Raw genomic sequence first — 72,089 nt, forward strand, 5'->3', positions numbered from 1 at the left:
AGGTGGCTAGATGTGGTGAAGGATTACGACTGTGAGATCCTCTACCACCTGGAGAAGGCCAATGTTGTGGACGATACTCTTAGCCGCAAGGCAACCTCGATTAGAGATATTTGCCTGCGGATAACAGTAGTGACTCCGCTTCTGGAGCAGATCCGAGAGGCCCAGCAGGAGGCTATGAAGGAGGAACATCGGAAGAGCGAGCGTATTGTGGGTCATGTTTCCTCCTTCGACTACGATAGCTGTGGGTTGTTGACACTACACCGTAGGGTGTGGGTTCCATATCATGGAGGCGTGCGCCAGGTTTTGATGGAGGAGGCGCATAAATCCAGGTTTTCTATTCATCCCGGGGCGACGAAGATGTACAGAGATCTTCGTCCTGACTATTAGTGGCCCTGCATGAAGAGAGATGTAGCTTGGTACGTCGAGAGATGCCTGACCTGTAGGAAGGTTAAGGCCGAGCATCAGAGGCCTCACGGCAAGACACAAACGTTATATATCCCTATGTGGAAGTGGGGAGATATTACTATTGATTTCATCACAAAGCTTCCCAGGACCGCACGAGGGGTGGATTCAATTTGGGTCATCGTGGATCGGTTGACCAAGAGTGCTCACTTAATAACGATCCAGGAGAGCATCTCGACCGAGAAGCTGGCTGATATCTACATTCGAGAGGTAGTAGCACGACACAGAGTACCAGTCTCTGTGATTTTTGAAAGAGACGTGCGGTTCACTTCCAGATTATGGAAGAAGTTTCACGACGAGTTGGGTACTCGTCTGCACTTTAGCACCGCTTTTCACTCGCAAACGGATGGTCAGAGCGAGTGGACCATCCAGACTTTGGAGGATATGCCACGGGCATTCGTTTTAGACTTCGGTGGTAGTTGGGATACCTACATTCCCTTGGCATATTTTTCCTACAATAATAGCTACCACGCGAGTATTGACCGTCCTCCCTTCGAGATGTTATACGGTAGGAAGTGCAGGACCCCGATATGCTGGGGTGAGGTTGGGAAGAGGGTCATGGGGAGTATCGAAGTGGTACTCTAGAAGATGGAGAGGATCCAACAGGTTCGGAGCAGGCTTCAGACTGCTCAGAGTCGGCAGAAAAGTTATGCCGACAAGCGCCGTTCGGACCTGGAGTTCCAGGTCGGGGATATGGTTCTCCTAAAGGTGTCACCTTCGAAAGGTGTCATTCGGTTCCGGTAGCGGGGAAAGTTGGGCCCCAGGTACATTGGACCTTTCAGGGTTGCAGCCCGGGGGGGGGGGGGGGGGGCAAGGTGGCGTATAGGCTGGATCTGCCAGCCGAGCTTAGCCAGATTCACAGTACCTTTCACGTCTCCCAGCTGCGGAAGTGCTTGGTAGACGACTCTGAAGTGGTGCCTCTAGAGGATATTCAGGTGGATGACAGCCTGAACTACATCGAGCGACCAGTAGCTATCCTCGACAGGAAGTCGAAGGATCTGAGGAACAAGAGGGTCGAGCTGGTGAAGGTGCAATGGCAGCATCGCAAGGGCTCAGAATGGACTTGGGAGCCGGAGGACGAGATGAGGGAGCACTACCACGAGCTTTTTCCAGATGCAGCAGCAGACTTCGAGGACGAAGTCTAAAATAAGTGGGGGAGATTTGTAAGGCCCGGTTCCCGGTACGTATTTTAAATATGAGTTTTGCATTTTATACTGGGACTCGACGAGTTGAGGCCCCAAACTCGTCGAGTAGGGGCGAATCTTGGACACGGGTGGAAGAGTCTACTTGACGAGCCAGAAGCCCCGACTCGACAAGTAGATATGTCTGAATGAAACCCTAAATTTTAGGGTTTGCACCCTATTTAAACACCTTATATGGCCTCCACTCCAGCCTCCATCACCCTTAGACCCTATTCTCGAAACCCTAATTAGCTTGTGAGTGTTCTTGAGCTGTTTTGTGCCATTTTAGTGATCTGAAGCTTGGAGAAGGAAGGAAAGGCTTGGAGATTCAAGAGGAGGGCAGTAGATCCAGAGCTTGAGTTGCATTTCCAGCTTGGTTGAGGTATAAAGCTTATAACTTGGCTTTCCATCACTTAGATCTTCTTTAGGGCTTGCATATTGTCATTTTGGGCCATTTCTAAGTCACTCTAGGGGTTTGAGTGCATAATAGAGTAATGACTTCAGATCTGGGAACTTTTGAGCTCAGGAAGCTTAAAGTTGCCACCTTTATTAAGCTATGGCCCTATCCCATGCATTAGAACTCCTTTATGGCTTAGTTTTGGTGTTTTAGCTTCATAACACCCATGCATGCACGTAAAGTTTGTAACTTTACGTGTTATATCGACCCTAGGAGGCCAGATCTATGCTTTGGATGCAATAAGCCCGACTGAAACCGACTGTATGGACTTGCACTTTGGGGGACTCGACGAGTCGTTCATAGGACTCGGTGAGTAGGGTCATGGTTCCCCAACCTTTTATGTTTTTGAGCAATCTGGTTGAGTCTAGAAGAGGACTCAACAAGATGGACGTGAATATGGACTTGAAGATCAAAGAACTCGACGAGTTCAAGGATGAACTCGGCGAGTTCAAGATAAATGTCCCAAATGATATGAAGCAGGACTCGAGGAGTTTAAGGATGAATTCGGCGAGTCATGAGCAAAAGGTCCCGACTCTATATGAAGGAGAACTCGAAGAGTTCAAGGAGAACTCGGCGAGTTAGGAGTAAAAGTCCCGACTATGTAGGAGGGAACTCGACGAGTTGGTGGACCAACTCGGCGAGTTGAGTCAACCAGATGTTGACTTTGAGAGGAGTTGACCCCAACACCGAGGACAGTTCAGTTACTGCACGACATCGAGGTGAGTTACCTTCCAGTAGAAGTGGGTCTAAGGCCACAATGCCAGCCCACTAGTAAGAGATGTTTGTTAGATGATTGTCTTTGTGATAATTATCTGGTATGTTATGTTTATGTTTTAGTATGCTATGATGATATGTGATAATGGTAGAAAGGGTAGGATAGACCCTAGTATCGGTCGATAGGGCCGAAGGGGTATGCCAGCACCCGAATAAGCTAGGCAGTATATGATTTATATGTTATGCACTAGGATGCTATGTGGTAGAAGTAGGGGGTGAAATAGTCCCTGTTTCCGGTTGACAGGACCGAAGGGGTAAACTAACACCCTAATATGCTAGGCTAGGTACCGATCGACAGGACCGAAGGGGTAGGCCAGCACTCTGATATGCTAGGCAAGTTACCGGTTGAAAGAGACCGAAGGGGTAGTCAATACCCATATATGTTAGACAGTATGTGTTATGTATTGTATGTGGTATGATGGGGGAACTCACTAAGCTTTGTGCTTAGGGTTTTCAGTTTTGGTTTCAGGTACTTCCTCTTCGAAGAGAAAGGAGTCGGCTCGGTAGCAGCACATCACACAGTTATTTTCCGCATCATGATGCTCTTGGGATTGTACTCTGACATTATAATTACTCCATGACATGTTTTATGACAACTGACTTATGGGTTTGATATGATACTAATGATTTTTTTTTCAGTAAACTGTTTTATAAGTTACTTAAGCAAAAACAAATTTTTTGGTCATGATTTTTGGGATGTTACACATATAAACATATAGCGATGCCGTGGGCTCCCCCCAGGGTCTTACTCCAGGATGCCATGGGCTCCCCACATGGTCTTACACCTAAGTGCCATGGGCTCCCCCATGGTCTTTAATAGGAAAGCCATGGGCTCCCCATATGGTCTTACATCCAAGTGCCATGGGCTCCCCCATGGTCTTTAATAGGAAAGCCATGGGCTCCCCCCATGGTCTTTACCTGAAAAGCCATGGGCTCCCCCACATGGTCTTACATCCAAGTGCTATGGGCTCCCCATGGTCTTTCATGCAAAATATCACATAAACAACTAGCATGCTACATAACATATAACCAACTAGTATACCACATATCACTACATCAACTAGTGTACCACATATCATAAAATGGGCCGGACTTGGTGCCGTCGGCCCATTGGTATGGTGAGGAGACTCACATTTCCATAAATCAAGAATTTTCAAAACAATTGTTTCAATCCATATTCATTACAACTTTATTTTCAAATATCAGAGTGCCCCATAAAGTCGCCAGAGAGAAAGTGCACGCCGCGCCATCAAACTTTGCCCTTGCCCTTGAACTCAGATGAACCTGAAACAAGTCCGCAAACTGTAAGCGAATGCTTAGTGAGTCCCCTAGAGTATACCACACACATACACATATCCTGTTAGCTAATCAAAGCTACGTACATAACACATAAGCCGTGCATACATAAAACCTGTAAGAATGCCATGGGCTACCCCACATGGTCTTTACCTAGGTCTGCCATGGGCTACCCCACATGGTCTTACATCCAATGCCATGGGCTCCCCCACATGGTCTTTACCTAGGAATGCCATGGGCTACCCCACATGGTCTTATATCCAATGTCACGGGCTCCCCCGGGGTCTTCCATGCAAAAACACACAATCACATATCATAACAAATCACATATCATATCAAATCACATAATGACCAACACATATAACGTAATCACATAATGAGCCGGCCTTGGTGCCTTAGACCCATGGGTATGGTGAGAAGACTCACCTCTCAAAGGCTGAACTGGGGAACTGAAAATAGATATATCCCACGCTGCTCCTCCCAAACTTCCTATATTCATTGAGTAAATAACTCAGCATAAACCCATAAATACCCCCAGGATCAACCCTGTTCAAAGTCAAGGTCAACAGTCCATATTGACCTTCACTCGCCGAGTACAATCAGTCACTCGTCAGGTTCCCTGCTTACTCATCGACTCGCCGAGTCACCCGAGGGACTCGTCGAGTTCCTTGATGTTCACGGCCGTAAACTACCAACCGTACACCCTTGACCGTGAACCCTTGCCGTGAACCTTTGTCCGTCAACCCTTGGCCGTGAACACTTGGTCGTGAATGAGAGAACCCTCTCGACTCGCCGAGTCACTAGAGGGACTCGACGAGTTCTCACGTATTCAGTTCTTTCCAATGGGATTTAAGGTTTCAAACTTTAGATCCCAAACTCTCCTAGTGTCGATAACACATAAAGTTGCAAACTTTACGTGCATGCAAAGCCTCACATGGCCATAACACCAAAACTAACCTTCAAACAAGGTTTTCATGCATGGAGAGGGAATGAGCTTAATAAAAGGTGCAACTTTATGATATTTGGGACCTAAGAAGGTCCAGATCTGGAACCATATCCTTGTGATAGGTCCAGATCTAAGCTTGCTTCCATTTCCTCAAAGTTGGTCATAACCCTCAAATAGAATCTAGGCTTAAGGTAACAGATTCATACATCAATTCAATGCCCAAGACGAACTAGATGCTAGATCTAGTGGTTTCCCCCTTGATACTTCTTCTTCAAGCTTGGAATTCCTTCCACAATCCCACGTTTTAAGCTCCCAAAGCTCTCACTTCACACACCCAAGTGTTTGCGGCCGAAAACGATATCTTATGATGCTAAGGGAGGCTACAAAGGCGTATAATGTCGTTTATATAGGGGGAAAACCCCAAAATTTAGGGTTTTCTTTAAACAGCTCGGACTCGCCGAGTCGACCCTTCGACTTGCCGAGTCGACCCTTCGACTTGCCGAGTCGGTCCCGTCCCACGTTCCATGATACCACGACCCTACTCGACGAGTTGGTCTCCCAACTCGCCGAGTCCATGCATAAAACCTTTCAAAATCAAACCAGGTGTTACAAGTCTCCCCCGAATTGAACTAGACTTCGTCCTCAAAGTCTACTGACCCAAACAAATCGTCCTCGAAATCTACAGACCCAAACAATTGGCATTCCGATGGTCCAATATCTCGTAATCATCAAGGCCCAATTATGGCCCACTTATGGCCCAAACCTTTCCAATGGGCCTTATCCTAAAGCCCAATAATTTCCTTAGTACACAAACTTGTTCCCAATTTGGCCCACGAAGGCCCACAACAACCCAATCCAAGAAATGGCCCAACAAGAACCCAAACACCTAAGCTCAAAAGAAGGCCCAACTTGAAGCCCAATCATAATTTAGGGTTTTCACATAAAATGACGATTAGGGTTAAGTGTTCCTACTTAAACCATTAAAGACTTAATCCATTAAGTCCACCACTCCACTAGTCCAAACATACAATATGGTCGGGTGTAATTCAAAATTCCAAATCTAATGGTCCAAACGCGGGTCCCGACAATTCCAAAACTCACATTCCCAAAATTAGGGTTTTCTAAACCCTACTTAGGGTTTCCAACCCAATTGCGTGCCAATTAGTCAAATTGTTAGGTTTTTAGGTTAATTAGGGATTCATTAGGTCAATTACGGTTAAAGAAGTCGGGCACCACCCACTACCACCTCGGGTAGTGGTGGTTAATGGCGGCTCATGGCGGCGGCCACCACCTGGTAGTGGTTGTGGTTACGATTCTAGTCCGAAACATGTCCAAGCAACTCACTTAACAACCCAATCACACACATAAATGCACACCGCCACCCAACACGACGGCCGGTGGCGGCAGAAGGTGGCAGCCACTACCTCACGGTGGTGGTGATGGCGATTTTTTCCAAGAATCCACACACTAGACTCTACATGAACAACCCATGCCAAAATACACACACACATATAAGCACACAACCACCTAACGTGGGGGTTGGCGGTGGCAGGAGGTGGCAATCATCACCTCACGGCAGTGGTGATGGCCTTTCTTAGATTTCTGGCCGAGATACACCCATACAACCTCGTGAATGCTAAAAAAAACACAACACAAACACATCCCCTTGTCACACACACATCACATTACAACAACAAACACACACCCGATGGCGAAACTCGAACACAGTCTTCCTTCACGGTGGCATGCGACAGTCATGGCGATAGGCAGCAGTTCACGGCGACCGCTCAGAGCGGTGTTGGCGGCGATGGCGCGTTAACAGATGGAGAAAGGTGGTCGGAGTAGCATCGGCGACTGACGTGATGCGTCTGTGGATGGCGACAGAAGGCAGAAAAATAAGAAGAAGAAGAAGAAGAAGACATGGAGGGATGGTGGCAGCGGACGTTCACAGCTACGTCGGTGGTCTTCAATTGCTCATTCCCGGTGGTCCGCATTGTCGTCGGCAGCAGGAGCATAATGGTGGTGTTTCAACGATGGGGGTGGCGACGACTTAAGATGGAGGAAGGAGGTTGGCGGCTGGAGGAGTTCATTAGGGTTAGGGTTTCTTGAGGCGCATCCATCCAACGGGTAGGAGGGTATCGGGTTTAAATCCCATCTCCATGCAAACTTATGCACGCTTTACACATTTGGTCCCTCCTTATGAGATCTTTTTCAAATTAAGGCTACAATTTACAAAGCAGCCCCCAACATCCAAAATTCATAACAACTTAAGTCCCAGAAGTTACCATTTAACCCTCAACATTCCAAAATCCTTTCAATCTAAGTCCGACAATTACCAAACACCCCCCTAAATTCTGAAAATCTTTACAAAATAAATCCCGGAAATACACTTTAACCCCCAAAAATCCAAATTATAACATTTGGCTCCCCTAAACCGACACACCGCTAAATATTATTGATTTGGCTATAAAATAATAATAAAAATTACATCTCGGAGCTTTAGAGTTTATTATTTATTTAATTAAGTTTAAATGAAATGTTACAACTCTCCCCCACTTAAATTAGATTTCGTCCTCAAAATCATTCCTTGCCACTCCTAACACGCCATATAACTTGAGCAACACGACTACAACCACAAGCATCCCCCAGCCTTTCCAAGGCAACCAAAACCAACCCCGCAGGGTTCTAAAACCTGAAGATGAAACGAATTCCTTGCAGCATGTAACAACCCAATTTTTCAAAGAAAAATTTCATTTTTAATTAACCAAACACATTTCAATAAATCAAGAATTTCCAAAACAATTGTTTCAATCCATATTCATTACAACTTTATTTTCAAATATCAGAGTGCCCCATAAAGTCGCCAGAGAGAAAGTGCACGCCGCACCATCAAGCTTTGCCCTTGCCCTTGAACTCAGATGAACCTGAAACAAGTCCGCAAACCGTAAGCGAATGCTTAGTGAGTCCCCCAGAGCATACCACACACATACACATATTCTGTTAGCTAATCAAAGCTACGCACATAATACATAAGCCATGCATACATAAAACCTGTAAGAATGCCATGGGCTACCCCACATGGTCTTTACGTTGGCCTTCCCTGGGTGGTATAGAATCTCAGAATCATAGTCTTTTAGCACGTCCATCCACCTTCTTTGTCGCATGTTGAGGTTCTGTTAGTCCATCAAATATTTCAGACTCTAGTGGTCGGTGTAAATGGTACACCGCACTCCATACAAGTAATGCCTCCAAATCTTGAGGGCAAACACCACTGCCCCCAGTTCCAGATCGTGAGTAGGGTAATTTGCCTCATGCGGCTTCAACTGTCGCGAGGCATATGCTATCACGTGTCCTGTCTGCATTAGTACCGTACCTAACCCTGAAATCGATGCGTCACAGTACACCACCAGATCATCTAATCCCTATGATAGAACAAGGATCAGAGCCTCGCACAATCTCCGCCTCAAGGTCTCGAAGGCCAACTGCTGATCCGTACCCCACCGAAACGTCACATTCTTCTTGGTCAGACGGGTCAATGGCACCGCAATCTTGGAGAAATCCTGGATAAATCTTCGGTAATAACCCGCTAAACCCAGGAAGCTACAAATCTCTGATGCATTCTTCGGTACTTCCCACCGCATCACAGCCTCAACCTTGGCTGTATTAACCGAAATACCCTCCTGGTTGATGATATGCCCCAAGAATTGTACATCTCGCAACCAGAAATCACACTTGGAGAACTTAGCATACAGCTTCTCCGCCCTTAGGGTCTCCAGCACCTCCCTTAAGTGTTGTTCGTGCTACTCTCCGGTCTCCAGCATCACAGCCTCAACCTTGGCTGGATCAACCAAAATACCCTCCTCATTGATGACATGCCCCAAAAACTGTACTTCCCGCAGCCAAAAATCGCACTTGGAGAACTTCGCATAAAGTTTTTCCGCCCTCAGGGTCTCTAATACCTCCCTCAAATGTTGCTCGTGTTGATCCTTGGTCTTAGAGTACACCAGAATATCATCGATAAAAACAATCACCGACCGATCCAACATCGGTCTACACACCCTGTTCATAAGATCCATGAACGTTGCTGGGGCATTGGTGAGCCCAAACGGCATCACTACAAACTCATAATGCCCATACCGAGTCCTGAAAGCCGTCTTCGGTATATCCTCATCCCAAATCCTCATCTGATGGTATCCCAACCGAAGATCAATCTTGGAAAACCAAGACGCACCCTGCAGTTGATTGAACAAATCATCGATCCTTGGCAACGGATAACGGTTTTTAACCGTTATCTTGTTCAGCTCCCTATAATCGATGTACATCCTATGCGATCCATCCTTCTTTTTCACGAAAAGAATCGGTGCTCCCCACGGGGAGCTGCTCGGATGAATGAACCCTCGGTCTAGCAGCTCTTGAAGCTGCGTATAGAGTTCCCGCATCTCCGGTGGTGCCAACCGGTATGGTGCCTTTGCTATCGGAGCGGCACCCGACACCAAGTCAATGTGAAACTCCACCTGCCTCTTCGGAGGCACTCCTGGTAACTCTTCGGGGAAAACATCCCGAAAATCCTGAACAACCGGCACACTGCCTACATCCTTCGTGTCTCTACCCTTGTATCAGAGATATAAGCCAGGAATCCCAAACGACCCCGCTGCAGGAACCTACTAGCCCTCGCAGCCGAACAGAGGGTCGGCCCCTGCGATGCCCTATCACCCCGTACTACCATTTCTCCCTCACTTGGGGTTCGAACCCTCACCAACTGCTGCTCGCAATCAATCATGGCCCCGTTGGCCCCCAACCAACCCATTCCGATAATCACTTTCAGCCCTCGCAACGGTATCGGGACAAGGTTGACACGGAATCTGTCACCAAGCACATTTAGGACACAGTCCTGGTACACCCCCGTAGCACTAATGGTGCGATCATCTGCAATCTCCACCTCGAGAGGGGAATCCAAAGTTCCCGGCGCGACCCAAAACTTCTTGCTAAGCGCAAGAGATACGAACGATCGGGTAGCACCCGAATCAAACAAGACATGAGCAGACATACTATTGACCAAAAAGGTCCATATACAAGAATATAGTACACATAAGCGAAACAGATACCTAGAGTAGGGAAGAATGAATACGTATCAGCCACAACGTCTGGCGCTGCGCGTGCCTCTTCGGTAGTCAACTGAAATGCACGACTCTTCACTGCTGGAGCTTCCGCCTTAGCAGGGCGACCATCAGTGATCCTCATTGTGACGGGTGCAGGCGCCACCACCACTCCTCCTCCTCCCTGCAACCTCGGACAATCGGCCTTTTTATGGCCAGTCTGGTTGCCGTGGAAACATATCAAGCCCTTCTTGGGGAAATCCCTGCTCACGTGGCCCTGTTGACCACAAGAGTAACATCCTGATATCCCAACTGTCCGAAAAGCCCCACTATGAAACCTCCCGCACTTGGCACATCGGCCCCGACCCTGCTGGCCTCTTCCTGAAGAATCTGAGATCTTAGGCTTCTTAGTCTGACCCCCTGCTGCCTGCACCTGCTCAGTTTTCCGCTTCGTACGGGAATCCAACTTCATCTCCCTCTCACGGGCCTTTTCCACCATCTCATTCACGGTTTTGCACCCCGTAAAGCTCACAAACTCCCATATATCATCCCTCGGCATGGAATGATATCGGGTATGTCTCATCTCCTCATCAGTAGGATATTGAGGGATGAACAAAGCTCGTTCCCGAAACTTGGCGGTGATCTCCGCCACAGTCTCGGTGGTCTGCTGCAAATCATGAAACTCTCACACTAGTCGTTGCACCTCAATGGGTGGTGCAAACTCCAAATCAAATCGCTGAACAAACTCGGCCCATGTCATCTCAGCCACCCCGGCTGGTCCCACCTGTTTAGTAACCTCGCCCCACCAATCCCGGTCTCTATCTCTCAGCATGCAAGAAGCAAACCCAACCTTTGCCACATCCGGGCAAGAACTTGTGCGCTAGGCGTTTTCGATATCCGCCACCCAGCGTCGGCTGACAATGGGGTCCCTGGCCCCGAAAAACTCTGGCGCCCCACACGCCTTGAACTCCCGGAACGAGGGAGTCCGGGCCCCAATCTGGTCTGAAGCAATCTCAGCCCTGAATGATCTGAGTCTCTCCTCCATGATCTCTATAATGCCCTCCTTGACTGTCCCAAATATGACTGGGGTAGCGTCGAGGATGCCCTTCGTAACCTCGGCTGCAATGATATCTCGAAGTCTCTCATCAATAGGATCGGTACCGCTGCCCGATCCAGACCCAGACCCCGATCCGGACCCTGATCCTGATCCCCCTGTCCCGAATCGTGTCACCACCATGCTGAACTAAAATGTCATAAATCAGAACGTCTATAAAGGGGATCTTCCCACATCGGTCCTTCTTAGAGCTGTCAGATCTAGCATTGGCTCGGGCACAGGTCCTGTGCTTTCAGTAGTAGGGGCCCAATACTACCTTCCACACCTACCTGTACCTTTCCCCAAAGTTATACCTGATAACTCCAATTCGTCCTCAAACAAATCATATACTACAAACCACCGCATAATCAAAATCCTAGGCTTTCCTAAGATTTGCTCTACCCATATCAATCAGATCAATCATAACAGGTTGCCTTTATGCATGCAAATTATACACAGAAAATGATCAAATAGACTTTCAAATAAAAGATTCCACCCTAGGACCACAACCAAACAAGGAACAGGAAATAAGGCCAAATCAATCATTCTGAGGCTATAAGCTCCTAACCGTATACAATTTGAAAGCATACACATAGCAAGTCTCATACGATCATCAAGCTCAAATATCAGTATAACATGGCTAACACATTGGGAACTACTTACTTGGCTCGGCCGGTCGGGCACATTGCACTCTCTTCTTTTCATTTCTTAAAAGTTTTTATCTTTTATTTTGAAAACAATTTATCATGTCCTTAGTTTGAGTCCTGACACACCCGAGAGTGTGCCCGAATCCCTCAAACCAAGGCTCTGATAACAACTTGTAAGAACCCAATTTTTCAAAGAAAATTTTCATTTTTAATTAACCAAACACATTTCCATAAATCAAGAATTTCCAAAACAATTGTGTTGGGTCAAAATTATGGTTTATACTTTGCTTTTCTAGGCAACTGTATTTTTCTGTAATGTTTTATGAGTTTACGGTCAGGTTTACGGCTAGGAAGGTGTTTACGGCCGTAAACAGGTTTACGACCGTAAACCCATTTATGGCCCATGTTTCTCATGTATATATATAGGGTGAGAGGTGTGAGGAAGTAAGGTGTAGAGAGAGAGAGAGGAGCTTATGTGTGTGTATTCTAAGGTGTTTTCTAGCGAGAGAATGTGAATCTTGTGTAAGGAACTATAATCATATCATCAATACAATCAAGATTCAAGTTATTCTTCTCCTCCTTCTCTTCTATTTTGATCTGGCATCATCCGTTTGATTGGGATTCCGCACCATCAAACGGATCTGATTGATACACAAGCATTTTGGGGACTTACAATTGGTATCAGAGAAAGGTTGTATCAATCAATTTTGTCAGATCTGGAGCTTATTTGATCTTATTTTTGAAGGATTTCTGGGTTTTTGGATAGATCTCTGAAAAATAAAGGGGGTTTGTTCTTCGTGTTTTTGATAATAAGGGGTTTTTGATCGAGTTTTGGAGCTTCAAAGTCGAAAAAACGTTGTTTTTGGTCGTAACCAGCGAGGGGGTGGCGGCGTGTACGGCCAGCAGCTAGGGTTTCCAAGGAGTTTACGGCCGGAGTCGGACTTTACGGCCTCGGTTTACGGTCTTCGGTTTCCGGTCAGCAGTTTGCGGCCAGCCTCTCTTCGGACGTTTACGGCCGGAGTATACGGTCGGTGTCGCACGTGTTCGGTCGGCGTTCACGGTCCGTGGTGTGCGGCCAGCGAGTCTTCGTTCAGCAGCCTCGGACTCGCATTCGCACCTCGTCCTCGCCAGCAGCAGCCTCGCACTCGCTTCAGCAAAAATAGGAAACGATTTTGGAGGCTGCCGAGGATCGAACCCGCGACCTCTGAATCATCAACAAGGCGCTTTTCCAACAGATCTAGCTTGCTAGATGATAAATCACTTCACTTCTTAATTCAAATATCGTATCTGCACTTCTTCATTTTCGCTAATTTGACACTTTTAGCCCAAAATTCAATTTTCTTTTAATTTTAAATTCCATTTTCAACCAAAAAAAATAATAATAATAATAATAGATATATATATATATATATATATATATATATATATATATATATATATATATATATATATATATATATATATATATATATATATAAGAAATAATAATAATAATAATAATAAAAATTCTAGTTTTTTAATTTTGATTTTTTACTTAAAATTTTGACTTTGACTTTTAAAATTTGTCCTTTGACTTTAAACTTTGACTTTCTCGTTTAAACTTTTAAATTTTCAAATTTAGCTTTTCGGTTTGACTTTTGAGTTTGACTTTTTAAATTTGACTTTTAAGGTTGACTTTTGAGGTTTATAGTCAAAGGGCATTTTTTTAAGTTTGACTTTTAAGTTTGATTTTGGCTTCTAGTTGTGCTTTTAATGGTTTTTGAGGTCTACGAGGGAATTGAAGACATAAAAGAGAGTCAGGATATGTTAAGACAAAAATTCAACATGTTCAACTATATCCCTGGAGAAACCCTGGAAGCTCAGTTGCAGCGATTTACTACACCTACTAGTGAGATGAATATAGCTGGGATATTCTTAACTAAATCTGAGATAAACAAAAAGCTGCTGAATTCACTTCAGAAATCGTGGGATATGAACGTGGCTGTCATCAAGAAGACAAAAGATCTCAATCGTCTTAGTCTTGCTGCTGTAACTGAAGAACTTGACGCTTGGAAGTGTGGAAAAACAATGAGTTCCGCAAACATCCCGGTCAATGAAGTTTCATGTACTCCATCTTGTGAAGATACGATTAAAATTCTTCGTGAACATAATGATTTGCTAAAAAGGGAAGTCGAGGACCTAAAATACGAAGGATATCAACTTAGGAAAGGACAGAAACCCCTAAAGGCTGAATTAGAAGCAAAAACCAAAGACTTTAGGAAGCTTCAGGAAGACTATAGTAATAAATGTGAAAATTATGACTATGTTAAGAGACAACTTGCTGAATTAACTGCTAAGCTTGACACATTAAAAAGCAAATTTGAAAATGCAGATTTTGATTTTAGAAAATTTGATGTGTCAAGCGAAGTAGTTGCGAACATGATAGACCATTGTTTGCAATTTAAAAATAACCAGCAAAAAGGTCTAGGGTATGATAGTGTTCCTCCACCTTTCAATCATAACTACACACCCATCCCTATGACACAGGAAGAAATTGACAGGGAGGCACATCTTCAATATGGCAAACCAGCTGGTTTTGTTTCAGGAGGAATTATTAATATTGAAAGTTCTAATGTTTCTACTTCCTCTGCAGATCAATCCTTAGATCAGTCAAAGCAAGCAGATGAAGAGAGTGTGTCTGATAGTAAAGTAGCAGAAGATGAGAACAACGAGAAAACCATTGAACAAACCAACATCTCCTTGAGCTCTGAATCTGTTGCTTCGCACTCAGCTGCTTCTGATCAACCTGTTGTTGAGAAATATAGGCCACCAATCCCAGTGAAACAGAGTGCCTGTTGTAATTGTGCTTGTGGGAAAAATAAGAGACAAGGCAAGGACACGCCACCAGGGGCAGGAAGAAACAATTTCCCAGTGAAGAAAAAGACTTGTTTTCACTGTGGAACACCTGGTCACATTGCCCGAAACTGTCCAAATCGTGCATACGTTCCCTACTACGCACAAGGATGGCAAAACGCGCCAAGAGGGAGATACTCCAAAAGAAACCCCTCGAGGTCACGTTCAGACAATGGTGACTGGAATGCGTAGAAGGCCAAGAATCAAACCCACAAGGCCAAGAATCCGAATCCCAAGGGCAAGAAGGGAATGTCGACCAAGAAGCCAAATCCAAGAGATGCTCTCGTGAAGCCAAAATCAAAGTCATCTCAACGGACGACATCAAGATCAAAAGCAAGTACTGAGCCACCCATCAGATTGAAAAAGAAATGGGTTAAACCCAACTACAAATGGGTTCCAAAGGCTCACTCTCCCAAATCTTCTAACGATTCTAATATTTCTTCATCTTCTGTTTGTGATAAACAGGATATGTCATGGGAGAGAGTACCCTGCAATGATGAAAAAGGACAACCCATTTTCAAAATGGACTGGATTGCAAAGACCAACTAATCCCGCTCTGTGTCGGAGCAGCTATGGAGGCATATCATTAGACTTCGGTTTGTTGGTAGTGGCTGTTCCAGGCACATGATAGGGGATATCTCTCAACTGTACAACATTCATAACTTTGTTTGGGAGTATGTGTCCTTTGCGGGAAAGGAAGAAAAGAAAGGATCACACATGGGGTTAGTGCTTAATGACATGAAGAATATCAGATCAGTTCTGACATTATGCGTGCTGTTCTCAGACCTTTTGGATGCAAATTCAATCGTTGAATTACAGTTTGCGTTTTGCTCTCTATACTCCTGAGTTTATCTTAAACTGATTCTTTTTAAAGACAATTTTTCATTTTCTTATAGTTTTTAGTTAGTAGGCATTATTTGGGAAGTGATACCAAGAATGTGATAACGGGCAGTCTAAAACATGTGTAAAGGACTGAATCTGAATTGTCTAGACTCTGTGTTCAATGTGCTGGTAGGCACGAAGGATTTGACAGTGTGGATTTAGTTAGGATTGTTTGGACTGACCAGACGACGCTCGGGTAGATTGAGCAGTGAGATAAACACGGGAACCCACGAGATACACTAAATTAATACGCATCTAGAACAGTGGTTCAACTTTTCCTTGATGTACGGACTTATGTCCTTAATTCTGGTTCTGATAGGGCGACTGGGGGGTTCTGATAAAGTAGGTCTGTAGGAAATTATTTTCTTGCTTTCTATCTGTCAGTCATATGTTGCTTCTTCTGCGTGATTGGAAGAGATCCGACCTGGATTGCAACATATGAAAATCTATTTCTATGCATTTTCTTTATCTCTGCAATTCTTCCTATCTGTGAGCCATATGCTGTCCCCTCTGCGTTATCGGAAGATCCGACCTGGGACACAACATATGCAACACCCTAGTATCTCTATAACCCTCTATCTCTGTTAGTCATATGTTGTCCCCTCTGCGTGATTGAAAGAGATCCGACCTGGGACACAACATATGCATCTATCTCTAAATCTGACTTCCTCCTTAATAATTGTTTACTCACCTAAATTAAGGAGTCCTTAGGAAGTTCTTGATAACCAGGGTATATCGGGAAGTGGGTAACACGTTCTAGTGCAACTAAAATTAAACCATTTAGAGGTTGTCTGTAGATCTCGCTGCTTAATTTAAGTAGACAACAATACCCGTGGTCGTCGTCAGCAAAATAGTTTACTTAGAAAAGTTTATCGATATCCTTCGTGTGGAAGTGGACCACAATACCGACAATTGACCAGATCTATTCATGAAGGTGAATGTACTGATAAACAAGTTCAGGCTGTCTCACAACTTTGATCCGAAATATTTTTCTTTTTGTTAAATTTGTTCATAGTTTTCCTCTATGCACAAATTTAGGGGGAGAATTAAAAAAAATTCAAAAATCAAACAAAAATCAGAAAATTCAAAATCCAAAAATATTTTTATTTCTGTTTTATTTATTGTTCAGAAAAATCAAAAATCCAAAAATATTTTTGTTTCTGTTCTAATTTGTGTGCTAAGTTTTCTTTTAGTTTTGTTTTGTCTTGAAAAGTGAATTCAGGTGTAGATGAGACTCATGGAGACTGTATCAAGATTTGTGAGCCAAAGTTTCATCCGTGATCATCGAAGAATTCTCATTCGAAGGAACAAGTAATGAAGATTATTCTTTCAACTTTCAATCTTTCAACCCCAGAAGCAAGGTGAAGCTGACTTGAAGACTATGTGACGGATTGCATTGAAGCCTCCTCAATCAGTCTGCTGCTATCTTAAACCTGCTGAAGTGATCCATAAGATTAGTTCTTTCTGATATTCTCTCTGAAGATTCTCAAGCTGAAAGCGCTATCTTTCAAGAATCAGTACAAGAAGCCTCCTCACCCAATGTGCGTTCAATGTCAAATTCTGCAGAAAATCCCAACTGCTCAAGATGAAGTCATTCTTTGAAGATTCATCAAGTTCATCTTGAAGTTGTAAAGAATTTGAAGATAAATGCTGAAGCCAAGCTTACAATGAAGATTAACAAGAAAATCCAGCTACTTTTTAGTGGGAGCTTGTTGGGTCAATTAAGAAAAGAAAGCTATAATCCAATGGGGAGATTGTTGGGTCAAAAATATGGTTTATACTTTGCTTTTCTAGGCAACTGTATTTTTCTGTAATGTTTTATGAGTTTACGGTCAGGTTTACGGCCAGGGAGGTGTTTACGGCCGAAAACAGGTTTACGGCCGTAAACCCATTTACGGCCCATGTTTCTCAGGTATATATATAGGGTGAGGGGTGTGAGGAAGTAAGGTGTAGAGAGAGAGAGAGAGAGGAGCTTATGTGTGTGTATTCTAAGGTGTTTTCTGGAGAGAGAATGTGAATCTTGTGAAAGGAACTACAATCATATCATCAATACAATCAAGATTCAAGTTATTCTTCTCCTCCTTCTCTTCTATTTTGATCTGGCATCATCCGTTTGATTGGGATTCCGCACCATCAAACGGATATGATTGATACACAAGCATTTCGGGGACTTACAAATTGTTTCAATCCATATTCATTACAACTTTATTTTCAAATATCAAAGTGCCCCATAAAGTCTCCTGAGAAAGAGTGCATGCCGCGCCATCAAGCTTTGCCCTTGCCCTTGAACTCAGATGAACCTGAAACAAGTCCGCAAACTGTAAGCGAATGCTTAGTGAGTCCCCCAGAGCATACCACCCACATACACATATCCTGTTAGCTAATCAAAGCTACGCACATAACACATAAGCCATGCATACATAAAACTTGTAAGAATGCCATGGGCTACCACACATGGTCTTATATCCAATGCCACGGACTCCCCCCGGGGTCTTCCATGAAAAAAACACACAATCACATATCATAACAAATCACATATCATATCAAATCACATAATGACCAACACATATAACATAATCACATAATGGGCCGACCTTGGTGCCTTAGACCCATGGGTATGGTGAGAAGACTCACCTCTCAAAGGCTGAACTGGCGAACTGAAAACAGATATATCCCACGCTGCTCCTCCCAAACTTCCTATATTCAATGATTAAATAACTCAGCATAAACCCATAAATACCCCCAGGATCAACCCTGGTCAAAGTCAAGGTCTATCGTCAAGGTCAACAGTCCATATTGACCTTGACTCGTCGAGTACAATTAGTCACTCGTCGGGTTCCCTGCTTACTCATCGACTCGCCGAGTCGCCCGAGGGACTCGTCGAGTTCCTTGATGTTCACGGCCATAAACTACCAACCATACACCCTTGACCGTGAAACCTTGGCCGCGAACCCTTGGCCGTCAACCCTTGGCCGTGAACACTTGGCCGTGAATAAGAGAACCCTCTCGACTCGCCGAGTCACTAGAGGGACTCGACGAGTTCTCACGTATTCAGTTCTTTCCGGTGGGATTTAAGGTTTCAAACTTTAGATCCCAAACTCTCCTAGTGTGGATAACACGTAAAGTTGCAAACTTTACGTGCATGCAAAGCCTCACATGGCCATAACACCAAAACTAACCTTCAAACAAGGTTTTCATGCAGGGAGAGGGAATGAGCTTAATAAAAGGTGCAACTTTATGATATTTGGGACCTAAGAAGGTCCAGATCTGGAACCATATCCTTGTGATAGGTCCAGATCTAAGCTTGCTTCCATTTCCTCAAAGTTGGTCATAACCCTCAAATAGAATCTAGGCTTAAGGTAACAGATTCATACCTCAACTCAATGCCCAAGATGAACTAGATGCTAGATCTAGTGCTTTCCCCCTTGATACTTCTTCTTCAAGCTTGGAATTCCTTCCACAATCCCACGTTTTAAGCTCCCAAAGCTCTCACTTCACACACCCAAGTGTTTGCGGCCGAAAACGATCTCTTATGATGCTAAGTGTTAGGTCCTGAAAAAGATCTTTACCAGTATTCAAGCGACAAGCAATCACAATAGAACAAGGAGATGAAAAGAAATCGAGCTTGCACATGTTTATATCAGAAAAACGTCAGGTACAACTCGATGGAATACACTGTAAACACTTATGGCATCAACTACTGCACAATGACCTACACTTCTGCTATTTATACTAGACAGGACCGCAAACAGGGTTTACGACCGTAAACTGGGTTTACGGCCGTAAACAGAGTTTACGGTCGCAAACACATTTTCTGACAAAAGACACATAAACAACTCACAAACTATATTACAGACTCCTACTGAACAAAATACAATGAAAGCGTAGACCAAACCATTAACTGGACCCTTCAATCTCCCCCTTGGTTTGGTGCTAGCTTGGACTCAGGTTTTGTCGACCACCAGCACATCAGATTTTCCCATAGCTCCGTTCCACATATCTTTCTCGATAATCTCAGCAACCATCGAAGTGTATTCCTTTGCAGCGGACTCAAAAAGTTCTTCAGCCACCACGATCTGATGAACGGAGAGCTGATGTATATCCCACTTACCAAATTGAAGCAAATCCCTCTTGTCATACAAGCGGATACAATCGTCTTTAAGCTTGATGACAGCAGCAGCTGTGGATTCATCATACACCCAATATAGCATAGATGCGAGAGATCCATCTGGATAATTTTGAAGAACGGGAATCTGCTTAACTTGAGCAGTAGCTGGCCACATCACTGACCGAAGGGGCTGACTTGTTTTGGGATCAATGACGTTAGAGTAAACCTTGATTATAGACTCAGTAGTCTTCATCGAAGGGAAGCCCTTAGCTACTTGATCTTCCAAAAAAGATTTGAACTGAGTCGCCCTAGGATTGTTTGATGGATTTGAGAAAGGAGCTTTAGACAACTCTAAGATCAATCCTAGTAAAGGAATGAAAATCGTGAGCATCTTTGTATAATTCAGTATTGCCGCTCTTTCTTCTCACCATAAACATATTCATAGTGTCATGGAATCCCCACGAGATGATTCCTGACCTATCACCATAAACATCTCTGAAACGATGTTCGCCCAGATCCGCAACGGTGATCTGTGGTTGATCCCAGGGGGCATTATGATCTGCGCTCCTTTTGAATAGAAGTTGACCCTTTTCATCTGACTTGGCCAATTTAGCGCGTTTTAATGCCATTACACTTGGAGCCTGAGCCGGTTCTTTCTCAAAACGTTTAACGACGGTGGTCGTCCTTGTAGGTTGTGGAACTATGGGAGTATCTTGATCAGGAAGAGAGATGTTTGGCTCGTCAACAGATGACTTGAATTTGTCGCCAAAGTTTTCTTCCAGCTTCTTCTTAAGATCGTAGTAGCTGGCGGTCAACAGGCCGAAATGCGTCTGAAGGTCAGTAATTTGCTTCGACTTCAGAGCTTTGTCTTCGATAAGTTCGGCCACTTGAATATTGAGCTTTCTATTCTCAGTCTGAAGGTCTGCGACCTTGATATCCAGCTCAATATTTCTCTGATCTAAATCAACATTTTTCTGATTCAGAGCATCGATCTCTTTCTGGAGTCCAAGAAGTGAAGGATTCTCTTCTCCAGAGCTGCCACCCCCAATAGAAATTCCTTTGCCATGTGAGGGAGGCGTTGTGAGTTGTTCTCTGGCCAAAAGCCTGGCTAACTTAACCGAGGCAGCATCATGCTTTGGCCTGGGAGGAGAGAAATTTGTGGGGAAGGAAGAGCCACCAGCTTCATAGAAGGTACTAGGACCTTCACTGATAGGTTCAGATGAAACGATAACAGGAGTTGTTGTTGGTGGAGCTGTAAAACTTTGAAGTGTACCCGAGTCAAGAATTCCCTGTCTAGGGTCAAGTCTTCGTCTTTTTGTTGGAGGTTGAGAGGCCTGTGTAGTTGGGTGATCACTTTCCAAAGGCTCAGATGTAGGTAAAACAACATCAAGGGGAGGAATCCCTGATACTGTCACCATAGGAATTGCTATTTCCGCCGTTGGATTGGAAGGAGGAGGCGTGGCTTCGAGAACGTCTTCTTTTTCCCTTATCTCCGTTGCTGGATGAGCAACTTCATTGATATTTTCAAGCAGTGTGTTGAGGTTTACGCCGGTCATGAAATCTTCATTGCTACCGAAGTTGAGAGGAATTTCATCATTATCGAATCGTGTGAGGTCGAGGCCTTCGTACAAATCAGTCTCCGTTCCAGACCCCTCATTGTAATTGTTGGGTTTTAGTATACTACAACATCCTATGGTGCACATACAACCCTAAATACCTTGGATCTATGTTTTCTCTATTATACATGCAAATATGAAGTTTCCAAGACATTACCCTATACTAGCATACAAATATCATATACTTGGGGTAATAAAATAGATAGAATACATACCTTTTTTTGATGTAACTTGTCTTCATGAAGCTTGAGTGCCTAGCGCCCCAAGTGTGACACCTCAAATGGTTCACACAACACCATGAACACTTGGAATAACCTTGAGAATAAGGATACTTTGGTTCTCTCTAGTGAAATCGGCCTTGCCCTTTTGTGTACACACACTAGTCCCATTTCACCAACCAAGGACATCTTTATATAGTGTGGAGATTAGGGTTAAACCCTAATACCCATGACCTTTCATTTCATATGATCCATGGGTTAAACACTCCATGGACTATCCATGAAATCTTAGCCCAACCTAAATGAACTTGGCCCATCACACACATATATCTTAGAGTCCATATTTAATTAGTTCTTTTTGATCACTTAATTAATTATAAATTAATTCTTGATCAATACTAATTAAATAATATGATTATATATTAATATATTAGAACTTATAATATGTTAATATAAATCACTAGTATCCTTTTTTCCTCATCTTGTCTATCCAATTGTCCCGATGCCATGCAACCCAAATGGACCATGCCGGGTCGGGTCAAGTCTTACCAATTATATTTATGGACTTAGACATTAATCCAACAGTCTCCCACATGGATAAGTCTAAAACTATTATTGAGTATGACTTCAAACCCTGACTAGCAATCGTAGCTCTCAAAAGCTTCTGTCGAACTCTGACCTTGCCGATGAACTCTGACCTTTGTCAATGACTTGTCTATTAGATAAGGGATCATATATTCCTCCATTCTAGATATCATATGGACTGAGACATGGATTATAATCATTGTCTCTGTCCATTTGTTGTTTTCTGGTTTTCGATTTATGATGACTGACTGATTAAACAAATCAAATCAGTCCTGGCTTGGCCAAGTACTCATATGTGTCATCGCTAAATCATCGAGGGCCCACAGATATCGCTTTTATCCCGAAGGTAAAAGGAATGGATAAACTTCGACTCATATGGCTTGTTCTACTACTTGTTGAATCATACACAAAGGCGCGTTTTATAACATCGAGTTACCAATGCGTTTTCGTGCAATCAATGTATAACCAACTCATAGTAACAACTCATATCTCTAGGTTTTAAGAATAAAAGATATTATCGTCTCATGATCACTCGTGATAAAATCCATGAAGTGATTCAAATGAGCGCGGGTTGAATCCAATACTCAGAACTTATGAGCACTCATGAGTGTTGTAGCACCACTTTGTCCAACATCTTAGACCTCTACAAGCCAACCCATGACAGTCTTGATTCATATCTACTTCCAACATATGACCGACTGTGGATGGTTTGAATAACTTAATCATTCAGGAAGAGCGACTTAGTTATTCTGGAACTCAAAACATGCAAAGTGAAACACAAGAATAATTGAATCTAATATGGTATCAAAACCTATGAATATAAATAAGAAACTTTTATTTATCACCATACTGATTACTCATTATTCATTGTTTCGGTTTCATCAACTTTTTACTTGAATTAAAAACACTAGTTGTCCCATGCTCCAAGCAAGTACACTATGTTTTTCAAAACAATAGCTTTGCCATACACCGAGTATGCACCCTATGTTTTTCTATGATCCTTACTTTGTGAAATAAACCAATTGAACATAATTTCAATGATTCTAATTTCACACTTCCAAATCCTTATTGAAAAATGTGAGAATTTCAAATTCCTATCATTTATCGAAATCTGTTTAGATTTTAAACTTATATGCACTGACCCTCCTGTAATGAATATGTACAAAGTCATAAAGACTTGTCAACAGTCATTATAAGGTATTCCAATGGAGTTCAACTCCATGGAAACTAAGTCTCATATTCAAAGTACATTGCTTTGAACATGCTTCTTGCATTAGGTTTTCTAATCTTACACAGATAATTTCCACCTATAGAGACAACTCCATATTCTCATTTTGACTATCACTTCTGAACAAGAGATGCCTCTTTTCAGAATATGTCAATATGGTCCTTCCAAAATTAGCACTATACTTCCAACTATCCCTGAGCAACCAATCTTTGGTAAACCTTAGATTGTCCTCGACAATTGCTTAATCATTTTAGTCATATCCAATTCTAGACCTTTTCCCTTCTTAATGCCTCTGGGCATTTGGAAAAATTTAGAAATGAAAAATATTATAGCACATGCAATCGATCCTGTACCCAAAGCAAATGGTACACGATTCATGATGTCTCACATAAAGACATGATTCTAGACCAGTCTTTTGCTACAATATTTTTATTTGCCATGTTTTCAAAATTTGACTATGAAGAGGGATGCCGTAATCATAATCGAATTTTGAGAACGCAATATATAGAATTTCCTTAAATTGAACCAATCCAACATGAAATTCATATATATATTCTTGACTAAAGATGATTAAGGTCTCAATCTAAGCCTTTAGAACTGAAATGAAGTATATCCTCTCCCTTAATTATAGCAAAACAACTCTTTCAACCCCTGCAGCCTCACAAATTGAAACTTTTGTTTTCTATAATTAACATTGCTAACTTGCAAGACTAACAATAATTATCATGCTCCCACTAACATGATGATTATTAGCATAACACTTATGCTCCCACTAGCTTTGACACGTAGTCAGAAATCAGCTGGACTTCTAGAAGTCAATACTTTATAGACTTTCTTACCAAAGTTCAGATTTCTGATACGAGATGCTTTGATAAAACTTTATCAAAATCATACACCTTTCCTTAGATAGCATGCATGTGTGTCTAAACTATTTCAGAACTATGAAAAGGGATGCCGTAATCATAGTCTCAATTGTTTAGACCTTTTGCCATCTGCTTCAAATCTACTTGGTGGAAGTGTTTCCTCACCATCATTTTCATGAATCGGAGAGAAACCTTATGACCCTTAGATTTTATGGTGTATGTGTTCTTATCCATGTGAATCGTCAAAACCATAGTCACAAGACAAGGATAATGACAAATCCAAACTCATATGGACTGAACTTATGCAATCTTAACTTCTTGCCACCTGGCAGTACAGGGCCTGCCATTGCTTCCAAGTTGTTATGCAACCAATTGAGAACTTTCAGAACTCCTATGCAAAGCCAACTTTAACTGGAATGGGCACAGAATATGTCAACACGATAGGTTATAAACCTCAAGTCGTGTGCTAGTGAAGAACCTCAGGTTTTATTCTTGATTAGTTCTTGAAATTCTTTTTAGGATCTTTAAGACTCCCACTGTCCTCTTGACATATAAGACTATCTTGCCAAATATTCAAGAGATAGTGCGGATTCTTTATCAAGACAAACACTTCACACAATTGGCCTTAGTTGGTCTTTGTTTTATCCAAAACATCACAACTTACCAATTTCAAATGTACAAGAGTAGGACACTTTTACTCTTACATTTGACAAGTGTTTTAAACCTTTCTTTAAGATATGTCACTCAAGTTACAATCTTGGAGTATGACTCTAAGAATTGTTTTGGAATGAAGTATGACTCATCTTCCTGATCTAACCATTTCAACAATTCATGAATCCTCTTCTTAGTCATAAGAATGCACTAAGATGACCTTTAGAGGACTAATAGTGATATGATTTCTAAATCATTAAGATGATCACAAACATGATACTAAAGTACTCTCCCATCTTTTCAGATTTGAGAAACTTTTATCTTTCTGCCTAATTTGATTCTTCCCATTCGTTCTGCCATACATTGAGACTTTTCCAATGTTTCAGAATTATACTTAAACTTGTAAGTATAACCATATTTACTAAACTTTAGTAAATCAAATAGTCTTAACGAGCTTTGTGGTGGACATGACCAGTGCACAAGAATGTGTACTCGATCCCTTTAGTCCTTCACCTGACTCACACATCCATGTGAACAAGTAATTAGTCTTGATTTTCCAAGGCTTGAAAGTTTTCATTCATCATACTATTCAACTTACATGATTCCAAGTTTCGGTCCAATTGAAACTTGGGCGATGAGGAACTTTCTTGATTTGGTAAATTTAGACACTACCACAAATGAAAGAATCAAATCCATTTTCCAATATTGCTGTCAGTGGAATCGTATAAGCAACAATTTTCCACAAATGCCATTGTAAGGATACTTCAAATAAACAAAATTAAACAATTTTCTTTTATTTTAAAACTTTGCGGAAAAACTTATCCTTACAATCCACATGGAAAATTGTTGTTATCTATTCCTTAGCAATATATCATAACTTCTTAAGCAACTGCTTAAAATTCTGATGCGATCGAAATCCACCTTCGCGATCAGAATCAGCATATACTTCCTTTAAGATTTCTCTCTATTCTTTGATTCTTAAAACATCAACATGTGACCCAGTCACATCATGTAATGAGGATCTCAGAATAGAACTTAACAGAGTTAGATAATGGGCTCTACCTGATGTAGAGTCAAACTTATTTACTTTAACATCCTTAGGTAAATTTGGCAGCTTTGCAATCAACGCCCCTTCCTTTGAAAAAATAAACATATGGACCCTTTGGTAATGGGACTATCTCAGACTTAGCCTTTCTCTTTACCATTTGGTCAACCGGGTTGACTATGGCCAATCCCTTTCCATTGGGAAGAGAATGCTTTTTCTGGATTTCCAGTGTCACCATTGTCACTGTCCATAAAGTTTTTGGGAAGTTGATCTTCTAATCTAATTTGCTTTACTATCGTTCCAAATCATTGCTGATTCAGCAGCACCAAGCAAATAGATATGATCATTAAGGTTCATGTCATAGTCTGTTTCATAGTAGTCCTAAAGGAACTCACTATGTGACTTAGAAAGTGATTGAACATCCAACTTTCTCAAGACTTTGACACCCAACTCTCCCGGCTTGTCAATATGTGACTTCATCTCTAAGATGTGATCACACATAGACCTTGCTTTCCATTAGGGCTTGAGTGACCTTGAACTTGTGGGTTAGGGAGAATAATTGGAGGAGGTGGAGGAAGTAAAGTTCCAAGAGATTTCGAAAGATCATAGATGTCTGAACTAGACATCTTTTGGGAGATATTCAAGATAGTTGATCTAAAGTCCTTAATATAACACCCAATATGAAATATTAAGGCTAGGATCCAACAACTTATTTATAACTGGAAGAGGGATGACGTAATCCGAGTTATAAAATAGTTGAAGGTAGGTAAATGACGATTTACCAATTTCCACCATGAAAAACGAAATATAATTAAGTTTTAATTGGATTTGAAACTCCTAGATCTTTTGAGATTCATTGAACTTTTCAATGGCATGTTTCAATCTCGAGTGTGCCCTTCAGGTTTTGTGACTGGGATGCCGAGGATCACAAAACAAGGTGTGAAGTAACTATGCAAATATACTTGGTACCCTTAATATTTACCCCTCAATCGATGTGTCGGTTAACCACACGAGCTCCACCGATACTATGATAAATATTAAGTTACCCTTTGCCTACCTTGTTAAATCCAAGTTAGTGTGCCAGTTAACCACACACGCTCCACTAACGGTTTAAGCAAAGTGCAAAGTGTAATTTCATGGATTAGCACCTTATTCACATTTTCCTAAGTAACTAAGATTGGGAATTAATAAAAGGTTTAGTTACTTAGTATTTATCATTAATACTTTTAATGAAGGGAGAATTATAGTCCTTGTCCTACTTGTTCGGCTAACGACCCTCCACCAGTCAAGGAAGCGGTGGGTGAGAGTGGACACCCATTAAGCTGCCATTTTATAGGCAACAACCTTAAACCCCCCCTAATAGACCGGCTTCATGAATGAGGCCTACTAATGGTAAGACTGACTTGCTCTTATACACACACACACACATATATATATATATATATATATATATATATATATATATATATATATATATATATATATATATATATATATATATATATATATATATTATTAACTTATAATATTATAAAGTATAAGGGTTGAATTTTAACTTTTAAAATTCTAAGGGCTTAACTTGGAATTAAAGTATTCATTAGAGATAACTTTTCAAATTCCAAAACTTGAGGGCAAGTTTTGAAACTATTCAAAACTCTTGGATTTTCATAACTTATGAGTTTTAAGTAAAGCTTTAAAACCTTTAATGAAGAGACTCTTGGACATCCATAACTTGAAGACAAGTTAAAAAAGCCATAAAAACTATTTATAAGAAAAGACTCTTCATTTTTTTTGTAACCTAAGGCATATTTATGAGTTTTTAAGATTCATAAATGTGACTTTTCATATAACTTGAGGACAAGTTACAAAAAAACACATTTTATAAACAACTTTTAGATTAATTAGGATTGAAAACAACTAAAACACAAATTTTTTTTTCCATTAATCTAAACTAACTCATAAATCAAGGAAACATAGAACTTTTGGTAATCCATAACTTATGGAGTTAAATGCTTGTTTTATGATGAAACTTTTCATGTTCCATAACTTAAGAATAAGTTATGGAATTCTTTAAAACATTAACACCAAATTTTGTAACTCCATAAAAACTTTGAATCCATTTTTTTTAAAACCTTTTCATATCCATAACTTATGGAGGTTTCAAAACACATAAGATCACAACTTTAAAAAAAACTTTTTGAGCTCCAAAATTTTATGACAAAATTTGTAACTCCTTAAAACATTTAGATCAAACTTTTAAAACTAATAAAATAATCATATCATTTTAGCTTTTACTAAATTTGACCTAATTCAACTCATATAGCAAATGATTCAAATATTACAAATAATTAGTTTTTCACAAAACAAGTAATTATCTTAAAATTTGACAAACTTCATGTTTTTTTTTCTTTTTTTTTTCAACTTTGAAAATCAAACATTTGCATGAATATAACAGAAAACAACCTGGCTCTGATACCACTGTTGGGTTTTAGTATACTACAACATCCTATGGTGCACATACAACCCTAAATACCTCGGATCTATGTTTTCTCTATTATACATGCAAATATGAAGTTTCCAAGATATTACCCTATACTAGCATACAAATATCATATACTTGGGGTAATAAAATAGATAGAATACATACCTTTTTTTTGATGTAACTTGTCTTCATGAAGCTTGAGTGCCTAGTGCCCCAAGTGTGACACCTCAAATGGTTCACACAACACCATGAACACTTGGAATAACCTTGAGAATAAGGATACTTTGGTTCTCTCTAGTGAAATCGGCCTTGCCCTTTTGTGTACACACACTAGTCCCATTTCACCAACCAAGGACATCTTTATATAGTGTGGAGATTAGGGTTAAACCCTAATACCCATGACCTTTCATTTCATATGATCCATGGGTTAAACACTCCATGGACTATCCATGAAATCTTAGCCCAACCTAAATGAACTTGGCCCATCACACACATATATCTTAGAGTCCATATTTAATTAGTTCCTTTTGTTCACTTAATTAATTATAAATTAATTCTTGATCAATACTAATTAAATAATATGATTATATATTAATATATTAGAACTTATAATATATTAATATAAATCACTAGTATCCTTTTTTCCTCATCTTGTCTATCCAATTGTCCCGATGCCATGCAACCCAAATGGACCATGCCGGGTCGGGTCAAGTCTTACCAATTATAGTTATGGACTTAGACATTAATCCAACAGTAATCTCCTTGTACCTGAACAGATGTCAATTCGTGTTCCTCAGCTACTTGAGCATTAGCAGCTGGAGTTTCTTCTTCATCATGATCTGAAACTGTGATGACATCTTCAGAAACAACTCTCTCGGAGGAAGTGGGATCAGATGACATCTTGTCTGACATTCCATGAGATTCGGAAGATTCATTAATCTCAGCAAAATTTCTGAATTTCACCAGAGGATGTAATCCTTGAAAGACTACTTTGCCCTTTCGATTCTGCTTAATGAGACCAATCGTGTGTGGGCCTAATGACTTTATATCCAGCTCGTCACCATCTTTGATCATCTCCGGGAATTGGTTGTCGATGAACAGCTGAATAAATCTCGGATACAGCAAGAATGCATCTCTGGTCTCCCGGCTTATAGCGTTGATATTTACCAAGAACTCATCCAGAATGAACTTCGAGAAGTTGAATTTGATGCCATCAGCCAGTGAAACGATTGCCCCTGAGTTCCTGAGAGAGATTTCATCCGCTCCTGATCTCCTCCCCGAGATACAGCTCACGAACACATGCGCCAAAAATCTCCAGTAGGGAGGCAGAAGCTTCTTCACCGTGGGAGGGTAGATGCCCTCATATCCCATCCTTTCGAGAATCTTTTGAACATCATCAATCCCAATTTCAGTAGGAAAATCGGGTTGATCATTGATCAGCAATGTTTCTCTGATATAATGCTCAGTGATTATGATCTTGCATCCTTTAACCACAGCTTTAACAGCGAACGCACCATTGTCTTTTGATATCTTGGCCGTCTGCCAGAACTCCCTGACAATGTTCTGATAAATGGTTGGATTCACAGTGATGGCACAAGCTAGGCAACATTCTCTTAGTCTGTAGATCATTGATCTGAAATCTCCATGAGCAACAGGAGGTTCATCCAACACAATTGTCAGGTTATGCATGTCAGCAAACTTAAGACTCGCCATTGATCTACACTAAACCAGGCCAAGTAAGAAAACAAAGTATTTAAACAATTAAAGCTTTAAGTTTTCTTAATTAAACAATTTTATTTTGGCCTTAAAAAAAATTATTTTGATCAAAAAAATTTGAGTTTACGGTCAATGTAACGCCCGCAGATCCGGGCTAGCCAATTTAGAGATAATAGGGGTCGAAAACGACTTTTCGACAAAAGATTATTTAGAATAAATAATCTTAACCAAGTTGTAGAATATGTCTCAAGGGTTCCGTACATATGAAGAACGCCGAAATCCGAGTTATAACGAAGAAGTTATGGCCCGTCGAAGTTTTACGGCAAAACCGGCACGGCACCGGGAGACGTAAATAGTGAATTTTCGATAAAGGACTTTTTAGCCTTAGAAATCTTAACAAAAGTTGTAGTATACGTTAAACTGAGAACATACAAAAAAAGAACGCCGAAATCTGACTTCGTATGAGGAAGTTACGAATTTTCTAAGATTTGGCATAGCAGTGCACGACCCGAAACTCGAATTTTAGATCGAGCGGTTTTTGGCCTAAGCGATCTAAATGAGAATTGAAGATCTCATTAATAGGAACTCAACGGTAAAAAGACAGGCGAATAAAGAGTCCGTATGTAGAAGTTATGAATTTTACGCGGACATTTAACAATATAATCTCCTCGTACTGTTAAATTTAAGATCGGTCGAGAATTAGCCGACGGAGTCAAAATGAAAGTTGTAGATCTTATTTTTACCTACGCGTGGATATAAAGAACGTCAAAAACGGAGGTCGTATGTGAAAGTTACGGATTTTAGAAGTCGGAAGTGTGCTGTGTGAAAATGGGTGATGTGGCACAATCTTGGCCATTGCTTTCTCCCCAAGTCTTGCCACTAGATGGTGACATGTGGCACCAAGTTCAGCCATTTTTCACCCTATAAATAGAATCTCTCACACCCTCATTTTCTTCACACCTTTCCCATTCTTTCTTCTCTTTACTCTCTCTATAGAACCTCTCTCTAGCCCCGAAACCCCCCGAAAAGCCTAGGGAACCTCCCTAACACGAGGCGGAAGTCCCGGAGTGCTCCACGGCTCCGAGAAGAAGGGCTTTTCGGCTCGGGAACGCTGCTCCAAGCGAAGCCCGGTTTTCTATAAAACCCGCTGTAAGTGAGCTACGCCTACGCTATTTTTAATATATCGTTTATTTAACTATAGTAGCGTTATTATGAACTTATAATAAGTACTTGGGCTATTATTATGAGTTATATAAGTATTGTTTAAAGCTTATATAATAGTAATAATAACTAGACTATTAATTAGTCTCGGCGAATAATACACTAAACTCTAGTGGTAATAATACTAGGTTTCGTCGAAGGAAATTATTTTTAAGAAGCGAAGCGCTGTCTGAGTTCGGATTCACCACCTTTTCAAGTGAGTGCATAGTTACTTTCATCTTACACATAGATATGAAGTATTTTAAATAAATTACATGCTATGTGTGCATATTATCTGTATACTTGCTATCTATGCTGGATGAACGATTTTATACATGTTTTAAATGATTTAAACTGTATATATATATATCTACGAGAATATGTTGGGTAAAACATGGGTAGATGTAATAGATGGAATATGAGTTGGATGATGAGTTGAGAGGTATTATAGACCACGAGGTAAGTGTGAGAGGTGGACGATGTGAGAAGCCTTTCCCAAATGATGGCCCCGTCATCTAGCAGAGTATGTATGACAACCACGGACTGTTCTAGACAGTCCAGTGGAACACTGGCAGGCTCGCAACCTGTAGGTGTTGTGAACGATGTATTCACCGGTGTACTCTAAAAACCCATTGACATGTATTGCGAGTGGACTCTCGAAAACGATACTGTCAATAAACGAGATAACCCTAGCAGTTGTGCTCGAAGGACAATACTGGTAGCTGCGCCTCACATAGAATGTCACAATTCTGGCAGCTGCGCCTAAATGATAGAACTAGCAGTTGTGCTTGACAGCTGTGTCATTGACAACGATGGACTTCGTGCCGATTCCTTAGGATGATCCTTAGGAATGAATGAACGAGGAATAATTGATTCTTAGGGTAGATCCTTAAGAGTAAAGAAGATAATGGGGATGGGTAATTGGGTTGATTGTTTGATGTTTAAACATAATAATTATATTATTGTGGGTTGAAAACCCTATGTACTCACCAGGTTTCCCAACCTGACCCACTCAGTTTATTTGTATCACAGGTGTCGATATGAAGTTACATTACACTGAGAGATTTAAAAGAGATGTAGATCACTAGTGTAAATGAATGTAAGTTCTGTTTATGATTATGTTTCTGTATTAACGATGACATCCCAAATGTTTTAAAATGAATAAAAATACATTTCTTCGGAAATTCTTTGATAACGTATTTATCATGTTTTTCTGGGAACAAATTCCGCAAGATTTTTATTAAAAGAAGTACTCTGATTTTTATAAAGCATAAACAAAATCGGTCTTTTCTGGCCGTGAAAATGGGGATGTCACAGTTGGTATCAGAGCATTAGTTTAAGCGAACTAGGAATTTGTAGGAAATTTCTAGACTTAAACTTAGAGTGCTAAGCGATAATTGTGAGATGAGTGTCTGCTATATTTTAGACACGAGCACTAGTTTATTTTAGGAAAGATGCCTAAAATGTTTTATGTGCTAAATGTTTTATGTTATAGCTATAGAGATGTCTTATATGCTATTATTTTTTCGGATCTATGGTCTATTGCTGACCGGATCTGGAAATTTTATGTGTTCATATTTCTAAACGTTTAATTACGATATTAGAACTGGCATGCAACTTTTCGGAGTAATAGGGAGATTTATACGTCTATCGTAAATAAAACTTTCCTATCTTAAATTCTCGCCTCGGTACACGGAATGTCTACTTTGGTGTACAAAACGTCATGGTGAAGACAGACTAGGAAATATCCGAGGAAGATGACAACCTGAGCCGAAGAATGTGACGGGTCATGCATCGGTCGTTGCGCCTGCACCCGAACCTATCACAATGGCAGAAGTTCAGGAAGTGATGCGAACCATGATAGACTGATAAAATAGAGGAAATAATAAGGCTTACGATAGTGAATGATACCTATCAGAAGATATCGTAAGAGAGGTATCTTGCCTTTAGAATGCGTCTAATAAATAATATGTCTAGTATGGGAGAAGTACACTTTCGATTGGCAGAAAGAAAGAATTCTTGGTATAATCCATAAAGTTATCCCATGGTCTTGAATTTCCAATACCAACCGAGTTGAAGCAGAATTGATGATTGAAGATGTGCGTGGAAGATGTCCTAGTAGAGTCTAGGGAAATTTTTTTTATGATTATTTGGACACACTCGTATGTGTTAAATTGTTTTGTGATTTTAGGACTTGGGGACTGCGAGACAATACTTGGGACGAGTATGAGTAGGTGTGAATGGTAGTAGATGCATATACTACCGGAAGCACAAGACTCACACTTGGATCAGGGAAAGTCACAAGGTTACCAAGAAGCTAGTAATTGATACCATTTTATTCAAGTATGTCGTTACCATTGTTTCGGTAATGACTAAGAATATTGTTGTTATTCCGACCCTACTGGTCATATCAAATTGAGTCCGACTAAGACGAGTATGTTACATGGTTCAGAGAACCAAGTCCGATGTAGCATCTGACTTAAGCTAGAAGATTGAAATGAAAGACAATAAAAGCGATCAGTAGAGGTATCACGATAGTTGCTTGTAGCTAGGAATGCTACCTTTTAAGATGTGATCATATCACATTAGAACATGAAGGAAGGTATAGCATGTTCTGGAATTTGACTCTAAAAGACATGAGTCCAAGCAATGCATCATACGATGAGAGGTCATTAGAACATGACCCATCGGTCTATTATGATAATCGAAGGAATAAACTTATCTCAAGTTTGTTAAAGAAGGAGTCTTCAATAAAGATCGAGATCGTGACATGAAGATCATGATTGGAAGTCTAACTTGAGATAGAGAGCGGGTCCAAGATCGGGCACCGCCTGCAGTCAGAAAGTCTTCGAGTTAGATACTCGTTCGAAGAAACATCAAAGTTACGATTATTACTTAGGATGAAGAGATAACTTATGGAGTCATCATGTGAGCCCTGTTTCGTTGATGATTTCGGGACGCAATCATCCTAAGAGGGAGATAATTGTAACGCCCGCAGATCCGGGCTAGTCAATTTAGAAATAATAGGGGTCGAAAACGACTTTTCGACAAAAGATTATTTAGAATAAATAATCTTAACCAAGTTGTAGAATATGTCTCAAGGGTTCCGTACATATGAAGAACGCCGAAATCCGAGTTATAACGAAGAAGTTATGGCCCGTCGAAGTTTTACGGCAAAACCGGCACGGCACCGGGAGACGTAAATAGTGAATTTTTGATAAATGACTTTTTAGCCTTAGAAATCTTAACAAAAGTTGTAGTATACGTTAAACTGAGAACATACAAAAAAAGAACGCTGAAATCTGACTTCGTATGAGGAAGTTACGAATTTTCTAAGATTTGGCATAGCAGTGCACGACCCGAAACTCGAATTTTAGATCGAGCGGTTTTTGGCCTACGCGATCTAAATGAGAATTGAAGATCTCATTAATAGGAACTCAACGGTAAAAAGACAGACGAATACAGAGTCCGTATGTAGAAGTTATGAATTTTACGCGGACATTTAACAATATAATCTCCTCATACTGTTAAATTTAAGATCGGTCGATAATTAGCCGACGGAGTCAAAATGAAAGTTGTAGATCTTATTTTTACCTACATGTGGATATAAAGAACGTCAAAAACGGAGGTCGTATGTGAAAGTTACGGATTTTAGAAGTCGGAAGTGTGCTGTGCGAAAATGGGTGATGTGACACAATCTTGGCCATTGCTTTCTCCCCAAGTCTTGCCACTAGATGGTGACATGTGGCACCAAGTTCAGCTATTTTTCACCCTATAAATAGAATCTCTCTCACCCTCATTTTCTTCACACCTTTCCCATTCTTTCTTCTCTTTACTCTCTCTCTCTAACCTCTCTCTAGCCCCGAAACCCCCCGAAAAGCCTAGGGAACCTCCCTAGCACGAGGCGGAAGTCCCGGAGTGCTCCACGGCTCTGAGAAGAAGAGCTTTTCGGCTCGGGAACGCTGCTCCAAGCGAAGCCCGGTTTTCTATAAAACCCGCTGTAAGTGAGCTACGCCTACGCTATTTTTAATATATCGTTTATTTAACTATAGTAGCGTTATTATGAACTTATAATAAGTACTTGGGCTATTATTATGAGTTATATAAGTATTGTTTAAAGCTTATATAATAGTAATAATAACTAGACTATTAATTAGTATCGGCGAATAATAGACTAAACTCTAGTGGTAATAATACTAGGTTTCGTCGAAGGAAATTATTTTTAAGAAGCGAAGGGCTGTCTGAGTTCGGATTCACCACCTTTTCAAATGAGTGCATAGTTACTTTCATCTTACACATAGATATGAAGTATTTTAAATAAATTACGTGCTATGTGTGCATATTATCTGTATACTTGCTATCTATGCTGGATGAACGATTTTATACATGTTTTAAATGATTTAAACTGTATATATATATCTACGAGAATATGTTGGGTAAAACATGGGTAGATGTAATAGATGGAATATGAGTTGGATGATGAGTTGAGAGGTGTTATAGACCACGAGGTAAGTGTGAGAGGTGGACGATGTGAGAAGCCTTTCCCAAATGATGGCCCCGTCATCTAGCAGAGTATGGATGACAACCACGGACTGTTCTAGACAGTCCAGTGGAACACTGGCAGGCTCGCAACCTGTAGGTGTTGTGAACGATGTATTCACCGGTGTACTCTAAAAACCCATTGACATGTATTGCGAGTGGACTCTCGAAAACGATACTGTCAATAAACGAGATAACCCTAGCAGCTGTGCTCGAAGGACAATACTGGTAGCTGCGCCTCACATAGAATATCACAATTCTGGCAGCTGCGCCTAAGTGATAGAACTAGCAGCTGTGCTTGACAGCTGTGTCATTGACAACGATGGACTTCGTGCCGATTCCTTAGGATGATCCTTAGGAATGAATGAACGAGGAATAATTGATTCTTAGGGTAGATCCTTAAGAGTAAAGAAGATAATGGGGATGGGTAATTGGGTTGATTGTTTGATGTTTAAACATAATAATTATATTATTGTGGGTTGAAAACCCTATGTACTCACCAGGTTTCCCAACCTGACCCACTCAGTTTATTTGTATCACAGGTGTCGATATGAAGTTACATTACACTGAGAGATTTAAAAGAGATGTAGATCACTAGTGTAAATGAATGTAAGTTCTGTTTATGATTATGTTTCAGTATTAACGATGACATCACAAATGTTTTAAAATGAATAAAAATACATTTCTTCGGAAATTCTTTGATAACGTATTTATCATGTTTTTCTGGGAACAAATTCCGCAAGATTTTTATTAAAAGAAGTACACTGATTTTTATAAAGCATAAACAAAATCGGTCTTTTCTGGCCGTGAAAATGGGGATGTCACAAGCAATATTGATCAAACAAGAGTTTACGGTCCAAAGTGGGTTTACGGCCGTAAACCCATTGCAATGATCACCTGACCGTAAACTGAGTTTACGGTCGTAAACTCAGAGGAGTTTACGGTCGTAAGCCCAAAAGGAGTTTACGGTCGTATGCCCAGAAGGAGTTTACGGTTCTTGAATCTCCCCAAACCGTAAACCCTCCCCAAACCGTAAACGCCGACGAACACATAAACGACGATTAATCCTCCAGTTTCAGTCGAATCGATGAACCAATAGCTTTTCCCCAGTCGGTTTTAGCATACCTTAGAAGTGAACTTACTGATTTCGCAAAATCTCACAGAAAATTTAAAGGATGAGAGAGAGTAGAGAGAGAAAGAGTTTGCGGCCGCAAGGAGAAAAGGAAGGTGAAAAGGGTTTATAGCAGTAAAACCAACCTTTTATACCTCCTTAGAGTTTATCTGTCTCCCACACAGTATTATGCACAGTCCAAATCCCGATTAAATTTTCAAAAATAAAACTTTTTGAGGATATTAAAATAAAAGTAAAATTAAAATTAAACTAAAAATAAAATAAACTAATTTCTAAAATTTAAGAATTAAAAGATTTAAAAATTAAATTTTTGACAATTATAAAAATAAAAATAAAATAAAATAAAAGTAAAAATAAAATTAGAATAAACACAGACAAAATTTATCTCAAAATTCACTGAAAATTATCTTGTGACACTGGGATCAAAGTTGTTAGACAGCCTTACTCCACTTGTCGGTACCGTCTATCTTCACGTCTTTGTCTGGCTGATCGTCGGTATTGTGGTCCACTTAAACACGAAAAATTGTGACAAAATTAGGACATACTATTAATTATAAGACAAAGTGATCCTAAGTTCCTAGATACTATATCTTAAGGACCATTCAGCTGACGACGACCAGGGATATTGTTGTCCACCTAAATTTAGCAGCGAGATCTATAGACAATCTGTGAGTGTTCAATTTTAATTGTACTGGAACATGTTTCCCGCTTCCTGATATGCTCCAGTAATCAAGGACTTCTAGAATACTCCTTACATCGGGTGAGCAGACAATCGTTAAGAGAGAATACAGATTTAGAATGCATATGCTATACACCCAGGTCGGATCTCTTCCAATCACGCAGAGGGTGGAACATATGACTAACTAAAGTTTTAGAGGGATTGAGAAGTAAAATGGTGCATATACTGTGTACCAGGTCGGATTGTGAGTCACGCAAAGGAGACAATATATGGCTAACAGATAGAAAGAATTGCATAGATAGAAGATGCAAAGAAATAGAATTGCATATGTTACAGTCCAGGTCGGATTTTGAGTCACGCAGAGGAGGTAACATATGACTAACAGACAGATAGAGAAAGAAAACAATTTTCTACAGACCTAATTCATCGAAATTCACCAGTCACCCCATCAATACCGGAATTAAGGACAGAATCCGCACATCGAGGAAAAGTTAATCCACGGTTCCAAGTACAGGTTCTTTAATGTGACCAGTAGATTCCCATATATATCTCCCTACTCAACCTATCTAAGCGTCGTATTGTCAGGCTAAACGGATCTAACTAGGTCAAGATTTGTCAAGTCTATGAATTCCTTAAGTTCAACTCTGCCTAGTCATGTCCATTTAGAATCTTTCGTGCCTACCAACGCATCAAACCCAGAGCATAGACCCTTCAACTTTGGGTACGTTACGCAGACTCAGATTGCCTGTTATCACTTGATAATATCACTTCCCAGTACTATATCAACAAGCAAAACTAAAAGCGACAATATTTTTGATTTTTCTGAATTTTTAATGTTTTTGGATTTTTCAATGTTTTTTGAAAAAAATAAAACAAAAACAAGATGTTTTTGAATTTTTTTTTTTAATTTTTGAATTTTTTTTTGGTTTTTGTTTATTTCTCCCCCTAAATTTGTGCATGGGTGAGAATGAAAACACTAAAATGCGCAAATTTAAACTAACCTAATAAATAACAAAAATTTAATCCTCAAAACGAATCATTTTTAAAAATCCCACAAGCACATCGAATCGAGCTTTGTTAAAAGGCTTGGTGAACAGATCCGCCACATTATTGGCAGTGGGAACCTGTTCTAGCCTAATGAGCGAGCGCTCATAACAATCTCTAATAAAGTGAATTTTGATATCAATGTGCTTGGTTTTGGACTGTTGGACAGGATTTTTAGTTATTTGAATTGCGGCCTCATTGTCACAGTGAATTGGGGTTTCTAGATAATTCAAACCGTAGTCCAACAGCTGATGTTGGATCCAGATAACTTGAGAACAGCAGGCAGATGCAGCAACGTATTCCGCTTCTGCTGTTGAGGTAGAGACGGTATGCTGTTTCTTGCATTGGCACGACACCAACCTATCACCAAGGAATTGGCACCCTCCTGAAGTAGATTTCCTGTCAAGCTCACAGCCTCCATAATTACTGTCAGCAAAAGCATATAAATCAAATTCAGAATTCTTCGGATACCAAAGACCCAATTTTGGGCTGCCTTTGATATACCGAAAAATTCTTTTGACAGCAATAAGATGAGAGAGTTTAGGATTAGCCTGATAGCGAGCACATTGACAAACTGCAAACATGATGTCGGGACGACTTGGAGTAAGATACATCAACAATCTGATCATCGATCTGTAGTGTGTCTGATCTACGGATTCGCCATCAATATCTGGATTCAGCAGGGGTCTTTCAGCCATTGGTGTCGATGCAGGTTTTGCATCTTGAAACCCGAACTTCTCAAGAATATCCTCCACATACTTAGCTTGATGTAACATGATTCCGGTTGAATTTTGTTTGACCTGAAGCCCCAGAAACATGGTCATTTCACCCAGTGAACTCATCTCAAACTGCTTTTTCATCACGCCTTCAAACTCTTTACAAATCTGTGGACTGGTAGACCCGAAGATAATGTCGTCAACGTAGATCTGGACTAGTATCTGATCATTACCAACATGCTTTATGAATAAAGTTTGATCAATAGTGCCGCAAGAGTTTCCATGCTCGAGCAAATGCTTTGTTAGAGTCGCATACCATGCTCAAGGAGCTTGATGTAACCCATACAACGCTTTGTCCAACTTGTAGACATGATTAGGAAACTTTGAGTTAACGAACCCAGGGGGTTGATCAACATAAATTTCTTTCTTCACCTTGCCATACAAGAAGGCAGTCTTGACATCCATTTGGTAGACCGCGAAGTTCATGTAGGAAGCATATGCGAGAAAGATACGAATAGCCTCCAATCGAGCCACGGGAGCATAAACCTCAGTATAATCAAGACCCTCAATTTGTCGAAACCTGCGAACCACCAACCTTGCTTTATTGTGCACTATTACACCAGAATCGTCTTGCTTGTTACGATAGACCCAACGCGTGTCAAGAGACCTTTTGCCCTTCGGTAACTCAACCAACTTCCAAACCCCGAGCTTTTCAAACAGATTTAGCTCTTCCTGCATCGCATCTACCCAGCTGGGCTCATTCAAAGCCATGTCAACGTTCTTGGGCTCTATTTGAGATATAAAGCAATAATAGAGACATGCATTGACATCTCCATTCTGACTTCTAGTTTTAACTCCGTCACCCAGCTGGCCAATGACGTTATCGATCGGATGATCGCGTTGAATTCTTGAAGGAATGTCTTGGCTGATATCATTGAGTGAAACAGGAAGAGTGTGAATGTTGAAACATCCATCATTTGCTGATTGATCCACATTGGATGGATCTGCTACAAACTCATTAGCAATTTCTCCAGGAAAGAGTAGTTCCATAAAAGTTGGATTGACAGCGGAAGCATCTCTAGACATGAACTCTCTTTCAATAGGGGTAAGAGGTGTAGCATCAGCATTAGGAGTTTCATTTGGAACCTTAGACTCTGGACTTTTTGATTGATCAGATGACTCCCCCTCAGGTGGAGCAGAGGACTCCCCCTCAGATGGAGCAGAGGATTCCCCTTCAACCGTTGGAGGTCTGTAAACAACTTTTTCGTCTTCGTCTTCAGAAACAATCTTCGAACCAGAGGAGGATCCATTTGAGCCATCTGAAGACACATTTAAGGATTTGAAAAGCGATGTGTAATCAAATAACCAGTCATGACCCACTCGAGCGTCTGTTTCATTCTCCTCCAACCAGCGCACGTCATAGGATTCAACAATCTGCTTAGTCTTCTTGTTGTAAACCCTATACGCGGTGCGCACAACATATCCTATAAAGTAACAATCATCGGCTTTGGCATTGAATTTAGGGTTGGATTCCAAGTGAAGAAGGGTGCAAGGACAGCCAAATACACGGAAATGGCTGACTGAAGGCTTGTGTACATAGAGAATCTCGTATGGTGTCTTCATTTGAGCTTTGTTGATTAGAGCACGATTATGCACGTAGCAAGCAGTGTTAATCGCCTCGGCCCAAAAGAAAACAGGTAATTTTGAATCACATAGCATTGTCCTTGCAGCATCTTTTAAAGTTCTATTTCTCCTTTCAGCAACGCCATTTTGTTGAGGCGTGTGAGCAGAGCTGTATTGACGCACGATCCCCTTTTCTGCGCAAAAATGGTCAAGAACCGCATTCTTGAACTCAGTTCCATTGTCAGTACGAAGCGCCTTCACCTGGTTGTTGGTTTGGTTCTCAATCATCACAATGAACTTCTTTATCATATCAGCAACCCCCGCTTTGTTGGATAAGAAGAAGACCCACGTGAAACGAGAGAAATCGTCGATCACAACTAGACAGTACGAGCTTCTGTTGATGCTCAGGACGTTGACCGGACCAAATAAGTCCATATGCAATAATTGGAGCACCTGACTAATTGAGTTGACTTGCTTAGGCAGGTGTGGTTTTCTATGATGCTTTCCTTGGGCACAGGATACACACTTCTCAAATGCAATAAAGTCTCTGACAGGTAAGCCTCGGACCATCTCATTCTTAGCAAGGCGATTCAGGTTTTTTGCGTTAGCATGACCAAGTCGTCGGTGCCACAGCATTGCGTTTTGTTCGGAGACTTTTGAAAATAGGCAAGTGACTTGTTCATGGATGTTACTGTTCATGTCAATAATGTAAGCATTCCCATCCGGCTTAGATTTGACGAGAATCCACTCTTCCGGGATGACAATGCCTGGCTTGAGAATCATGCATTCTTTATCGGTAAAGTGGGTAGAATAGCCTTTGTCGCAAATTTGAGAAACACTCAACAAGCTGTGCTTTAACTCGGGAGCAAAGTTGACATTCTCAAAGCTTAGCACTCCATTTGTAACAGTTCCTCTTTGAGTGATCTTGCCACCATCTCCGCCCGCGAAGGAAACATAACCCCCATTAAAAGATTGAATGTCGCTCAATTGGGAGATGTCTCCAGTCATATGCCGGGAGCAGCCGCTGTCGACGTACCAGGGACGGACGACATTCCTCCGCAACTGTCCCTGCAAAATGAGCGGGATCATTTAGATTTGGGAACCCAGGTCATCACTGTCCTGGGTTTCCTTTTCGCTTTCTCTGATTTATCTTTTAAAGATTTCAAATTAGGATCGTCATTCCTAATCACTTCAGAGGAAGTAGATGATGGATTGGAAATTGTTTTGGGCATCCAATGATATTTAGATTTTACAACATTCTCAGGTGGTTTTGAAATAGGTTCCTTTTGAGTTTGCGCTGAGCCTCTGGATGTTCTACCAGAAGTGGTTGAAGATCCATAATTGCTTTTTGACGAAACCGATCTACGCGGAGCCTTGTTCGGTTTTGGCAAACTATTTTGAGCTTTGTTAGTAAAAACCTTTTTATTCTTTTGAAAAACAGCCCTTTTTCTGCTTCGATCATCTTTCCAATCATCATTTCAAGAACGAGTTCTTGAGGATTTTTTAATTAAAGACCTTCCAAGAGATTCATTCTCTCCTCTTGGTGACATATAGTTCACAAAGATCCTATTTTGACAATTCCTAGCTATATGACCACCAACACCACAATTAAAACAAATCTGTTTATTATTTGAACTTGTATTACATTTCTCAGATTTATTTTCTTGACAGACACTCTTACTCTTCTCAGAAGAACATGCATGAGAAATAGGTTGTGAGATAAGTGAGGGTGCCTCAGATGGTGTGGCTTGTGGAATTGATGGGTTTTCATGAGAATCACAAGCATCAGAATTACCAAACAATTCATCAAACATATCAAAGAAATTAAGTTCAACAGTAGCAGAAGTAGAAACATCACACGAAACATTATCAGTCTTAACATCAGAATCACAAACATTTTCATTTGAAACAAAAATATCAGAATTTGGAACAGAAACAGAAACCAATTCTCCAGCTGCACGCTTTGCCTGATCTAATGGTTGATCTGTAGGGGAAGTAGAAATGTCAGTACTTTCAACATTAATAAATCCTCCTGAAACGAAACCAGATGGCTTGCCATAAACCATAAACAGTTCATTGGCAATCTCATCCTTGGATAGGGGTTGATACTGATATGTATGATTATAAGGAGGAGGTACACTATCATATCCTAAACCCTTTGACTGATTTCGTTTGAACTGCATGCAGTGATCGATCATGTTGGCAACTACCTCGCTTGATCCATCAAATTTTCTAAAATCAAAATTTGCAGTTTCAAATTGTCTTTTTAATGTATCAAGCTCGGTAATTAGCGCATCATTTTGTCTTGTAACATAATCATAAAGCTCACACTTTTCACTGTATTCTGTTTGAATTCTCTTAAAGTCCTTTATTTTTGTCTCTAGCTGGGCCTTAAGGGGTTTCTGTCCTTTCCTAAGCTGATAGCCCTCATATCTAAGGTCCTCTACTTCTCTACGGAATAATTGAATTTCATCATGAAGAAGTTTGACATATTCATTACAAGCCTGAGAACAAGATGGTAGATTTACCTCACTTTTCCTGGGCTCGGAAGTAGAAGACACCATCAGAGCAAACTGCAGCTCCATCATTTCTGCTTCAGGATCAGTTGCATCATTCTTCAAGGAAGAATCATCAATCTGAGCTAGGTGAGCATTTTCTGGCCCTGAAATGTTCAAAGCCGGAATCTGATCCTCCCAGTCAAAAGACTGAGCGACCATAGCAGCTTCACCATTAACCGCACCACCTGCACGGTTGTTTCCCACTGCAACCATCGTCCTGTTGTTGTTCTTCCTACGATCTGGCTTTAGACACTCACGAGCAAAATGACCCGACTCGTGGCAGTTGAAACATCGCAGCATGCCCTTGTTGAATCCCACCTTCTTGTCAGCATTCATGCCCCAGTTGCTCTTCCCTGTCTTCTTAGCAAACTGCTTGGCCCTGAAAACAGCCATAGCAATCTGCCATGTGATGTCTATCTCTTCCACGTCTTCAGGATGAATCTGATCCAGGTCAGCAAATGATAGCTGAGGTGGAAGCTCTCCAGCTACAAAAGCATTGTAGCAGTTAACAAGCCCAGTGCCTAGAGCCATTTGAGCCATCTGAAGACACATTTAAGGATTTGAAAAGCGATGTGTAATCAAATAACCAGTCATGACCCACTCGAGCGTCTGTTTCATTCTCCTCCAACCAGCGCACGTCATAGGATTCAACAATATGCTTAGTCTTCTTGTTGTAAACCCTATACGCGGTGCGCACAACATATCCTATAAAGTAACAATCATCGGCTTTGGCATTGAATTTAGGGTTGGATTCCAAGTGAAGAAGGGTGCAAGGACAGCCAAATACACGGAAATGGCTGACTGAAGGCTTGTGTACATAGAGAATCTCGTATGGTGTCTTCATTTGAGCTTTGTTGATTAGAGCACGATTATGCACGTAGCAAGCAGTGTTAATCGCCTCGGCCCAAAAGAAAACAGGTAATTTTGAATCACATAGCATTGTCCTTGCAGCATCTTTTAAAGTTCTATTTCTCCTTTCAGCAACGCCATTTTGTTGAGGCGTGTGAGCAGAGCTGTATTGACGCACGATCCCCTTTTCTGCGCAAAAATGGTCAAGAACCGCATTCTTGAACTCAGTTCCATTGTCAGTACGAAGCGCCTTCACCTGGTTGTTGGTTTGGTTCTCAATCATCACAATGAACTTCTTTATCATATCAGCAACCCCCGCTTTGTTGGATAAGAAGAAGACCCACGGCGAGAGAAATCGTCGATCACAACTAGACAGTACGAGCTTCTGTTGATGCTCAGGACATTGACCGGACCAAATAAGTCCATATGCAATAATTGGAGCACCTGACTAATTGAGTTGACTTGCTTAGGCAGGTATGGTTTTCTATGATGCTTTCCTTGGGCACAAGATACACACTTCTCAAATGCAATAAAGTCTCTGACAGGTAAGCCTCGGACCATCTCATTCTTAGCAAGGCGATTCAGGTTTTTCGCGTTAGCATGACCAAGTCGTCGGTGCCACAGCATTGCGTTTTGTTCGGAGACTTTTGAAAATAGGCAAGTGACTTGTTCAGGGATGTTACTGTTCATGTCAATAATGTAAGCATTCCCATCCCGCTTAGATTTGACGAGAATCCACTCTTCCGGGATGACAATGCCTGGCTTGAGAATCATGCATTCTTTATCGGTAAAGTGGGTAGAATAGCCTTTGTCGCAAATTTGGGAAACACTCAACAAGCTGTGCTTTAACTCGGGAGCAAAGTTGACATTCTCAAAGCTTAGCACTCCATTTGTAACAGTTCCTCTTTGAGTGATCTTGCCACCATCTCCGCCCGCGAAGGAAACATAACCCCCATTAAAAGATTGAATGTCGCTCAATTGGGAGATGTCTCCAGTCATATGCCGGGAGCAGCCGCTGTCGACGTACCAGGGACGGACGACATTCCTCCGCAACTGTCCCTGCAAAATGAGCGGCTTCATTTAGATTTGGGAACCCAGGTCATCACTGTCCTGGGTTTCCTTTTCGCTTTCTCTGATTTATCTTTTAAAGATTTCAAATTAGGATCGTCATTCCAAATCACTTCAGAGGAAGTAGATGATGGATTGGAAATTGTTTTGGGCATCCAATGATATTTAGATTTTACAACATTCTCAGGTGGTTTTGAAATAGGTTCCTTTTGAGTTTGCGCTGAGCCTCTGGATGTTCTACCAGAAGTGGTTGAAGATCCATAATTGCTTTTTGACGAAACCGATCTAGGCGGAGCCTTGTTCGGTTTTGGCAAACTATTTTGAGCTTTGTTAGTAAAAACCTTTTTATTCTTTTGAAAAACAGCCCTTTTTCTGCTTCGATCATCTTTCCAATCATCATTTCAAGAACGAGTTCTTGAGGATTTTCTAATTAAAGACCTTCCTTGAGATTCATTCTCTCCTCTTGGTGACATATAGTTCACAAAGATCCTATTTTGACAATTCCTAGCTATATGACAACCAACACCACAATTAAAACAAATCTGTTTATTATTTGAACTTGTATTACATTTCTCAGATTTATTTTCTTAACAGACACTCTTACTCTTCTCAGAAGAACATGCATGAGAAATAGGTTGTGAGATAAGTGAGGGTGCCTCAGATGGTGTGGCTTGTGGAATTGATGGGTTTTCATGAGAATCACAAGCATCAGAATTACCAAACAATTCATCAAACATATCAAAGAAATTAAGTTCAACAGTAGCAGAAGTAGAAACATCACACGAAACATTATCAGTCTTAACATCAGAATCACAAACATTTTCATTTGAAACAAAAATATCAGAATTTGGAACAGAAACAGAAACCAATTCTCCAGCTGCACGCTTTGCCTGATCTAATGGTTGATCTGCAGGGGAAGTAGAAATGTCAGTACTTTCAACATTAATAAATCCTCCTGAAACGAAACCAGATGGCTTGCCATAAACCATAAACAGTTCATTGGCAATCTCATCCTTGGATAGGGGTTGATACTGATATGTATGATTATAAGGAGGAGGTACACTATCATATCCTAAACCCTTTGACTGATTTCGTTTGAACTGCATGCAGTGATCGATCATGTTGGCAACTACCTCGCTTGATCCATCAAATTTTCTAAAATCAAAATTTGCAGTTTCAAATTGTCTTTTTAATGTATCAAGCTCGGTAATTAGCGCATCATTTTGTCTTGTAACATAATCATAAAGCTCACACTTTTCACTGTATTCTGTTTGAATTCTCTTAAAGTCCTTTATTTTTGTCTCTAGCTGGGCCTTAAGGGGTTTCTGTCCTTTCCTAAGCTGATAGCCCTCATATCTAAGGTCCTCTACTTCTCTACGGAATAATTGAATTTCATCATGAAGAAGTTTGACATATTCATTACAAGCCTGAGAACAAGATGGTAGATTTACCTCACTTTTCCTGGGCTCGGAAGTAGAAGACACCATCAGAGCAAACTGCAGCTCCATCATTTCTGCTTCAGGATCAGTTGCATCATTCTTCAAGGAAGAATCATCAATCTGAGCTAGGTGAGCATTTTCTGGCCCCGAAATGTTCAAAGTCGGAATCTGATCCTCCCAGTCAAAAGACTGAGCGACCATAGCAGCTTCACCATTAACCGCACCACCTGCACGGTTGTTTCCCACTGCAACCATCGTCATGTTGTTGTTCTTCCTACGATCTGGCTTTGGACACTCACGAGCAAAATGACCCGACTCGTGGCAGTTGAAACATCGCAGCATGCCCTTGTTGAATTCCACCTTCTTGTCAGCATTCATGCCCCAGTTGCTCTTCCCTGTCTTCTTAGCAAACTGCTTGGCCCTGAAAACAGCCATAGCAATCTGCCATGTGATGTCTATCTCTTCCACGTCTTAAGGATGAATCTGATCCAGGTCAGCAAATGACAGCTGAGGTGGAAGCTCTCCAGCTACAAAAGCATTGTAGCAGTTAACAAGCCCAGTGCCTAGAGCCAGATTTTCATCAGTGTCTTTCGTGTTTGAGGAAGAGGCTACAACTGGCACATTTGGATGGGGAACAGCTTGTGGAGTGACAAATGGCTGGCTTTGAGAGTGAGGAATGGATGATGCAGCAGCAAAGGTTTGAATCTGAGGTTGTTGAGCAGCAAAAGCTTGACCTGAGGAAGTCATGATTGATGAGAGAGCATTGTTGGATGAGATTCCAAGGTTTGCAGTAGAGTACGAGTTCACATGGTTTATTTCTCTCTGTTTGTCATCAATATCACAATCTTTGATGATCGCCATTATTTCAGCATGAGTGAGGCGATTTAGATCCTTGGTCTTCTTAATCACAGCAACATTCATGTCCCATGATCTGGGAAGAGCATTCAGAAGCTTCTTGTTAATTTCTGACTTGTTCAAGAAAATCCTAGATATGTTCATGTCAATGGTGAGAGTTGTGAACCGCTGCAGCTGAGCCTCAAGAGTCTCTCCTGGAATGTAGTTGACACATATTGGACTTTTGTCTCAACATGTCCTGGAGACTCTCCTTCATATCTTCATTGCCCTCATATACCTCAATTAGGGCTTCCCATAAATCCTTAGCTGAAGTGTACTCTCGGAACCCTTGAGCAAAATCAAGAGATAATGCCATGGTTAGAGTGGCTAAAGCCCTTTCCTGCTCTTCAACTTTCTCAAACTCCTCATCAGTGTAGTTTTCAACAGCCTTGTCAATCACTTGGCCTCCAACTGTCATAGTGATTCTAACAGGGCCTCTAAGAATGCTTCTCCAGACTTTGAAATCCTTCATTTTAATGTATTTTTCAATTCTATACTTCCACTCAGGAAAACCATCTGCAGACATTAATCTTGGAATACGCGTAGTAGTGCCCATGACAGTATCAAGTTCGTGAAAATGATTTTGACTTTGAGATTCCATTTAAAATTAAAGCAGATTGAAGTCACAAAAGAGTTTAAGGTTGATGATGATTACGACCGTAAACTGGGTTTACGGTTGAAGAGTTTACGACCGTAAACTACGTTTACGGTTGATGAGTTTACGGTTTGTACGTTTACGGTTTAAGCGTTTACGGTTAATGAAGCTTGGTTTACGGTTTTTGAAGATTCATAGTTTACGGTTGTTGAAGATCTTGAGTTTACAACCGTAAAAAGGGTTTACGGTTGGCAGTAAACTCCCAGAAAGCCTTCAAAAACACGTTTTTGTAGTAGATTCAGTTCCTTTAACCACTAAAACACTAAAACCAATCTTCGAACAATAAGAATATCAGTTTAAGCACCCCAAATCTCGATTGAATGAAGCTTTGACACCGGTTTTTTGCTCTGATACCAATTGTTAGGTCCTGAAAAGGATCTTTACCAGTAATCAAGCAACAAACAATCACAATAGAACAAGGAGATGAAAAGAAATCGAGCTTGCACACGTTTATATCAGAAAAACGTCAGGTACAACTCGATGGAATACACTATAAACACTTATGGCATCAACTACTGCACAATGACCTACACCTCTGCTATTTATACTAGACAGGACCGCAAACAGGGTTTACGACCGTAAACTGGGTTTACGGTCGCAAACACATTTTCTAACCAAAGACACATAAACAACTCACAAACTGTATTACAGACTCCTACTGAACAAAATACAATGAAAGCCTAGACCAAACCATTAACTGGACCCTTCACTAAGGAAGGCTACAAAGGCGTATAATGTCGTTTATATAGGAGGAAAACCCCAAAATTTAGGGTTTTCTTTAAACAGCTCGGACTCGCCGAGTCGACCCTTCGACTCGCCGAGTCAGTCCCGTCCCGTGTTCCATGATACCACGAACCTACTCGACGAGTTGGTCTCCCAACTCGTCGAGTCCATGCATAAAACCTTTCAAAATCAAACCAGGTGTTACACAACATGATTCCATTTACTCAGTCTGAAACCTAAAGTCTCAAGATGGTCTGTCTCCCTGACAGACCGCCCCACTCTGAACCATTACCGAATTCATTCCACGTATCTCCCAAATGGCTTCTCAACTTCTGATAACTTGAGGTTCCCACTAGAAAACAAAGTTATAGACCAGATTTCCCTGCAGTATACTTATACTTGACAGAAAGCTCATCCGGAATATTGGTTTCCTGCCCGGTTGGTGAACCAACGAACAATCTTACAGTCGCCCCACACGACCTCCGAAGGAAACTTCGAAAAGCAATACCTGCCCTCGCTATATCGCCACTCATGGCTCCATCAATCCTTCTGGTCCATTCGATCATATTAGCCTGACAACCTGTCGCCACTGAATCTGACTCAAAAATGTGATTACTACCAGAATAACTGTAGCCATACCTCATGTCCGGACCCCTACGACCTACCGTTTTTGATTCCAATTATGTTGTGACCTACTCATAACCTTGCGAACTGGCCCACCCTGGCCTAAGTCATCTGAACGAATCCGTGAATGCCACGGCTACCCTATAGTCTTTCTGCACTTCCCACACTATCTGGCCGCTTGTGAATGCTACGTTCCCCCGCAGTCTTACAACACTTTCCACACTATCTGACTACTAGTGAATGTTACGGCTCCCTCGTATTCTTACAACATTTTCACCCTAACTGACCATTGATGAATGCTATGGCTCCCCCGTAGTCTTACAACACGTTTACCTCACCACAATCGCAGCCCTACGCCTTGCCCTCAATCTATCAATTCAGAACGCACACAGAGTCGAGCCCGCACTCGACCGAACACCCAATTGAACTCACTTCATGACTGGAACCCCAACCTGCTTCCACAAATTCTGTTATCAAGCACCAAAAAAACGAGATTCACATGCAGGGAAATTTTACCGAACTCCAAACTCGCACAACCCTCAAACCAAACAGCCACTTGGGCCGCCATTTTTCCTTGACGGGGATGGGAAATTTATCCCAGTTTCATAACCGCTCCCGTTCCTGAATACCTGAATGATTCTCCCCCACTTAGATTCGACTAAGTCTTCGCAATACATGAGATTTGAAGGATTCCCAATCCTTGTTACTCTTTAATAACCAAACTGTTAACAACCTGTGCTTACCCGTGCTAGTGTTCTATTACTGGCCCAAATCCCAAAGACCACACAACTCCTACAGATCAGACGAACACTTCCCGTATCCTAGCGAAACTAATAATCTCAGATGCCTTGAAATGATGCCACACTTACATATTGAAATCCAAATAACCGATGCCCAGACCAAAGCCTCCGCATTAGACCACTTCCCCTGACGCTTCCAAAAGCCGACCCAAGCACAATGGCTGAGTCACCAATCCTGACTGTAGACCTTTCGCATCACGTCCCTGAACCGATCTCGACCATAGAACCGAATAACATTGAACGCTCCAAACCAGCAAAGAGGGAAACGAGCTTTCACTAACCACCCCGTAACTCACAATATGCAAATGGAATATGTCAATGTTTGAAGGTATAACCCAAACACAAGCAGGGAAACAAACCCAGAGGTACACTTACCCAAACCTTTGGAACGGAAAATCCATCGTGCAGTTTCCCGTAAGTGCTGCACTGAATCCAGCCCTGCTAGCCTCTCAAAAGCTGATCCGAACTCTTGGGTGTCTTCCCGAGATCCTCCACTAAATTCATATGACCTGAACCTCTCTTATCGAGGTACTCCAAATCGATCTTCCGCCCTCGGCTCTGGGACCCATATCATTCAGGGTCTCGCACCCTGACCCACTCACCAGCTCAATCGCCAACGACTGAACTGCAATAGCTGGAGCAACCTCTGCTCTAAACCGGGCTACTAACTACCCCCAAGACATAGTCTCCAATCCCGAAAGTGCAATAGATCGCACAATCAATCCTTGCCGCCTCATACAAGTGATCCAAGGCAACCTCAAAACCATGGCAGTCCTTCCATTAAATGGCTGACCACCGGAGCCGGGACCAAACCCTAGTCCTTCCTCATGTGTTCTCATCCTCATCTGGCAAAGCAGCTATCCTCACTATCAGATCATAACCAAGAACTCTCCTTCCCATAAGTTTCTTAGATTCTCCAATACTCTCACTGATTCGAGTATGGATCCTGCGCTTTCAGTAGTACGGGCCCAATAATACCTTCCCCACCTATCCATACTTTCCTCGGCAATCCTCCCGAATCCTCTAAGTCACCTACTCTACTAATGCACCAAGTATTCGCTAAACAACAACACAATACCCACTGAAGCAACTCCTAGGCTCTCCCTAGGTTCCCAACCTCACCAAACTGCCCCACTAACTCACTAGAGCATATCCTACGCTTTCCTAGGTTCCCAACCTCGCCCTGCCATCAGCTACTGAAGAACTCCTCATGATGCCAACCATCCACCCCCTGAATATCGTCATATTCACTTAGTAGCCGACTCCCATCATTCAAGAGTTCCACAAAGCACAAAGCAAGCAGCATTCGTGCAGTAGCACTCCGATCCAAAAAACTATCATAGAACATTCAGCCCACATACCACGACTCGTGCTATCCACATCCATCCATTCTCATTGTCGGCTGCCTTATGCATGAAAATTATACACAAGACAGGAAATAATAGATTGTCGAATAATAGACTCTACCCTAGGACCACAACCAGAAAAAAAGAACAAGAAATAAGGCCAAATCAATTATTCTAAGGCTATAAGATCCTAACCGTATACAATTTTAAAAGCATACACTTATCAGTTACTAATACCAATAATCATTCTCATTCTAGCATGGCATCCAGTATCCCCAAGGCTACAAGCATCAAATATCAGGCCAATCTATCGCTGACTAATCAGCACTAGCATGCAAGTCTACTAGCTCATGCAACATATAAAGGCATCTCTCCTAGCCCTAACTAGCATGCGATTCACAGATTCATAAATCAAGTCATAACAGATAACATATATAGGTATTCTAGGGAAAACTTACTTCAACTCGGCTGATCGCATGCACCACACCCTTTCTTGTCTTAGAAAACTTTTTCCTTGAAAACATTTTTCTTTTTGAAAACTTTACAGATCCTCAGTTTCAGTTCAGACACACCCGGAAGTATCTCCGAATCCCTCAAACCAAGGCTCTGATACCAACTTGTAACGATCCAAAAATTAGGGGTAAAAATTTCATTTTTGTTATAGTAAAAACACAGTTATCTTTTAAATCCAAGCATTCCAAAAACATTGCTTAATTAACACAGTTATCAGAGTTACGTCCCAAAATCACATAATGCATAAAACACGGGTGTGTGCGCTGCGATCAAGCCGAGCCCTTCCTTTCCAAACCAACGATACCTGAAACCATAAACAAAACTGTAAGCACAAAGCTTAGTGAGTTCCCCAGAGCATACCCCACATAATCCACATAACCACATAAACCATATCAATCACATAGGCCATATCAATCACATAAGCAACATAAGCCATGCATAGGATGCCGTGGAAACCCTCCAAGGTCTTACGCACATAATCACATAAACCGTATCAACTACACAAGTCATGCATATAAACATATAGGGATGCCGTGGGCTCTCCCCAGGGTCTTAGTCCAGGATGCCATGGGCTCCCCACATGGTCTTGCACCTAAGTGCCATGGGCTCCCCCATGGTCTTTTGTAGGAAAGCCATGGGCTCCCCACATGGTCTTACATCCAAGTGCCATGGGCTCCCCCCATGGTATTTAATAGGAAAGCAATGGGCTCCCCACATGGTCTTACATCCAAGTGCCATGGGCTCCCCCATGGTCTTTACCTGAAAATCCATGGGCTCCTCCACATGGTCTTACTGATGAGTTTTGAGCATTCTAACACTTTCTAAGTGTACATGCAACCCTAATAACCTTGAATCTATGTTTTCTCTATATACATGCAAATTTCCTTTTCAAGGTTATTTCCTAACTAGCATGGCATGGGGATTACATAAAACATAAAACTAGTAGAAATACATACCTTGTTGTTGCTTGGATTCCTTCAAGACTTTGTGAGCCTAGCACCCCAAATGTTGTGCCTCAAATGCTTCACACAACACCACAAAACTTGGAATAACTTGGGAGAATACTTCTAGCACTCAAAATCGGTTATGCCCTCTCTAGTAACACTAGGTCACTAGGTCACGATTTTGCTAGCCATAGGGTTCCTTTTATAGTGTTGTCACAATTAGGGTTTACACATGAATGCCCTTAATTGTCATGACTCTTGATTTCTCATGACCCATGGGTTTGTAACTCCCATGGACTATCCGTGGAGCTCCATATGGTTATAACCAAACCCATAAACCATGGATCATTAATCCACCATAAAAGAATTGATGATTGTCATAATCAACCCTATATATTTAATTAGTCTCACTTTGATCACCAAATTAATACTAGATTAATACTTGATCAATACTAATTAAATAATACTATTATTAATATATTAGAACTTATAATATATTAATAATCATAAGTGCCTTATTCTCTCATTTAGTCTATCCAAGTATTGCAATGCCATGCAACCCAAATGGACCATGCCGGGTCGGGTCAAGTACATACCAAATAAAGTTATGGACTTAGACACTATATCCAACAGTCTCCCACTTGGATAAGTCTAATAACTATATTTGCAAATATGACTTCAAAATCCGACTAGCAATCGTAGCTCTTTCAAAGTCTCTCGGAACTGAGATGATGATGATACGCCATTTAAGATAAGTGATCATACAATCCTCTGTTCTCATGATATCAGCCGGACAAACACATGGAACATGGTCTTACTTATTGTCCAGCATTTGTTTCTCGATCTCTGATTTGTTTCGACATAGAACTAAATTGAACACATCAATTAGGTTCTGACCGGGCCCGGTACATAAGTCAAAACCAAATCATCGAGGGGCCCAGATATCGCTTCTATTTCTAGAAGGAACAGATAAACTTCGACTGATATGCTTGTACTAACTACTTGTTGAATTATTCACAAAGGCACGTTTTATAACATCGAGTTACCAATGCGTTTTCGTACAATCAATGAATAACCAACTCATAGTCAACAACTCATATCTCTAGGTTTGAAGATTTATATGATATTACCGTCTCACGATCACTCGAGATAAATTCCATGAAGTGATGCAAGTGAGCGTGGGTTGAATCCAATACTCAGCCCTTATGAGTACTCATGAATGTTGTAGCAACCATTGCATTGTCTAAAGCACTTTAGACAAATCATACAAGCCAAATTCATGACAGTCTTGATTCATATTTACTTCCAACATATGACTGACTGTGGATGGTTTGAATAATATGATATATACCATAACATAATTATTCTGGAAGTCAAAACATGCAAAGTGAAACATAAGAATAATACTAATCTTATATGGCCCCAACACTTTGAGTGTAAATAAAAACACCTTTTATTTAAGCACCATATTGATTACTCATTATTTATGTTTCGATTAATCAACTTTATGCTTGAATTAAAACATTAGTTGTCCCATGCTCAAAGCATGTACACTATGTTTTTCCAAACAACAATTATGCCATACTCCAAGTATGCATACTATGTTTACATATGGTCCTCTCTTTGTGAAATAGATCAATTGACAATATTCCAATGATGCTAATTTCATAATTCCAATCCTCGTTGTAAATGAAAGAATACCAAACACTTGCCATCTACTGTAATCTGTTAGATTCTAAACTTATATGCAATGATCCCCTTGTAATGACTATGCACAGAAGTCACAAAGACTTGGCAACAGAAATTACAAAGTATTCCAATGGAAAACAATTCCATGGAAATGAAGTTTCAAATTCAAAGTACATTCCTTTGAACATCCTTCTTAGCATTAAGTTCTTTAATCTTACACAGATTCAAAGAATAACTTCCACCTATGGAGACAATTCCATATTACCATTTTGACCATCACTTCTGAACAAGAGTTGCCTCTTTTCAAAATATGTCAATATGGTCCTTACTCTATACTTCTAATTGTCCATGAGCAACCAATCTTTGGTAAACCTCAGATTGTCCTCGACAACTTTGCTTAATCATTTTAGTCATTTCCAGTTCTATTCCTTTTTCCATCTTAATGCCCTAGGCATTTGGAAAATTTAGAATGGATGAATATTATAACACATGTAATCAAACCTATACCCAAAGCATATGGGACATGATTTATGCTATAAAATTTTTTATTTGCCATGTTTTCATAATTCGAACTATGAAGAGGGATGCCGTAATCATAATCGAATTTTGAGAACGCAACATATATAGAATTTCCTTATGTTAAACCATTCCAACATAACATTCATATATATTCTTGACTAAAGTAGATTAAATTCTCAATCTAAGCTTGTAGAATTGGAGTGAAGTATAAAATCCTCTCCCTTAATTATAGCAAAACAACTTTTTCAAGGCGAATTGAAACTTTTGTTTTCTATAATTAACATTGCTAACCTGCAATATTTAACATAATCGTCATGCTCCCACTAGCATAATGATTACCAGCATAACACTTTATGCTCCCACTAGCTTTGACATGTACTCAGAAATCTACTGGACTTCTAGAAATCAATACTTTATTGACTTTCTTACCAAAGTTCATATTTCTGATACTAGATTGCTTTGATAAGACTTTATCAAAAACATACACCTTTCCTTAGATAGCTCACATGTTTGTCTAGACCTTTTGCAATTCTCACTAGTTAGTGTGCCGGTTAACCACACACGCTCCACTAACTATATGAGAATGCAAATATCACAACCGCTATCTACTTAAAATCTTCTTAGTGGAAGCGTTTCCTCACCATCATTTTCATGAATCGAAGAGAAACCTTATGACACTTAGATTTTGTGGTGTATGTGTTCCTATCCATGTGAATTTGTCATAACCATAATCACAGGACTAGGTTAGTGACACTTCCAAATTCATAGGGACTGAACTTGTGCAATCTTAATTTCTTGCCACCTGGTAGCACAATGCCCACCATTGCTTCCGGGTTGTTATGCAAACAATTGAGAACTCATAGAACTCACAAGCATAATCAACTTTCAACTGGAACAGACACAGAAACAAGAATATGTCAACACGATAGGTTACAAACCTCAAGTCGTGGGCTAGTGATTAACAAAACTCTTGATTTAGTTCTTGAAACTATTTCAGAATCATTTAGACTCCCACTATCCTCTTGACATATAAGACTTCTCTTTGTCAAGAACCATTCCTTGACAAAACAAATATTCAAGATCTAGTGCGGATTCTTATCAAGTTAAACACTTCTCACTATTGGTCTTAGCTGGTCTTTGTTTTATCCAAAACATCACAACTTACCAATCTCAAATGTACAAGAATAGGAAACATCTTACTCTACATTTGACAAGTGTTATGAACTTTCTAAAGACTATGTCACTCAAGTTACAATCTTGGAGTATAACTCCAGGATTTGTTTTTGGCACGAAGTATGAATTATCTTTTGATTTAACCATTTCAACAATTCACGATTCCTCTCCTCAGGCAACAAACACACTAAGGTGTCCTTAGAGGATCAATTGTGATATGGTTCCATAATCACTAAGATAATCATAAAACAAAATACACAAGTACTCTCCCATCTCTTCAGATTGGAGAAAATTTTATCTTTCTGCCTTATTTGATTCTTCTTATTCATTCTGCCATACATTGAAACTTTTCCAATGTTTCAGAATTACACTTAAACTCGTAAGCATAACCATATTTACTAAACTTTAGTAAATCATAACGAATAATCTTATCTATCTTTGTGGTGGACCTGACCAGCACACAACCAAGTGTACCCAATCTTTTAGTCCTTCACTTGACTCACATGTACATGTGAACAAGGAATTAGTCTTAATTTCCTAAAGACGAAAACTTCTCATTCATCATACAATACAAGTTGCATGATTCCAAGTTTCTATCTAACTAAAACTTGGGCGATGAGAATCTTTCCTTATTTGGTAAATTATGATACTACCACAAATGAAAGAATCAAATCCATTTTCAAATATTGCTATTAATGGAAACATATAATCAACAATTTTTCACAAATGCCATTGTAAGGATACTTAAAATAAATAAAATCAAAACTTTTCTTTATTTTAAAACTTTGCGGAAAACTTATCCTTACAACCCATATGAAAACCTTGTTGTTATCTATTCCTAAGCAATATGTCTCAACTCTTAAGTAATAGCTCAAAATTCTGATCACCGAACCATGCGATCAAAATCCCTCTTCGCGATCAGAATCAGCATATACTTCCTTTAAGTTTCTTCACTTTTCTTTGATTCTTAAAACATCAACATGTGACCCAGTCACTTCATGCAATAAGAATCTCAGAATAGAAACTTAATAGAGTTAGACAATGGACTTTACCTGAAGTAGAGTTAAACATTTGACTTTACTATCCTCATGGACTTTTAGGTAAATTTGGCAGCTTCGCAACCAATGCCCTTCCTTTGGCAACAGAAACATATGGACTCTTTGGAAACGGTACATGGGACTATCACAGACTTAGCCTTTCTCTTTACCATTTGGTCAACCGAGTTGACTATGGCCAATCCCTTTCAATTGGGAAGAGAAAGTTTTTCTGGACTTCCAATGTTACCATTGTCAATGTCCATGGAAGTTTGGGAAGTTGATCTTCCAATCAAATTTTGCTTTACCAATGCTCCAAATCATTGCTGATTCAGCATCATCAAGCAAATAGGTAAGATCATTAAGGGTCATGTCGTGATCTGTTATCAGGGAGTGACCAAGTCAACAGCCAGCTACCTTGAGACTTCGACACCCTACTCTCCCGGCTTGTCAATATGTGACTTAATCTCCAAGACCTAAGCACATATAGACTTTGTTTGCCAATAGGGATTGAGTGACTTAGAACTTATCATGTCTTGAAACTTGTGGGATAAGGGGATTTATTGGAGGAGGTGGAGGAAGTGAAGTATGATTTCCAGTCCCACTAATGCATAACAAAGGGATTGATCTTTCACCTTGATTGCCATTCGGGATATCATCTTCATTAGAAAGCTTCTTCCTAAAGATTTGGGAAGACCATAGCTGTCTAAACTAGACATCTATAATGGGAGAAATTCAAGTTAGTTGATTTAAAGTCCTTAATATAACACCCAATATGAAATATTAAGGCTAGGACCCAATAACCTATTTATAACTGGAAGAGGGATGCCGTAATCCAAATTATAAAATAGTTAAAGGTAGGTAAATGACGATTTACCAATTTCCACAATGAAAAACGAAATATAATTAAGTTTTAATTGGATTTGAAACTCCTACATCTTTTGAGATACATTGAACTTTCAATGGCATGTTTGAATCTCGATTGTGCCCTCTCAAGTTTGTGACTGGGATGCCGAGGATCACAAACAAGGTGTGAATAACCATACAAATTGACTTGGTACCCTCAACAATATTACCTAATCGATGTGCCGGTTAACCACACACGCTCCACCGATCTATAATAAGATCAAGTTACCCTTTGCCACTCTTACTAGTCCATGTTAGTGTGCCGGTTAACCACACACGCTCCACTAACGACTTGGTAAGGTACAAAGTGTAATTTTATGGGCTAGCACCAATTTCACATTTTCCTAAAGTAACTAAGATTGGGAATTTATAATGTATAGTTACTTTATAATTCATTATACTTTTAACGAGTATTTAAAGTCGTATCCTACCCGTTCGGCTAACGACCCTCCACCGATCAAGGAAGCGGTGGGTGAGAGTGGACACCCATTAAGTCACCATTTTATAGGCAACAACCTTATACCCCCCTTATAGACCGGCTTCGTGAATGAGGCCTACTAACGGTAAGAATGACATATTCTTATACATATCTATATAATTAAAATTATAATAATAGTATAAGGGTGTATTTTAAACATTTAAAATACTTGGTGGTTTAATCTATTAATTAAACTATACTTAATTTAATTAAACTTAAACCATGTCTTTATGGAATTATTAACTCTTTTAATTAAACACTTTAATTAATTTAATGAAGTCCATAAAGCTTGAATTTTACCTTTAAAAAATTCTAAGAGTTCAATTTGGAATTAAAGTGTAAGGCTTTTCAAATTCCAAAACTTGAGGGCAAGAATTGAAACTATTCCAAGTCTCTTCAATTTGTAACTTATGAGTTTTAATGGTTCATAAAATAAAGACTCTTCATTTTATGAAACCTCTTTAGTTCTTTAATCATAATTAAAAGAAGTGACTTTTGGTTATCCATAACTTGAGGACAAGTTATGGACACCATCATTAGCATTAAGATCATGAATTAAACAAGCATGTAAGTTACACAAAATTCCTATGATCTTCTAAAAACTCATAAGAATAAATATTCATATCAAACAATTTCAAGAAAATCATATAAACATATACAATACTTGAAAATTGATAAAAGTCATGTAAAATGGGTTAACATAATCATTATCATTTTGAAAAACAGATTTTACAAGTCCAAAACAGATTGGGATAATGATCTTAATCCATTTCCAGCAACAAAACTCGAAAAAACTGCCCAGCACGCTCCTACTCGCCGAGTGCATTATTCTACTCGGCGAGTAGAATGAATTTGTTCATGGACTCGGCGAGTCCAGTCGTCAGAGTGCAGAATTTTCGATTTTTAAGCAGTTTTGCATCAAGTATACAGAAAACAATCCTAGGCTCTGATACCACTGATGGGTTTTGAGCATTCTAACACTTTCTAAGTGTACATGCAACCCTAATAACCTTGAATCTATGTTTTCTCTATATACATGCAAATTTCCTTTTCAAGGTTATTTCCTAACTAGCATGGCATGGGGATTACATAAAACATAAAACTAGTAGAAATACATACCTTGTTGTTGCTTGGATTCCTTCAAGACTTTGTGAGCCTAGCACCCCAAATGTTGTGCCTCAAATGCTTCACACAACACCACAAAACTTGGAATAACTTGGGAGAATACTTCTAGCACTCAAAATCGGTTATGCCCTCTCTAGTAACACTAGGTCACTAGGTCACGATTTTGCTAGCCATAGGGTTCCTTTTATAGTGTTGTCACAATTAGGGTTTACACATGAATGCCCTTAATTGTCATGACTCTTGATTTCTCATGACCCATGGGTTTGTAACTCCCATGGACTATCCGTGGAGCTCCATATGGTTATAACCAAACCCATAAACCATGGATCATTAATCCACCATAAAAGAATTGATGATTGTCATAATCAACCCTATATATTTAATTAGTCTCACTTTGATCACCAAATTAATACTAGATTAATACTTGATCAATACTAATTAAATAATACTATTATTAATATATTAGAACTTATAATATATTAATAATCATAAGTGCCTTATTCTCTCATTTAGTCTATCCAAGTATTGCAATGCCATGCAACCCAAATGGACCAATGCCGGGTCGGGACAAGTACATACCAAATAAAGTTATGGACTTAGACACTATATCCAACACTTACATCCAAGTGCTATGGGCCCCCCATGGTCTTTCATGCAAATATCACATAAACAACTAGCATAGCACATAACATATAACCAACTAGTATACCACATATCACTACATCAACTAGTGTACCACATATCACAAAATGGGTCGGCCTTGGTGCCTTTGACCCATTGGTATGGTGAGGAGACTCACCTCACACTGCCGAAGTCTCGTGGATAAACCCTAGCTGCTGGATGGCAGACTCCCGAACTGTCCTTATCAAAACAACACCTAATTAATAATTGGGTTCCAATACATAACGATAAGTCCATGCTTGGGGTAAGAAGACTATTTTACCATTAACCTAACTTGGTCCAAAACCAAGGTCCAAACACACACTCTGAAGGCCCAAAAACCAATCAATGAACCAAGGCCCAACATATGGCCCAATTTTCCAAATTGGGCCCAAACCTCTACATGGACTTATCTTAAGGACCAACCATTTATTCTAGCCAAAACAATTGGCATTCCGATGGTCCAATATCTCATAATCATCAAGGCCTAATTATGGCCCACTTATGGCCCAATTTTCCAAATTAGGCCCAATCCTTTCCAATGGGCCTTATCCTAAAGCCTAATAATTTGCTTAGTCCACAAACTTGTTCCCAATTTGGCCCACGAAGGCCCATAACAACCCAGTACAAGAAATGGCCCAACAAGAACCCAAACACCTAAGCCCAAAAGAAGGCCCAACTTAATACACTAAGTCCACCACTCCACTAGTCCAAACATACAATGTGGTCGGGTGTAATTCAAAATTCCAAATCCAATGGTCCAAACGAGGGTCCCGAAAATTCCAAAACTCTCATTCCCAAAATTAGGGTTTTCTAAACCCTACTTAGGGTTTCCAACCCAATTGCGTGCCAATTAGTGAAATGGTTAGCTTTTTATGTCAATTAGGGCTTCATTAGGTCAATTAAGGTTAAATAAGTCGGGCACCACCCACTACCACCTCGGGTAGTGGTGGTCAATGGCGGCTCACGGCGGCGGCCACCACCTCGCGGTGGTGGTGGTTACGATTCTAGTCGGAAACATATCCAAGCAACTCACTTAACAACCCAATCACACACATAAATGCACACTGCTACCCAACATGTGGGCTGGTGGCAGCAGAAGGCGGCAGCCACTACCTCATGGTGGTGGTGGTGGCGATTTTTGCCAAGAATCCACACACTAGACTATACATGAACAACCCACGCCAAAACACACACACACACACACACATATAAGCACATAACCACCTAACGTGGTGGTTGGCGGTGGCAGGAGATGGCAATCATCACCTCACGACGGTGGTGATGGCCTTTCTTAAATTTCCTATCGAGATACACCCATACAACCTCCTGAATGCTAAAAAGACACAACGCAAACACATCCCTTTGACACACACACACATCACATTACAGCAACAAACACACACCCGATGGCGAAAATCGAACACAATCTTCCTTCACGGTGGCATGCGGCGGTCATGGCGATAGGCAACAGCTCACGGCGACCGCTCGGAGCGGCGTTGGCGCGTTAACAGATGGTGAAAGGCGGTCGAAGTAGCACCGGCGACTGATGTGATGCGTCTGTGGATGGCGAAAAAAGGCAGAAGAAGAAGAAGACACAGAGGGATGGTGGCATCGGACGTTCACAGCTACGTCGGTGGTCTTCAATAGCTTATTCCCAGTGGTCCTCGTTGTCGCCGGCAGCAGGAGCACAACGGTGGTGTTTCAACGATGGGGGTGGCGGCGGCGGCTGAAGATGGAGGAAAGAGGTTGGCGGCTGGAGGAGTTCATTAGGGTTAGGGTTTCTTGAGGCGCATCTATCCAACGGGTAGGGAGGGTATCGGGTTTAAATCCTGTCTCCATGCAAACTTATGCACGCTTTAGACATTTTGTCCCTCCTCATGAGATCTTTTTCAAATTGAGGCTACAATTTACAAAGCAACCCCCAACATCCAAAATTCATAACAATTTAAGTCCCAGAAATTACCATTTAACCCTCAACATTCCAAAATCCTTTCAATCTAAGTCCGACAATTACCAAACACCCCCCTAAATTCTGAAAATCTTTACAAAATAAATCCCAGAAATATACTTTAACCCCCAAAAATCCAAATTATAACATTTGGCTCCCCGAAACTGACACTCCGCTAAATATTATTGATTTGGCTATAAAATAATAATAATAATTACATCTCGGGGCATTAGAGTTTATTATTTATTTAATTAATTTTAAACGAAATGTTACAAAATAAAAAAAAAATTCAAAAAAAAATGCACATTAATTTTTTTTTTATGCATATGCACATTTAAAAAAAACATGTGCATATGTAGATGCATATAAATTTTTTTGTTACATTTCTATTATATGTATATACACATACAAATGTGAAATTTGATATCTAAATTCTTTGTGAAGAAAAAAATTTGTTAATAATCTGCCTCAAATATGGCTCTCCATTAAGCTTGCTTCTCTCTCTCTCTCTCTCTCTATATATATATATATATATATATATATATATATATATATATTAACAAATATCAACTTCTCATTGATATTGACACATGTCATTCTCAGGAAATTTAGAATTATTTTTTTCCACTTGTCATTTTTTAGTTTTTTAGTTTTTTGTTTCAAATTTCACCTACTAAATGCCATCTCATATTAAATAATTTTAATTATATATATATATATATATATATATATATATATATATATATATATATATATATATATATATATATATATATATATATATATAGCAAACTTTCATTTATTAATTGCTATATTTTAGTTTTGGAACAAAAAAGAAAGGAGGTTCTTTATACTATATATTTGAACTATAGTAAAAGAAAATATTGTCGATTTTAAAATTAAAACTTTTAAATCAGCAAGTTGAATTCCTAAAGTTGAAAAATATTTTTATTATTATTGAGGTTTGAATCGAAACTTGTAAATCACAATCATGAAATGAAACATCTTTAATGATACTTTATATGCAAAACTTTCTAATTATTTTCTTTCTGATAATATTTTTTTCAAAACAATATATATATATATATATATATATATATATATATATATATATATATATATAAGTCGTTTTCTACGGACCATATCGACAAGCGCCGACTTGTGTCCATCAATATTTTTCTTAGTTTACATATATATATATATATATATATATATATATATATATATATATATATATATATATATATTTTCACATTAAGTCGTTTTCTACGGACCATATCGACAAACGCCGACTTGTGTCCATCAATATTTTTCTTATTAAAATTTAGTTTACAAATAAAAATATAAATTTGAATTATGGCTCTATTTTATTATTTTTTTTGTTTTTTAATACCTATATTATTAATTACTATTATGTTTAATTTTTAAGTTATTCAATTAATTTAATATCAACAAAACAAAATATGTTATTTTTATAAATTTTTATATTTATACATTTGGATTATATATAATGACATTTTGTTTGAATCAAAAATATAAATTAAACATTTATACAATGTTAGTTGTTTTACTTTAAAAACTAAAGAATAACCACTCAATCTAGAAACATGAAATTGTGACTTTATTTTAATAACTAAAGAATAGCTACTATAAATGTGTGAAAAATGGAATATCTTAAAGTGCAATGTATTTATGAAGCCTTCTATCTATATCCAAGATATCGCTGAAATTTTTGAAAATTTTTGGTATATATGTTGAACTTTAAAGGCTTTTAGCTATTTTTATGCTCTTCGATTGGTGTTTGTGAATTTTGAAAAACTAGAGGTCATGGTGGTTGCTTTGTTGTAAAATTTATTAATGTTTTAGTATTTTCTTGGGGCTAGGATATTGTACTATTAGGAATTAGCCTGTTGGCTTGAATTCATCATAAGTTGCTTCAAGAGGTGGTGTGATTTCCTTGAGTTTTAGCTACATAAATTTTGACCCCTTTCTGTTGCATTGTGTTGAAGGGTATAAATGACATTATGAACAAGTAATGGCTTTTGAATATGAATTACTTTGCCATATATATATGCATTATTTCAATACATTTATAACGGTAATATCAAAGACAATAAAGCTTAATTATCATCGTACAACGATTGAGAAGACAAACGGACAACATGTTGCGCCGCTAAGCCTTTTTGTATGGCAAAGCAAATTCTTTTGAAGACTACATCCATAGATCTAGGGGATATAACATTGTTATGCATGATCCATTGTACTCTATTAAGAAGCTCCACCACATCCGGCGCGAGGAAACCAAACGTATCAAATGCAAATGGTATGAACATGTGTTGATTTCCATGTATGATTTTTCATGTTTGGCGACCTTGCATGTAGCAGATTTTAAAGCAACATGTCCCACCGTGAAACCCCCAGCCCTCAAGCCCACAAGAGGGGATACCCATGTAAGGTCCACACATGCCTGTTTCCCTCCAACCCATCCAAAAACCAAAACGTCAGTCGGTCTAAGGGTTGACCTTCCTTCTGCCGGGTCAGTCAAGAACTTAACAGGTGCCTCTTTCTTGGTAGAAATTCATGCATGCTTAAATACGTCAAACAAAACATTCCTAACCATATCGTGCCTTATTTGAACCCCATGAGTTCTTTACAATGAACCACATGCTCTCAAAAAGAGTCCAAACATGTCTTGCAGCACACTGAACATATCTCGTTAGCTGGGAATATTGGGATCATGAGACGATATTTGAGGATAGTACGATACTCCACAGGAGACATATGTTGGCCAAGCTCATTTATAAGGATAGCTAGAAGAAAATCTTGAGCACGTGGTGCATGTAAACACTGGAAAACTTCTTTCTTCTGAGCCGTCATGTCGAAATGCACTTCGATATCATTGACAATTTTACTAAAAAGGGCACTCGCCAGTGTATTCTGGGATTTATGGGGGGTGTCCTTAGTAGTAAAACAACTAAGGTCAATGTTCGCAAGCTTGTTACGAAGAGAAGCCAATGCACAAGCATAATCAGAATCCATACTATACATGCTGCTATCCCATAAGATGTGGTCTTGCAATACCCAAGATTAGGCCTTTGAGGCAACAAAAGCATATGAGGTAGCCTCTACTGCTGAGTATAAACCAAAACCACCAAACCTAATGGGTAGGGAAGCAATTCGCCACTGTATGTCGCCAAAGAAAGGGCCACCACAAACCACAATGTCCTCAATCTCCCCGCGCAACCCATTGTCAAAGAATAACGTCGCCTCCTCCATGTGAACGGGTTGGCACATCCTCAGCCTAAAAAAAGTTTAGCAATACCCATAAAAGACCGAAGCAGAAGGAGCTCACTATGGGGGTCATATAATTTTGGAAGAAGGCGCATCAAATTCACAACGTTTTCGACTCTCTTCATGGCTAAGCTGCTAATGAAACAAGCATCTATACTAACAGCTCCCCCAAGAAGTTTGACCCCTAATGGCGGCCTACCGATGCCAACCGAGAATAGCCCCTCACACAGCTTCCTACCATCACACGAGGGCCAAAAGAGTCGGTTTTCTTGATATTCAACTGAAGGCCCGATTTTGGGCTAATCACCTTAAAGATTTCCAATGCTTTGGCCACCTCCTCCGAATCTCGAATAAGTGTGCCATCATCAAGGTACCATGCATGTAGAAGAAGCTTGAAATTGTCTCTAATATTATGCAAGAGCGGGTGAAACACAAGAGTAAAGAGAAGTGGTCCCAAGGGGTCTCCTTGCTGAACCCCGGTAGTGGCCCAAATATGTGTGTCTACTAGATACAACCTTGCTGCTTGAACATATAGGAATTCTACTCACAAGGATATAGAAGAGAAACTCAATCTAACCTCATGAAGTAGTGCAGACATGTCGACAAGGTTAAAGGCATTGGAGAAGTCCACAGTAAGCATGGAAAGAGACCCGTCATCGTGGCGCTCACTTAATACCCTGTTGGCGCTATGTAACACGACCTCAATGCTACCTGAAACCCCAACCCCGAACTAGAAATCATTGAGGAACTTGGTCATTTCTTTACCAACACCTTTCATATCCAACTTGGAAACCAAATGTCTCGATATAGTGCCTACTGTAATAGGTCGAATTCCCTTGTCAAGTTTTAAGAGAGGTGTTAGGGGAGTAGAGGCAACAAATTCTTCCAAACTCGAAGGGAATATTCCCCTAGCCATAGATTAACCAAAAATGTAGTAGCACGTAGGAGGTCTTTGGCTATAGCTGAACCTTCTCCCCAACGAACATCCAAAATGTGTTGAGCTCTCAACCCAACTCTCTCACACGAGGTTCCTTTAGGGAATAATTTAATGCCCCCAAGGACATTGTCAATATCCACTACAAGGAAAGGTTATGAAAATATGGTACTCGACATGGATGGTGGTGGCTTATGTGGATGCTTATCATCCAATGCCTTCGTGATATCATCCCCGTATGGAGAAACCCCCGAGGAACATAATACTTTCATTACTACTGTGAAGTGCCCATCTGCAACCTTACAGAGACTTTGTATGATGTTGGTGCTGCCCCATGTTCTATCCACCTGAATGTACTCTTCTTTTTTGCCTTGTTGCTCCATCCTTGCATTGTCAACCAAGTTTTTAACAAGCTTGGCTATATCGTCTTTTGTACCCCAAATAGCTAATACACTTAGGATATTACGGTGTTGCAAGGACTTCCTGTTCCCAATACCTTCTTTCCTTTTCTTGGGCCTGAACAACTCAAGATTACACCTAGGAAGAACTAACAATGTAACCCACGCTTCAATGGACCCAAGATGAGCAGCCACCTTGGAAAGGGTTGCTTTCAAAGATTGAGAGAAAGCCATACGACAATTATGAGGGATGCTTTTGACCGTGGTGATAGGTAGGTTAAACACACGATCCAGGAGCTGAGCATCCAACACCAACCCCTCATTGAGGTCGGCCTCCGGTTCATTGGGTGATGGATTTTGAATACCAACAATGTGTCCACTCATGTCATCAACCCCACCATTAAATTTAACAAGACCATCTGAGTGGCGACATGAGCGGATCAGGGCATGTAGACTCATACAATCCCCACATATCTATTGACCAAACTCCTTTAATGTTGTTCCCACTAACATAAACAGCCCATGGTCTAAAGAAATAGCCTCTCGCAACACAGTTCTACCCTCATCCATAGGGAGGTGCAAGCGCTTGAGATGAGAAATCATACGAGAAATCCCCTTACCTCCTACTTCACCATTTGGGAAACAATGAAACCCCCAAAAAGGACACGACCAAGATCCACTCGTAAATGTATGAGAAGACACCATAAACACACAAACAAATCTTATTAAAGTCTCAAGGAGTGGATCGAAATGAGAAGCAGAAATCCAAAGTAAAATGTGACACTCCAACAAAAGGTTGGAGTGCACAATGAAAAACAACATCGGGAAGAGACTCTACATCTTCTTGGGTCCGAAAATGGATGCAACATTAGAAAACCTCATTTAGACATTTTATCCAACACTTGGCGGGCAGAAAAATAGTGTTTGATTTGCACTAATAAAGCTTCAAAATTCAACCCATGTAAATTCTTCAAACACCAATTTTAAATTATAGTCTTCATTGTCATTCGTCAATAACCCCATATAAGTTGCCCCAGTTTTAGCTTCTCCGCTCACATGGTTCAGCTCCATTTCCAAAGACCAATAAGATGAAGAATTTCAGAGGTTTACATAAGGTCATAAAATCAGAATTATAAGCAACAAATGTGAGGCTAAATCCCTTAATCAATGCGTAAATTCGAAACCGTGGAAGAAATTCTGAAACATCGACGAGGGTATTACAATATTAAATACAAAGATATTTGGTACTTATATAGTATAAATTCTATTTTATAGCCAAAGAAGGACATTCTCATGAAAAGGGACCAAAATTAGAAACTTAGAGTTTGAAGCATGCATCAAGAGAAGAGAAGAGAAGCGCAAAATGTGTTTCCCATGTAGTGGCCTTTTAGTCACCACAGTGTGGCAACGTGTCCAGAAGCTTCTCCGGATCATCTTGGAAGACTTAATGTATACAAATTTGAGATGTTTTCCATGATGTGGAAGCTAATTTTTGGCAAGTATAAATATTGATCATTAGGTCAAATTTGAGAGGGACCTGTTGATTGATTCGATAAAAAGTAACCAAAAACCTCTGAGAGAACCCCCAGAGACCTGATTTTGATTGGAGAACAAGATGTAGAGAGATTAGAGTAAAGATTCATCATTAATCATTTGGTTTGCCTAGTTTTTACAATATTTAATCTAGTTAACTTTTTGATTATGTGTGTTTCTTCTGTAATCATGGGCTAAAAACCCTTTTACTTTTGTTTAGATTAGACGAACCCTAATATTATGTGTTAATTTCTATTTTGATGGATTATTGAAGTTGGTTTTAGCTTATGTTTGATAGATCATTATCCTAACATGTTAAAGTTTCAATCTTCATTGTCTTTCCTTCAAGTTTTGTGTAGTTAGATGATTAATTTGATTGCATGAATATGTTACCTAGTTGTTTATGATCATTAAATTGCTAGAGCTAGTGATTGAACAAATCTTAGAATAGGTAGTAAAGTTAGTTGGTTTAACTGTTCTAGATAGCATTATTACATCATAATATGTGCTTGATTATTTGTCTTGATCATATATAGATAATTCTTTGATCTAATAATCCATTGTCCAGATATATCTTAAAATCAAATTGGTGTTCTTAATTTACATTATCGTTGTAGTTAAAGTTCATAAATTGATATATGCTAGGTAATTGAGTCAAGATAACTAGTATTCTCTAATTTGGTAACCAACAGAATTAATCCATTGTCTTGAAATTAACCATAGGAAAAAACGTGGATTAGAAGCTAAACGGAAGTATTTTTTAATTCTTGATTAAACATCGTTTTCTATTTACTTGCTTTAGTTTGAAGTGATTTTAGTAATGACTTGAGTTAAGTTTTCCTGAACTTGAAAAATTAGATAAAACCCCCATTTAGAGTTCATTTCTTTACTTTAACTTTTAGGACTATTTTCTTAATTAGAATACCGTTCATTGTGATCGACTCTTTACTTACTTTACTTTATTACTACGAGACTAGGTACACTGCCTATTGTGTTCAGCTGAGTTGAGTAAGTAGAATATAAACTTAAAGCTTTTTAATCGCATATCAACCATCTATAGCCTTGATGCGCGATTATTGAAGCTAGATACACCATTATGGAGAGTGTGCCACTTTAGAGTCTAGATGCGCCAATTATGAAGGATAGGTGCCAATATAGAAGCAGATGCGCCACCCTAGAAGAGGATGTGCCATCCCTTGATCAAAATGTGCCATCTACATGACAGATGCGAGATCTTGATGCAAGGATGCGCCATTTGGTTCCTTGATGAGCCATGGTGTCCCTGATGAGCCATTTATGTTGTGATGTCCTCTTTGATGTTTAAGATTGTTCAAGTATGCTTATAAGTTGAAGATGCTCAAGGATTATTCCTTGACGTGCCACCATTATGGTTGATGAGCCTTGATGATCTTGATGTGCCACTCTTGCATCATGGTGAGCCACTATGGATCATGATGCTCCATCATGTGTGGTGTTGATGCTCATGCAGTATATATCAAGGATAAATGTTATAGAAGCTACTTAATGGCAGATTGTAATTGGTTAAAACCATTCATGGGCCTATGGGCTTGGCTCATTAGGGTTTTAGGACTGATCCCTTCACTATAAATAGGGATGCCTACTAGTCATTTGTTTGTGTCTTTTTTATCCTTAGTGAGTAGGGTGAATTTTTGTTTAATTGTAGTTGTAAACTCTGTTTGAGAACTCCATGAATAAGAATAATCCCCTCCTGCCCATGGATGTAGGTCACCTTAACCGAACCACGTAAATACCGTGTCTTTGTGTGTTTTTAGTTTCGTGTGTTATCCGCATTACTTCCTAACAAGGGTCATAATATCTTGTCAAGTGGAATCAGATTTGTTATGATTTTTGACAAGCGTCGTGTGGTTTTCTTAACAAGTGGTATCAAAGTTGTGGTTGGTGTTCTGTTAATTGAAGATGACATCTCACAAATTTGATTGGGAGAAGTTCAATGGTTAGAATGATTTCACTTTTTGGATCATGATTATGAAGGATCTTCTGTTTCGACAAGGATGTGGAGCTGAACAGGAAGGAGAAGCAAAACTGCCAAAGGGCATGGTGGCTGAAAGGAAGGTGGATATTCTAGCAAGAGCGACGCTATTCAGTTGGATTTGAAAAACGGAGTACTAAGAGAGCCCGTGGATCAAATCAGTGCATCTGGGCTTTGGGAGAAATTGTGTGACAAGTATCATAACAATTCTATGACGAACAGGTTGTATCAGAAGAAATGTTTGTATACTCTTAGGATTATGGAAAGCAACCAAGTGAAGGATCATCTGGATAACTTCAATAGGATCATCTTGGATTTATAAGGTGTGAATTTAAAGAGTGAATATGAAGATCAAGCACTTATCCTATTATGTTCTATGTCAAATTATTATGAAAATTTCTTTGATACCATGGTGTATGGTAGGATAACGATCACTATGAATGATGTGAATGATTCTTTGATGTCCAAGGAAATTAAAAAAAAAATTATGTTGGAGAAGAAGTTTCCAGTTCCAGTTTGTTTGCAGGCAGAGAAAAAACATCAGATAGAGGTGTAGGTAGAGAGGGAAGTCAAGTTCGAAATCTAAAGCCAACATCAAAGTTATAACTGTAAGGAAAAGGGGCACTTCAGAAGAGATTGTACATTGCTGAAGAAAGAGAATAATGGTTTTGAATCAAGCAACATCAATGCTATTCTATTGAGTTTGAAAAACAAAGTACTGAGAGAGGTTGTGGATCAAATGAGTGCTCATAGGCTTTGGAAGAAATTACGTGACAAGTATCGAAACAATTCTTTGACGAAGA

The sequence above is a fragment of the Lactuca virosa genome, chromosome 7, assembly GCF_052849685.1.
Source record: "Lactuca virosa cultivar CGN04683 chromosome 7, Lactuca_virosa_CGN04683_v6, whole genome shotgun sequence".
Classification (NCBI taxonomy): Eukaryota; Viridiplantae; Streptophyta; class Magnoliopsida; order Asterales; family Asteraceae; genus Lactuca; species Lactuca virosa.